A 72,089-nucleotide genomic window follows, 5' to 3' on the forward strand; every position below is an offset into this window, starting at 1 on the left:
GGTCCTCGCGCCCGCTAGCAGAATTACCACCCGTAAGTGTCCCACTGGATCCTGGTTGCTTCGCTAAAAGGTTTCGCAGTTCGTGGCCCGTCGGCTGACTGCTGCTGCGCACTTTTCTTCGGATGTTGTTTAGCGTCTGAGCTCTTGCCCACTCTGCTCCGCTTCTGATCTTGTTCGACCTCATCTTGACATCGATTGCATTTGAGAGCAATGGGCTTCGCCTTCTGCTCGTTTGCCAGGCGTTTGCTATTGTATTCCTCAACAATCGCCTGGTATTACCGAGGCCTTTTTCATCCCGCTCGTCAACAGTACCGGCCTTCTTATTCTTAGCAATCTTGCTGAGAATATGCATGACCTTCTGGTACTGGTCCTTGAACAGTAGACCTCCGCTTCTTAATCAGTTTCCGGCGACCGACGTTCTTGTTGGTTTCCACTTTCCAGGGATCCCGTGACGTTGAGGGTTTCGGGTTAGGAATATTATGTCGGGTACTCGCTACATCCAGTTTGCCGGCAATGGATTGCAGGCTGGAAGCCACTAGTTCGTCTAACGCCTCGAGAGGTCCCTGCGGTTCGTTTCAGCACAGCGGTGCTGCGGCTTGCACCGAGTGTATTGGCCACGCAGCCCTCGGCGTATGCTGTTCTAACCTGGCTTGGGATCCAATTAACACTTTCTCCGGTGCAGGGAGGACGATCTCCGGACTGTTGCTTCGGTCCATCCCCCCATCAGATCTACTTGCCCCTAACAAATAACCAGAAGACAAGTAGACCCTCGTCAGTTGGATGAGCCTACTACCAGCCCGGCCCTATGCACTCTTGGCACGTCCAAAGCCGGTTTCCAGCGGCCACCACGAGGAGGTCGGGTGAGAACTTGCTGAATTATGCAACTTTAACCTGAAACATAATCAGACCAGGCCGTCTCCAAATGCGTACATGTGCATATTCCTACGCATCGGTCAAGCATTCCCTTATCCGCATCTGACAACTCCGCAAAAGTCTGCCTGTCTGTCTGTATGTTGGTCACACGAACTTTCTCGGAGACGGCTATAGCGATTGACATAAAATTTGGTGGAAAGGTGGGAACTGTGAACGCTCACGGATACAGGGAGTTGCATCCTTTTACGGTGAATTTAAGGGGAGGTCCACATGCATATAATAGGGGGGTATACATTTTTTTTCACCAAATATAGTCATGTGGGGTATCAAATTAAAGGTCTCGGCTTGTACTTTCCAAACCCCAACTCTTGCCACGTGACAACGTCACTTAAGGGGGAGTACTGAAGAGGTTGCTGTCAACTTCTCACAACACTTAGTGTCACAGGTTTCGGTGGTTGACCTTTGGTGCTTGCTTTTGTAGAGACACTGTGAACGCGGGTTGAAATTATATATATCTCGTTATTTTTAAGGTATAATACATATTTAATAAAGGAAATAAGCTTCGTAATGTAGAGCGTTTCGTCTTTATTATCCACAACTTTGCCGCAATTTTACAAAATCACCGCTCTCCCCAGACAGTCTTCTCAATCCAATCTAGGTACGAATAGACTCGACTATGGACTTCAGGGAGATTCTGCGTATTACACGGAGCCCCAAACGAAGTGACTCCAATTATGGTCTGCATACAATATATATCCTTATGATAAACCTGCAGCGGACTGCCACTTTCACTCTGGAACAGTTTATGGATATAAATTAATTGAGAATTAATTCAAAAAAAGTTTTTCTTACAATGCATCCACCTTTGGTCATAATTCTTGAACCGTAACAAATTTGCGTTTGATCACGAATACCTTCAGGCATGCGACGATTGATTCGACTACTGTACGTCGAATTGCATTCTTCGTGGCTAAATTTTTCAAGGATTTGCTTCATCAAACGTTGTGGTCCTGGTCTCATTCGATCTGCGAGACCCCACCCCAACAGGATTGCTCTTTTGTCGGGTTCTTCGAAAACTGTTGGTAAGCACGCCGGTCGAATGTCTGGACTAAGTTTCACCTTCTTATCCAGCTTTATTGGGCCGATATCGTTATACACTGAAGGATATTTGTAATCAGGATGAGCAAATAACTTGGATATTCCAAATCTTTCCGCTTTTGCATGTTCTCTTGACGATGTTTCATCTTCATTTTCTGATTCAAGGTCTACTTCACCCAGGAGGACGTATTTTGGTTGACTAGAAACAATGAATGTACAATTTAGAAGTATTGGCAAGGGAGGTCATGTTCGAGGAAACGCTACTTACGACTGTAAAGGACTATGTAAACAGTGAGCTGCAGTCAACACATATTGGTCACTAATCAACGATCCGCTGCACAACCAAGCAATATTGTTATCATCTTCGTACCCAAGCAGGGCCATGTGAGGAAATTCTCGCGGGAAGGCGTGGTCGCCCACTGGTATAAGAAGCACTTTGTCATTGCCACATCCATCTACTTTGATCCTCTCAGTTTGGCTGGTAGTGGACAGTGGTCTGGTGTGATATTCAAAGACAAACTCAGCGTATTCTCTGCATTCTAGACATAGATGTAAAGCAACCCGCTTAAAACTATTTGTTCGTTATATGTTAAAAGGTCGTGCTTACTGCGTTGACTAATAGTAGAGTTTTCGACCTTTCCCGCTGATTCATCTGGACAACAAACCACTTCTTCTTTCCCGTCAAATCCACATCGGACATATTGGTCTTTCTGGCGAATATTCGATATTACGGCGGGACAATCCGTAGCGAGTTTGCAAGTACCAGAGTTAGCGTTGGAGGTTTGACATACCCCCCTTGTGAAGAATCAAGTTAACGTTCAATTGATCTGATCACGGATCCATGTGATGTTAGTGTTCTAAACAGAACCCTGCCAAAGATGTCCAAGAAGGTTGCACTTACCAAGATGTTGTCCTAGGACAGTTCCATAAAACACTAAACTAAACGAAAGGATCAGACAGAAAGCCATAGTTTTACGCTCCTTCTACAAATAATTCTTGAAATAGCACAATCGACTTAGAATAAAACCAAACCAGCTTTGGGGACAGCTTGCTGCTGAGTGCAAATCAATCGCCATTCAAGTGGGTGAGCTGATAGAACCCAATGTCATTATATATAGATTCTGATTTCCCAACATAAGGTCTGCTTAGTCACTTGGAAATTACGACGATAATTAGAGGCGAATGTTTACCAAGCAATGTTGAAGTGAATTCTGGGAAGCTGGGAAGCAGATGAGATAGATGCAACGGCATTCAAATATTCTGGTCGTCTGAACAACAGGTTTTGCTGCAATTTAGAGAACTGGTTATCAGTTGTCAAGATCTTACTGGGATTTCCTGTATTTGTGGTAGTTAAGCTGCAATCTTTTCGTCATATCAAACCCTCTTTCGTATTGGATGCGTCTAAGCAGGAGTAAAAAAATGCTCTAGTATTTTTCCCTAAAAATTTTGTCATCGAACGCATGAAACCATGCATGAAACCCCGGAAAAGCCTGCTGAATCACAGCAATAGTTCAACTACCAAACTCTATCTTCACCTTCACGTGGTGATCGCTGGGAGTCCTTTTTTAATGAAAAACTGCTGATGGAGAGCGATGAAGGCGAATCTCCACGCCTAACAACGGGAAAAATTGTACCAACTGGTGGTCTAAGTAAGGGGTTGGGGAGGGTTGACAACCTTCCACGGAAAACCAACGTCACAAAGCCACGAAAGGAGCCGCAGATTGGATGGATTTTAAAACAACGAAGCCAACAACGAAAACGGAATAACGATTTGCACATTTTTTCATGGAATGTACGCCCCTTGCACAGATCGAATGTTGCTCAGCAGCTAGCCGATACCCTGTCAAAATATAAGGCTGATGTAACAGCCTTAAAAGGGATGCACTGGATAAGGACCGGTTTCCTGAATAAGAAAAACAACACCCTATATTATAGCGGCCTATATTGACTAATCTGGTTTGAGATGATCAGATGACCATCGTGAGTCGCCGAAGACCACCAAGAGGGCAGAGCTATCCCGAAACCTAAAAGAAGTTGGCTAAGTCGACCATGAAGGTCTGCCTGCAAATACTGGAGTTCCATCAAAACTCTCTGTCGACATGTGCTTGGACCCCTCTGTGGTAGCCAGGCCCGGGAATATGGAGGGGTCCGTTGAGCGTTTCGATCTCTCACGTGTGGTTCTCAAAATTCACGTCCCTATACCGATACGTGAGCCCGCAAAGGATCTCGCATGCAATTAAGCAAACAAAGGGGATTCGCGACGCCCAATGAGATAAATCAAAACGCGAGCTAAAATCTGAAAAATAAAAAAAAGGACGACGGCTCGACCGCGCGCATGAAGCCGTAAATCTCCGGTTTCGAGTATCGCAATTGAGGGGGAAGATCCACAATGAATCACAGTCTCGATCCTTGCTTCTTATGCCTCAGATGATTGTTGAGGCGCGGCCTCTGAGGTTTCCACCCTTAAGAGGTTAGATATTGTCTTCTGTTTGTAGTTAAGTCTAAAATTGATAGAGCAGCGCTTTACTCCAAACTACAATTTTATTTTATAGTATATATATATATATATATTTCAGGAGCAACGTAGCCCCTTCATCAGTACAGAGGTACTGAACATTTTTTTTTCATTTGGAGTAACCTACTGGTCTATCAATTTTTCCACCGTTCCTTGATATCTCGGGCCTTTATATTAATGGATGTCCCTACGTTTCTATTTTACGATGGTAAGGAGGAGGAGAGAGGAAAGAAGTCCTCAACTCAAAGGAATCTAGTTAGAATTCATAACTTTGCAGTCTTGCAGATTACTTACTAAGGAAGCTATCACCACACCTGCCAGTTAGTTTTCAAATGTATTACCAAAAATGAGGAGAAAGATGACTTTAAGGTCCGGTACGGCTAACCGGCGGAAATCGTCTGACTTGATGACTGGGTCGGGCTCCTGGTATGGACAGCACGGCATCGAAACCTCTAATCGTGGGACGGTTCGTCGTCTAGCCGCCACGACCACAAGGAGGATTCCTCCGCCTGCTGCAGCTTTTTCGCCACTATCTCTGGCGACCACTTGAGGAGACTCGTATAGGCAGCGGATGAAGTGGACGGAATAACGCCTTACGGAACGGACGGAATAACATCTTACCGTCCCTTGTTGCACCAGAGATTCGTCGAGCATTTCCCGTAATTCACGCACGTGACTGTGCAGTGAGTGGCAGACCAGGTCCGTTTTATAACTCTCAGCGACACAATCCCGGCCATCATTTAGGGAGCATGTTCGACTTGAGGTCTTCGCGGAAACTGGTGACCAAGAGTCGATGGGGGAAGAGGTGGCGGTGTCAACAACACTACGCCGCACTGCAGGCAATAGCTTTAGTACTCGCCGAAGCATTCTTCCCGCTGAGGTTCAGGACGTATTCCAAAGAGGGTGTATAAAATTCTCGCAAATTGATCCTTTGCATAGGTATTCCCAGGCTCTATGAATTTCCAGAAACTCCGAGAATTCCATCTCAAATTCATAATGAGATTGCATCTCGACTGTGTGCTGATATTTCGCTGTTGAAAGGGGGGGGGAAGGGCGTCTGGATCGGATGCAGAACTTCTGGTGGCAGTTCATCAGTATACATGGTCGGTTGGCACACAGCATAAATCAAGTCATTAGTCGGCGGGAGGAATTTCCACCCTTCCTCACTGCGGGAATTACCTACCTTATCCCTAAGAAGGACACGGTACAGGGCCCCGCGGACTCAAGACCGATTACTTGCTTGTCAACACACTACAAATTCATAACGTGGAAGAGTCAATGCGCCCCTCGAGACCAACAACATTCTGTCCGAGGAGTAGAAGGGTTGCCGAGTGGGGTCAACGGGTTGCAAAGAGTAACTCATTATCGACTCGGTAGTTATAGGACAAGTAACTAGAGGCCTGAGAAACCTCCATAGTTGCTAGATCGATTATGTCAAGGCTTTCGACAGCGTCCCGCATACCTGGTTAATCGATATCCTACATATGTATCGCATTGATTCGAAACTAATAACATTTTTGGCGACAGTCATGGAAGGGTGACACATCACCTTATCAGTGCCTTCATCTGAGGCTGCTAACACCTCAGAGCCTACTCAGCATCTTCTAGAGGAATTCGTTGAGTCCCTCTGGCACCGAACTCCTTTTCATGGCTACTGAATGATGCTAGAGGGCATGTTTTTGCCATATTTGACCCATGCGCCATGTGCCAGCGGACACACTTGATACACTCAGATGACATCAAGTCGTATGCTGATACTGACGACCTTCTATGGTGGTTGCGAATAATAGACATGTTCAGCCCTGATATTCGGATGCAGTGCCATCCGCAAAGGTCAACACGAGCCGCATGCCTCTGATGTTCCGCAAGTTTCCATACTTGACTCCCCATTATTCCTAGTTTTTATCAATGATCTCCCCTTTATCCTTCATGTTTGCTGAACGCTGACAACCTTCTCCTGCAGTCCAACACTGCCTGTTGGTCCGTTGGAGCCCTGTCAATGTCTGGCTGAATATCACCAAATGCCATGGGATGTGTTATTCACTTATACCATCCCCTACATCCTTTCCCTACTCTTTTGGCGGATAACCATTTTCAATACTGACCTCCGTTCAAGATCTGGGTGAAATCTTCGATGACAAACTTCGTTTCAGTTCCCACTTCATTGACATCATCAATCAAGCTTCCAAAATGTCTGATTTTTCCCTCTGCTTCTCCTCCGTCTTTACCTCGATTCAGCCCTCCTTAACACTTTCCATTGTCCCAACTCACTTGTCACAAACATTCTTGAATATTGTTGTGTGGTCTGGACCCCTTCTGCAACCTTGATTGCCGCGCTCTTCTAGTTATACAACGAAAATTCACCTGGATTCTCTTTTTCAAAAAGAATCTTCTCCGGGTGAACTATTTGTCACGGCTCCTCACCCTCAATCTCCCTTCCCTGCAGCAACGCTGCATTTTCCCTGATTTGTATACCCTTTCCAAATTCTGTAATTGCCTGATGGACTGTTCTGCCAACTCCTCGCCTTTCGAAGTACACGCAGCGCGGACAGTTTTTAAATATCTTTCGCGGAGCTCGATATGTACTTTCACTCCTCGATCCCGATGCTATGCTACGCTGCTTAGTCTCCTCCTCTTGCTCCAGCAACCTTTGCCAAGTTCTCCACAGGCTTCGTTATAAGTGGCTCTGAAGGTCCGCACCTGGTTTTTGATGGAGCCATTTTCTCAGAAACGGTTGTACCTATCAGCAATGGGGGGATGGGGAGATTGGAACTGTGTACCCCACATATACAGTGATTTACATTGCTCAACGTTGAACTTAAGGAGAGAGGGTCCCTATACATGTAAAAGAGGTTTTCCATTGGATATAGCCGTGCGGGTATCAAATGAAAGACCGTCATTAGCACTTTTCAAAACCGCCTGTTGAACCAACAGCAACAGCTCTACCACGAAACCCTATCTCCACCTCCACGTGGTGACCGCTGGGAGTTCTTTCTTAACGAAAAGCTGCAGACGGAGAAAGATGAATGCGAGTCTACCGAGCCTAAAAACGGGACAAATTGTAGCAACTGCACTTCCTGGTTGGGGGTTGGGTAGGGCTGACAACCCTATTCGGAAAACCGACGTTACGAAGTTACAACAGGAGTCTCCGACTGGACTGATAACATAACGACCAACCTGGTAACAACAACGAAATAACGATTTGCGCATTTTCTCATGGAATGTGCACTCCCTGTACAGATATTGAGCCCCCAAATATAGGCCCAATATAGGCCTATAGGGTTCTGTTTCCTGCAGAAGAGCCGCTACACTATATGTTATAGTGGCCATCCAGTAAACGATGTGCTCGGAGTAGGTTTCTTAGTCAGCCAAAAAATGAAACTTGCTGTTATCGGCTTTGAAAACTACCAACCCTACCCCTCTATAGAGGAGACTGAGTGGGGGTTTTAATAGCCAAGTAGTCAAGGAGTCCGCATTCAGGCGATACGTCGGCTATCATAGCTTACATCAAAATATAAATTATAACGGACTGCGGATTATTCAATTAGCAGTGTCACAGAAAATGGTTGCTGGAAGTACCTGATTTGCGCCGAAAGCGGTCCACAAACAAACGGCCTCTCCCAACGGGATCACTTTCAATCAACTTGAGTACGTGTTGATCGAGCGTCGGTACCTCTCAGCCTTGATGAATGTCAGAACATATAGGGGGGCCAATATAGACTCGGATCACTATCTCGTTGGCATTGTGCTCCGAGCTCGAATAACAACACCACCCAGGATCCCCTCTGACAATTAGGTGAGAGTTAACACTGAAGCCATCCACAACACCTATAAGAGTGAAATGGATGCCGTAATAACCGCAGTCAACAGAGGTCCTGGAGATGAAGCATCAACAAATGATCTTCATAATCACCTGAAGAACGTTATCATAAATACGGCTACAAGCATACTTGTCCCCAGCCACAAAATGAGTCGGAACGTTTAACGATGGTTTAACGATGAATGTAAGCTAGGAACGGAACGGAAAAATGTTGAATACCGAGTAATGTTGCAATCTCAAAGGACGCGGGCACGCGCAGAGACTTATTACGAACTCCGGCGAACGGAGAAGCGACTTGACAGACGGAAAAAGGTAGCCTTGGAGAACCAACAGAATAAAGCCTTACACACCTCGATGCTCATCCTGCCGAGGTCAAGATTTGATTTCGGACAGAATAAGCGGAGCGATGGGTTGAGTACTTTGATGAGCTACTGAACCACCAGAGCATCGGCGAGTTGGAGGTCCCGCCAACTGAAGACTACGGACAAATACTGCCACCACCAAGTACAGGAGAAACAGTGCGTGCAATTCATCGTCTTAAAAATCATAAATCGCCAGGAATCGATGGAATTACAGCCGAATTAGTTGAATATGGAGGCGACCAGTTACATCAAGTGGTTCATCAATTTATGCTCAAGGTATGGGACAGCGAATCAATGCCTGACGATTGGCAACGAGGCATTATCTGTCTCATACATAAAAAGGGAGATATCATACAGTGCAGCAATTATAGAGCTATCACGTTGCTGAATACCATCTATAAGACATTCTCCTCTATCTTGCTAGACCGGATAGCCCAGAACATCATTGGACCTTACCAAAGAGGCTTAACTCCTGGCAAATCAACAACAGATCAGATTTTCTCTGTGCGGCAAGCGATGGAAAAACTGTTGGAATATGGGCAACAGTTGCACCATCTATTCATCGACTTTAAAGCCGCCTATGATAGCATAGTCAGGGTAAAACTGTACACGGCCATGATAGAATTCGGTATCCCGACCAAATTAATAAGACTGACTAGGCTGACCCTGGCTAACGTGCGAGGCCAGATAAAAGCAGGAGGATCACTTTCAAGACCATTCAACATCAACAACGGTTTACGACAAGAGGATGGCCTGTCATGCCTTCTCTTTAACCTGGCCCTGGAGAAAATGATCCGTGATGCAGAGGTAAATGCGAGGGGTACGATCCCTTTTAAGTCCACCCAACTACTGGCCTATGCTGACGATATCGACATCATGGGAAGAACCACCTCAGACGTAAAAACTGCCTTCATCCAGATCGAGCAGGCGGCGATTGGCGCGAGAGAGGCAGGATGAAGCACATGGTGGCAACGTCAGCACCGGAGACGAACCAACCAACAACATCAAACCGTACTGGTCAAACAGGAAGAATAAGGATAGGAGAATACAATTTCGAGACCGTTGACAATTTCTCCTATTTAGGGTCGAAAATCACAACCGATAACAGCTACGACGATGAAATCCGTACGCGGTTGTTGGCAGCCAAAGGAGCGTTTTTCAGCTTAGAAAAACTGTTCCGCTCGAAACGTCTCACCATAGGATCAAAGCTTTTACTGTACAAGACAATGATCTTACCAGTCCTTATGTATTCCTCGGAGACTTGGGATCTTAGCAAGAAAAATTGCGATCGCGTTCGAGAGAAGAATCCTCCGAAGAATTTTTGGCCCCTACATGAGGATGGACGCCTGGATGCCTGGAAAGTTTATAAGGGCAATATCTATGGTTGCACAAGCCTCCTTAAGTTAATTCTAGCAGTAAGTAACAATGTAGGGTATATCATAGAGCATGATCCTACCAATTTTGGTGGAAATCGCACTATTACTAACAAATTTATAATAGGTCAAAGTTGTCGCTTCTTTGCAAAATTCAGGGCTTTGAATGTCAATATCACCTGAGTGTAGATATTTTCATATAATATATGAATATTTTACGTGCTAGGTACTAATGGGGCAAATGCGCACTCAAATGTCTTTATAAAAGAAATACACAAAACCGTTCATACTTGAAGCGTCCAGCTTCCGGTTTTCCGACTTGTTTATTTTTATTTTCAGTTCGATACGTGAACCCAGATGCGTGCAAGCACGCGTCGACTGAGCACTTCCATGGAACTTTAATGTTTGCGGCCAGACCTTCACCGTCAATTTTGCCTTTTTTTTTAGGATTTTTTGGGATAGCTCTCTCCTCATGTTCGCCTCCGGCCGCTTAGGGTGGTCTTTTGACCCCCGCAATGACATATTGTTATTATAACTTTTTTTCCTCTATGGCGCCTGTCACTGTCTGCCTTTTCATCCAGATGACCATTAAGGTCGGCCCAAATGACGATATAGTCATCAGCAGATACGTTACAGATCCTTTCATCAAGGCGTGGTCATCTTTTCCGGCATCAGATCGATCAGTCTCTAATGCGTACGCGGTGAAGAAGTGAATAGTACGACCAGCCAATATAATTATGAGCTTCATCAGCTGATCATCAAATCGTTCGACTTTTTTAATTGCAGCAGGGAAACCCTCTGAGATGGCAATGCCAACACCCTATTGAGTGTGTGGGCTACCAAAATAGAGAAGTTTATAGACATTTTTACCGCGTTCGCGTTCTATATCACAGCTTTTGGCACCAGACCAACGGTTTTCTTGCAGAGCGCAGATATCAACGTGCCATTTGCAAAGGACTTTTGCAAGTTCCTTGGTCTTTTCAGTTAGGGTGCCAAAATTTAGTGCGTAGACACGTAATTTTCTTGTTCGGATTACCTTACTTATGTCCTGATGCCGTCCATGCGTCAAGAACCCTTACCCATTTCTCGACAGGACCGGGGCACGTCTTGCCGCGTCAACTGAGGTGAACGCTCTAGTATTTTGCTGAGGCTTAGGACCTCTAAATACGATAATTTTCTCTTTAAAGACATTGGATGCAGTGTCTTGTTTGGCCTGTCGCAGGACCTGTCACCAAGAGGGATCAGGTAGGATTTAACATAGTGGAATAATTCCAACTATACTTTCTTTGATCTCAGGGTTTTACTTTTGTTTTACTTAAGAAATTACAAAGTACGTTGCCTCAAACCCCCGTCTTTTACCTGAGCTTGGCACCAACATGTTATGTCAATAGCATGGAGCTTCCATGGCTTGATGAACACACCTTTCGGCCAGTCAGTCTTAGGGTGTTTTACGTGATTACCTGTCATGGAGACTTAATCCCACGGTCTTCTTAAGACACGAATTGATTTTGTGACCACAATCAGAGTCCCGCTGAGACAAGGAGCAACGGTACCAGTCTATACCAAGTGCATGGCTTTGCATTCATACCGTTGGGTGCAAGACCTACCTAAATCTCTACCGATCTATGGATATGGCACCCATGTTGAAACGCAACACCACGCCGAGGCTCGAAGGTCTCTGTTCGCTTGAACGTAACCATAACCTCCATGAAACTCCCACTAGGGGGCCAACCGCAAACAACCGAGCTGTACTCACATACAACAGGAATTCTCTCGAAGTATGTGAGTGCAGGGGCTATCCCGGTTCCGATGGTAACAATATATATAACAACAACAAGGCGCTTTCTACTGTGCATAACAATGTAGCCTCAACATCATCTCAGGAGTCTATGCACCAGGCCTCTCATTCTGTATTGAATTCGCCTGCAATGCCCTCCGACATCAGGGTTGCTTCCACTGGCTCTACACCCCTAATCCAGCGGCCTCCATGCGACGAGTTACGGTCCACCGAGCCTCCGATCCTGTCTCGCTCCATCGCGCCTACGAGGGGACAATATCCGCAGCCTCCTCAGCAAGTTTTGAATCGGAACCCAGCTGCGCCACTTTCTGACATCGTTCCAGTCGCCAACGAAGCTCCGCTTCCCGCTACCGCCATATATCCTGGCACTTCAACCATCCATACCAGTGGCCCCAAGTTAAAGGTGGCGTCCCCACCTAAACAGCTCTTCATCTCCAGGCTAGCGTTCACAACGTCTACGGACGATGTTCTGGAGTATATAAGGAGCAAAGTTGGTTTACTTTCTCCTCTGTCCTGCATTAAACTCACAAAAGACGACAACACCGACCGGGTCATTGCATCTTTCAAGGTTACTTACCCACACGAACTTGATGTCCTCGGCAACCCTTCTTTCTGGCCTGAAGGTGTATTCATAAAGCCGTATAAGCGCCCCAATTCGCGAGTAAATTTCAGGGCAACCCGCCTGGATCCATGTTCGCTGTCCGTCTGTTTTATCAGAACGTCAGGGGTTTAAGAACCAAGCTGGGGGCCTTCAATTTATCCGCGCTGGCTCAGCAACACCATGCCATCTGTATCTCCGAAACCTGGCTAGACGATGCCATATTATACTCCGAGCTCCCCGAAGGGGTACTCCACTTTCCGTTGTGACAGGGACCAGGATGCTTCTCGTAAGTACACTGGCGGTGGAGTCCTAATTGCTATAAAAGATTCACTCCCCGCTGAACTCGTCTTCTCCTCCTCTGGCTTTCCTTCTGATTGTGTTGCTCTTCGTGTCTCCCCGCCCAACTTCCTCCCGTTCATTGTTTCTTGTGTTTATGTCCCCTGTGCTAGCCCTTCTCAACTGAACTCCTTACCGTCAGGTTCCCTTCCCTCCCTTTCTTCCTTTGTGGAGATTTCAACCTCTCCATGCTCAACTGGCCTAATCATCCTAGTCTTCCAATTCCTTCCAACAACTTCTCCCATTCTTCCCTCCCTCTTTCTTCCTTTATGTATACTTGCTCTGCCCTGAATTTCAACACCACCAAAAACTCCTTGGGTCGCACTCTCGATCTCTTCCTTTCCAACCTCCCCGAGCGCCACCTCTCTTTATTTCCTGGCACATCCCCATATGTAAAAACCGACAATCACCATCCCGCGGTTGAATTTGAAGCGGAGCTCCCTCGTTCAAAACCCAAAACCAAACGTAAACCCACTAAATTCAACTTCCGCAAAGCCAATTTTGACGGTCTGAACTCAGCTTTAGCGTCTTTCAACTGGGTTCATATATTAAGTAATTCATTGTGTGATCAAGCTCTTAACACCTTCTACAATATCCTCTCTGATCTCCTCTCCTGTTATGTCCCTTCTTTCCCTCCCTGCCTACGTTCTTACCCAACTTGGTTCACAACGGAACTTCATATTAACATTCGCTTGAAACATACACTGAGGAAGAAGTTTCGGGCTTCTAAAAATGACGCCGACCTGGCTCACTTTCAAGCTATACGATCTACTGTGAAGTCAATGGTCAGAAAGGCGCGTAAAAGGTACCTATTGAGCGTCGAAGCCGCCCTTGCCCGCGGTAACTTAAAACCCTTTTGGTCTCACGCTCGCAACTCTCGTAATCCAACTCAATCTGTCCCTTCTTCTATCAGCTTCGCTGACTACAGTACCAACTCCCCACAACAATCCTGCGACCTTCTCTGCACCTACTTCTCTTCAGTGTTTTCTCCCTCGAGCCCTGCACCCTCTACACCTTTCATAACCACAGACTCCTCCGAATCACTAGCCATTCCTCTCCTTCCTTGGTTGAGTTCCTCATTGGTAACCTTGACCCCAATGTCGGACCTGGCCCCGATGGGCTTCCTAATCTCTTCCTCCTTAACTGTAGAAAACACATTTCCCTCCCCCTGTGTATAATCTACAACAAAAGTCTAGACGAATGCCACTTTCCCTGTCTCTGGAAAGAGGCCCTTATCATTCCTATCCTGAAGAGCGGAGACCCTTCCCTTGCTGTGAATTACCGCCCCATTTCCCTTCTCTCCTCTTGCTCCAAAATCCTAGAAAGATACGTCAACGACTGGTTGACCGCGCACTTTGGTCACCTCATTGTCAAAGAGCAGCATGGTTTCGTGAAACATAGATCGACGGCTTTAAATCTTCTGGTCTTTACCAACTTTGTTACTAAACGCTTGAATTCACGACAGGAGGTACATGCTGTTTATGCTGATTTTTCCAAAGCCTTTGACACCGTTGACCATAACATTCTCCTCTCTAAACTTTCTTCGCTAAACTTCCCTCCCTCAGTCATCTCCTGGCTTTCCTCCCATCTCTCATATCGTTCCTGCAAAGTTTCTTTTCATGGTCACTCATCTCGTTCCTTCTCTCCTTCCTCTGGTGTTCCCCAAGGCTCTATACTTGGCCCCCTACTCTTCCTGTTTTTAAGGTTTTGTGTAAACACAAAACCTTATTAAAATCGGTTTACTGTCTGTCTGTCCGTCTGTCTGTCTTTTTTTTTTTTTCCGATGGAAGGTGGAAAGCTTCAAAAGCTACCGCAGGCTCCTGCCACACGGTTATGTGGGACTCTTACCCACTAAAACCACCCCCTTCTCCTTCCACTCTCCCCGCGGGACTCCCATTTGGTATTACGTCGCGGGGCTGGATCAGAATTTATTCTGCGCTCATGTCAACATTCGTGTTCCTCTCGCGTTCATTCTTTCGGATGACTTCCTCCTGTCTAAGCTTCTTTCCGATGGCTGTAATAACTTTTTCAATTTCGGTCCATATCCAGTTGGCTTTCACCATAAGCTCCATGATATTTTCGGGTGTAAAGTGCTCCCCGGTTGTAGCTTCTAATGTAGCGCTTTGGGTTTCGAATCTGGGGCAGTGAAAAAATACGTGTTCTGCGTCCTCTGGAATGTTTGCACACTGTGGGCAATATGGCGAATCATCACGCCCAAATCGATACAGATATGCTCGATAGCCTCCGTGTCCGCTCAAGAATTGAGTTAGGTCGAAACCTACTTCGCCGTGAGGTCGTTCGATCCATTTCCGGATATCCCATATGATTTTATGAGTCCAACGGCCTTTTTCTGACTCGTCCCACTTCTCTTGCCATTCCGCGACAGTTTCACCTCGGGCGAACTGTCGCCGACGGGCAGGAGATTCTCCGGTGAGGTACGTTCGATCGTAAAGTCGTTGTGTTTCTTTCGCCAGAATCTCAATCGGGATCATTCCTGCTATCACGCAAGCTGCTTCATTAGAAATTGTTCTGTAAGCGCAACATGTTCGGAGTACACTTATGCGATACGCAGCTCCAATCTTGCTCGACATAATGTCCATCACGCGATTAAAGACCAAGTGCGTCCTATTAGAGCTGGGTATCTTGAAGTACAAGAAGAACTAAAACAAAGCAGTGAAGGGAAGAAACAGGGAGAAACTGCAGCACTGCAGTCAACGCCTAGAGTCCTGCTTCCATCTAGGGGCAGCCCCTTCACTATTAAGGAAACTCCGGAGCTCCGTAAAAGACCGAGAGAGTCTAATGGGGAACCGGAATCTCCTCGACGTAGCCAAAAACGCAAAATGGAGAAAATGCCTCCACGGCAAATTCGCGAAAGACTACCAGAGCCTACGGCGAAAGACGGTAACTCCAATCAAGGTTCCACTTGGACTAAGGTGGAAAAGAAGAAAAAGCTGCAGAAGAGAAGCAGGCCTGATGCGCTAATAATAACAAAAACAAGTGAGCTTACGTACGCTGATATTCTGCGCAAGGTCAAAACAGACACCTCGTTAATGGAGCTAGGTGAAAGTGTGAACCGCATAAGGCGAACACAGAAGGGCGACCTACTGCTGGAATTCAAACCAGGCGAAAACAAGTCAGAAGACTTGCAGAAAAAAATCGAGTCGTGACTGGGTGAGGCAGCAGAAGCGAAGCTCAGTCAAAATCGTGTAGTTATTGAATGTAAAGACTTGGACGAGATCACAACGAAGGAAGAAATTTGCCAAGCGCTACGATCCCAGTTAGGAATACAGTCGGTCCAGGAGCGAGATATTCTACGGCTGAGGAAGGCATATGGCGGCACACAAACTGCCTCCATAAGCCTAACACTTGAAGCGGCCAAAAGGGCTATCACAGCCAGTAAAGTTCGGATTGGCTGGGTCGTCTGCCGACTACGAGAGCAGATAACTCTAAAAAGATGCTTCAGGTGTTTGGAATTTGGGCACGTGGCGAAGAAATGTACTAGCGTTCACGATAGGTCCGACCTGTGTCGTAAATGCGGAAATAAAAGCCACATTGCAAAAGCCTGCGAAGAAAAACCCAATTGTCTGTTCTGCAGGCAAATAAACGACATTGACAGCTCCCATGTCACAGGCAGCAGCACATGTCCGGTGTATAGGAAGGCGATCAATACTATGCGCAAATGAGGTTCCCACAGCTAAACCTGAACCATTGCCAAGCGGCTCAGGACCTGCTCTCCCAGACGATATTCGAAAACAAAATCGACGTTGCTATTATCTGCGAGCAGTACAAAAACCTAGACAGTGGAGTATGGGTCGCGGATAAGAGCGGAAAGGCAGCGATATGGACATGCGGAAATCGGGCCATAGAAGGAACCACCAAGATCCTCGAGAATGGCTTCACTAGAGCAAAAATAGGCGGAATATCAATTTACAGCTGTTATGCGGCTCCAAGCCTTACGACAGAGGAGTTCCATTCTTTGGTGGAGAGGCTAGCAACAGACGCACAAAACCATGGTCCTAAGATAGTGGCTGGAGATTTCAACGCATGGGCTGACGAATGGGGCAGCCGAGAAACGAACGCAAGAGGACGAATATTACTCGAAGCTCTTTCTCGTCTGAATCTTGTAGTGGCTAACACTGGATGCGTGAACACTTTTCGTAAGAGAGAAATGGGGTCCGTAATAGATGTCACTTTTGTTAGCGATGTTTTAGCTAAGGATCTGCAGTGGTATGTCAGTGACGAATATACACATAGCGACCACCAGGCCATCATTTTTGAAATTAGACATGGAAAACGATTGAAACGGTCTCGGACGAGAGCTGAAAGGTGGGCAGCTAATAGGTTTGACGAGGAGATTTTCGGAGAGGTTCTGCAGCAAAATACAGCGCTTGAAGGAAGCGTAGAAAATAAAGCTCTGCAGATTGGCGAGAAGTTGCGACGAGCATGTGACGCATCCATGCCAAGGTATGTTGTATCACAAAAGCGAGCTCCGAACTTTTGGTGGAATTCTAAAATCGGAGAATGCCGCAAGGCCTGCCTCAAGGCCAGAAGGCGCAGTCAGCGAAATAGAAACCGATCTGGATACGAGCAATTACATGAAGAATATAAAAACGCTCGGAAGAAACTACATGTGGCCATCATGAAAAGTAAATGCGAACACTTTAAGCGACTGTGTAATGAAGCTGATATGAACCCCTGGGGTGGCGCCTATAAAACCGTAATATCGAAAGTTAAAGGCAAACGGTCCCCACCGATCTCTTCCCCTACTCTGCTTGATGAAATAGTGACGGATCTTTTCCCGCAGAATGTGAGTACCGCTGACCTTCCCACTGTCGAGATAGACACCGCCGAAGTTCCAATGGTAAGCGAAAAGGAGGTCCTCGAAGCTGCGGATAAAATTGTTGGAAACAAAGCACCTGGCTTGGATAGCGTCCCCAATAAAGCTCTGAAGGCAGCAGTAAAAATAGCTCCAAATATGTTTGCCGAGGCGTTCACCACATGCCTTAAAGAAGGAGTATTTCCTACACAATGGAAGAAGCAGAAATTAATTCTAGTCCCCAAGCCAAACAAACCTTTGGATGAAGCTTCGTCCTACAGGCCGATATGCCTTCTTAATAATACTGGCAAACTATTCGAACGAGTAATCTGTCTGTCTGTCTGTCTGTCTGTCCGTCACACGCATTTTTCTCGGAGACGGTTGTAGCGATTGACACCAAATTTGGTAGAAAGATGGGAACTGTGAACGCTCACGCATAGAGTGAGTTACATCCTTTTACGTTGAATTTAAGGGGGGGGGTTCCCATACATGCAAAAGAGGGGTGTAAATTTTTTTTCATCAAATATAGTCATGTGGGGTATCAAATGAAAGGTCTCGGTTAGTACTTTCCGAAGCCGGTCTTAGTTTAGACATTTGTTGGAAAGGTGGGGAGTACGGGGGGTTGAAATTGATCATTCCTTTAAGGGGGCCATTCTCAGAAACTACAAAACCGAAAAATCTGAAAAAAATCAAGAGGCTGCCACTATATGGTGCCTGGGCTCCGAAATACCTTCCATAGTGATATCTGTACAAATCAAGTTAATAATAGTATATTACCATAATTTTTAATAATTGACTGCAAAACCCCCCTTAGGTTCATGCTAGCACGACGAAATTTCACAGCAATATAGAGTATAACATAGAGCATAATCGCACCAAGTTTGGTGGAAATCGCACTATTACTAACAAAGTTATAATACGTCAAAGTTGTGGCTTCTTCGTAAATTGAAGACTATGAATGACAATATCATCCGAAAGTGGATATTCTCACATAATATATGGATATATTACGTGCTACATACTAAGAAATACACAAAACCTTTCGTACCTGAAGCGTCCGGTTTCCCGACTTGTTTATCAATGACCTCGCCTCCATCCTCACTTGTCCGTATTTGCTTTACGCAGACGACCTTAAATTGTTTGCCTCTGTTTCGTCTCCATTGGACTGTGCTCTCTTACAATCCAACCTTGATAATTTAGCCCGTTGGTGTTCGGTCAACAAGCTAAGACTGAATGTCAACAAATGCCACTGGATGCGCTATTCCCTGAAACCCTCCCCATCATCCTTTTCCTATTCTCTCAGTGGTCAATCCCTTTCACTACTGACCTCTTTCAAAGACCTGGGTGTAATATTCGACGATAAACTTATTTCAGTTCCCACTTCGTTGACATCATCAATAGAGCTTCCAAAATGTCTGGTTTTATCCTACGTTCCTCGTCCGACTTTACCTCAATCCAACCCTCCTTAACACTCTTCAATTCCCTTGTCAAAAACATCCTTGAATATTGCTGTGTAGTCTGGTCCCCCTACCGCATCCGTGACAGCCGCGCTCTTGAAGCTGTACAACGCAAATTCACCCGGACCCTCTTTTACAAAAAGAACCTTCCACGGGTTGATTATCCGTCACGACTCCGCACCCTCAATCTCCCCTCCCTACAGCAACGCCGTATTTTCCTTGATATGTGTACTCTTTTCAAACTCTGCAATGGTCTGATGGACTGCTCCGCCAACTCGGATATTAGTCTCCGTATCGCCTCGTCTCATGACATACGTAATGCGGACATTTTTGATGTGCCCTTCGCCGAGCTCGAGATTTACTTTCACTCTCCGATCCCGAGGTTTTGCCCGTCTGATCGCCCCGACTAGGCCTTTGGAACATTCGCCTATTGCATCACGGCCGGCAAGCCAATGCGATTCAGCGTCTTCCGGTGCCACCACTATGGAGGTTCGCCTCGGCCACTTGGACACCTTTCGGCCAGAAAGAAAGTTTGGCAATTGAGTCAACTTCGTGCGGATAAGTTACTGTAAACAAAGCTATCACTCGACCGGGGTTGCTTTCTTGGACCCCGTGTAGGATTGTGTTGATCACCGTTTTGTAATATTTCCAATAAAAGTCAATAATTTGTTTTCCTTTAATATCCTAAGATTGCATATACATTGGATCTTACGCTATTCCATGACATTAAAGCTCTGCCCAGATAATGCTTTCAATCCAATCTAAGTACGAATACACTCGAGTGTGGACATCTGGGTGATTCGCCACATTACAACCAATGCCAAACGAAGTCACTCCAATTATGGTCTGCATACAATATAAATCCTTATGATGAATTTGAAGAGGGCTACCACTCTCAGCCTGAAACAATAGACGAATACAGATTAATTGCGAAATGGTTTAGGGAATTTGAAGAATTTTCCTTACAACGCATCCATCCCTGGTCTCAGTCCTTAAACCGAAACATATTTGGGTTTGATCGCGAATACCTTCAGGTAGGCGACGGTTATTTTGGCGATTGTACGTCGTATTGCATTCCTGGTGGGTAAATCTTTCAAGGACTTGTTTCATCAAATATTGTGGTCCTGGTTTGCTTTTCGTCCGATCTACAAGAGCCCACCCAGATACAAGTGCTTTTTTCTCAGGTTCATCGGAAACTGTTGGTAAACATGCTGGTCGAATGTATGGACTAAGTTCCACCTTCTTATCCAGTTTTATCAAGCCGATATCGTCATATACTTTAGGATGCTTGTAATTTGGATGAGGAATTAAACTAGATATTCCAAATCTTTCCGGTTTCGCATCATCATTTTCAGATTCAATATCCAATTCACCAAGCAACACGTACTTTGGATGACTAGAAATTATGAATTCATAGCATTTAAGTATTGGCAAGAGAAGGAACATTCGAGGAAACCCTAGAGGTTCCTGTATACTTACGAGTACTGCGGTGTATTTAAGCAATGGGCTGCAGTCAGCACATATTGATCACTAATCAGCGATCCGCTGCACAACCATAAAATACGACCATTGTTATCATTGTTATCATCTTCGTATCCAAGAAGAGCCGCATGAGGAAACTGTCGAGGGTTAGCGTTAGAGCCGATTGGTATGAGGAGTTCTCTTTGGTTGCCACATCTGTCCACTTTGACCTTCTCAGTTTGGCTACTGAGCACTGGATTGTTGTGATATTCAAAAACGAACTCAGCATATTCCTTGCATTCTACAAGGCAACTAGCTTGAGAGCAGTTTTTAAGAAAATATTGTGAAAAGGGTGCTTACTGCGCTCACTAATCCTAGAGTTGTCACTTTTCTTAGTTGATTCATCTGGGCAACAAACGACTTCATCTTTCCCCTCAAATCCACACCGGACATATTGCTCCTTGTGGAGGATACTCGATGTTACCGCAGGACAGTCCGTGACGAGTTTACAAGTGCCAGAGCTAGAGGGAGAGGGTTCACATAACTCTCCTGGAAGGAATTAACGTTCATTTTTTCTGATCATGCACCAATGTTAACAAGGATGTCAGTAATGACAAAAAAAGACAAATTTTGTTTTTGAGTACCGAATAGTGAGTTTTTTTATTCCTCATATACCCGTATTTCGAGGACCAGTTGTCCTCTTCCTCAGTGAGTTTTTGTCAGCTTATAGTTCAGCTTGTCATTAAATACCGAAATCCAGACCTTAATTGCTAGCAGCCGACTGTTGACGTTTCCTAAATCACCGTCAATTCCTTTCTCCTCCCGTATCTTCTGGGTTTGAGGCAACGTACTCTGTACTATCCTCAGTAAAACAAAAATAAAATGCTGAGATCAGGGAAAGAGATAAATAGAGTATAGTTGGAGTTATTCTACTATGCTAAATCCTACCTGATCTCTCTTGGTGACAGGCCCCGCGACAGGTCGACCAAGAAAATGCATAGAATGTCGTTACAAACATGATGATCGGATTAAGTCACAGGCCTCGGAGAAATGCTAGGGCGTCCACCTCAGTCGACGCGGCAGGACGGGCCCCGGTCCTGTCGAGAAATGGGCAAGGGTTCTTGACGCATGGACGGCGTCAGGACGTAAGCAAGTTAGTCCGCACACAACGAACAAAACAAATACGTGTCTGCACGCTAAATGTTGGTACTCTAACTGGAAAGACCGAGGAACTCGCAAGAGCCCTTCAGAAAAGGTGCGTTGACATCTGCGCTCTGCAAGAAACCCGATGGTCTGGTTCCAAAAGCTGCGACATTGAACGCGAACGCAGTAAAACTGGCTACAAACGTCTCTATTTTGGTAACCCACACACTCAATATGGTTTTGGCATTGCCATCTCAGAGGGTTTCCGTGATGCCATTAAAGAAGTCGAACGATTTGATGATCGGCTGATGAAGCTCACCATTATATCAGCTGATCGCACTATTCACTTCTTCACCGCGTATGCACCACAGGCAGGCCGACCTGATGCCGAGAAAGATGCCTTCTGGCAACTTCTCGATGAAAAGACTTGTCACGTGCCTGCTGACGATTACATAATCATTGCCGGCGACCTTAATGGTCATGTGGGTGAAAAGGCAGACGGTAATAGGTGCCATGGGGGAAAGGGGTTCGGAGCGTGCAATGAAGGTGGCGAACGTATAATCGATTTTGCGGACACCCATAACCTTGTTCTTATGAATACATGGTTCATCAAACGATTGTCTCATCTTCTCACATTTTATAGTGGGAACAATAAAACGCAAATCGACTATATTCTCATAAGACGCCAACATTTTACCACTGTCACTGATTGCAAAGTCGTTCCCTATGAGACCATCGCACCTCAACATCGGCCGTTGATTGCTGTCCTGCGAATTAAGCCACCGATAAAACGGCGTGAGGAACGCACTGGCCCGCCGCGCATTAAATGGTGGCGATTTGGTGAGAAGAACGAAGAAACGGTCTCACTCATACGATTGCCAACCATTACGAATGTGGAAGAATCATGGAACCAAATGAAAGACACGATCCACAAAGCGGCCTCTGCAACCCTCGGGGTCACCAAGCCGGGTAAGCGGTACATCAACCGAGATACTTGGCTTTGGAATGATGATGTTGAAATGAAGGTCCGTGAAAAGAAACGCCTCTACCACAAATTTCTCGACGATAAAACGCCTGCTAATTGGCAAATTTATAAGAATGCCAACCGGGAAGCAAAGAAAGCGGTCGCTGTCACCGGAGCGAACCATTTCCAAAATCTTTACGATAAACTGGACACTCGGGATGGCGAGAGAGATCTGTATCGACTTGCTAAAAGCCGTGATGAACGCACACAGGATATCGAACACTTCTGTTGTGTTACTGACAAGAACGGTACTTTGCTTACCAACCGTCGAGCCGCAACGGATAGATGGCGAGAATACAGATTAGCAGATAGCAGATTTCAACTGAAGAATTTGCTCATCCTCCACTTCCACAATCATTGCCGACATTTGGAGCAGTTCCACCAGTCAGCGCAACTGAAGTCGAGGAGGCAATAAAACAAATGAAATCGGGGAAAGTAACAGGACCTGACGACATCGCGTCTGAGCTCTGGAAAGCGAAGAGCTGGGACCCAACACTGTGGCTCAGTGAATTCTTTAACCGGGTTATTCAGGAAGGAAGAACACCATCTGACTGGCAAGAAAGTACCACTGTCCCAATATGGAAAAAGAAAGGTAGCCCAGCAGAATGTTCAAATTACCGTCCGATCCGGTTACTTTCCCATACCATGAAGATTTTTGAACGAATTCTTGACAACCGTATTCGCGAAATCGTTGAAATAACCGCGAATCAAGCCGGATTTGTCAAGAACTGCGGAACTACTGACGCAATACACGCTGCGCGGTTACTCATGGAGAAACACCGTGAGAAGCATCGCCCTCTTTACATTGCCTTTCTGGATCTAGAGAAAGCGTTTGACCGTGTACCACACGAACTCATCTGGTATGCTTTACGACAACACTTCGTGTCAGAAGAACTCGTGCGCTGGGTTCAATTGCTCCACCACGATCCGAAAAGTAAAGTTCGAAGTATGGCGGGTGTATCAACACCGCTTCGTGTCTCTGTTGGAGTTCATCAAGGAAGTGCCCTCTCACCACTCCTCTTTGTCCTTGTTATGGACACCGTCACACGGGATATCCAACGTCCAGCGCCCTACACACTGCTTTATACAGATGATGTTTTCCTAGCATCTGATAGCAAAAATGATCTCGAGCAACTTGTTCAAAAATGGAATGATCGCCTCATGCAACACGGTCTTAGATTGAATTTAAACAAAACTGAATTTTTGACGACCGATCCCCATGAAACAGGCACAATCACTGTCAGCGGCAGTGATCTGCCCAGAACTGAGCGATTTAAATACCTCGGGTCGACGCTATCAGCCAATGGAGAGCAGCGTTATGAAATTGCTTCACGCATTAACGCAACCTGGATGAAGTGGCGTTCCACAACTGGTGTCCTTTGTGATCGACGTATCAACGAACGTCTCAAATCTAAAATTTACCGCAATGTCGTCCATCCAGTCGCTCTCTATGGTTCGGAGTGTTGACCAACCATAAAAGACAATGAACGGCGTCTTGCGGTAATGGAGACGAAGATGCTACGTTGGACTAGTGGCGTCACACGTTTAGATCACATCCGAAATGAGGATATCCGCGATCGTTATGGGGTTGCACCGATCGTGGAAAAGTTGCGAGAGAGGCGTCTTCGATGGTATGGTCACGCAATTCGTGCAAACGAGAATTCACTTGCAAAGATTGGTCTGAACATCGAAGTCGATGGTAAACGACCAAAAGGCAGACCTAAGCAACGGTGGCTTGATACGCTGGATGGGGATTTGAAAGCCTCGAGATTGCACCCAGATCAGGCAGTCGATAGAGCCAAATGGCGAAACCGATCACGACGAGCCGACCCCGCTTGTGAACGGGACAAAGGCTGAAGAAAAAGAAGAAGATCTTCTGGATGATGAAACTTTCTAATGCGTCAAATTTGCGGAAGTGATTGACCTCCTTAATTACCCTTAGGTTATCCTCTGTTATTGTATGTTTCTCCTCGATTATGCGTCTGGCTACCAATGACTTCGTTGAACCTCGTTGTAATTAATCTTCCAGTTTGCCCTATATATGATTTTTCACAATCGGTGCAGGTTATCTGATTTCTCGCTACATTCCTTGGGGTCCTTGATGCTTCATAACCGCACACACAACCGAAGACTGACAATTTAGCTCACGTCGGAATTGACTCATCTGCGAAAATTCAAAAGAGCGATAACCAACACCAGCGAGGATACTCATTTTTTAAAATTTTGCTTTAAATACTGCGTTACTTCAAAATGCCGTCAAACCAAAGTAAATCCGCAACTACCGGGATCTAATCATCATCATCATTAACAACCGGTATCCGGTCTAGGCCTGCCTTAATAAGGAACTGCAGATACCCTGGTTCTGCGCTGAGGTCCACCAATTCGATATCCCTAAAAGCTGCCTAGCGTTCTGGCCTACGCCATCGTTCCATCTCAGGAAAGGACTCCGTCGTCTTTTTTTTCTACCATAGATGTTGCCCTTGTAGACTTTCCGGGCTGGATCATCCTCATCCATACGGTTTAAGCCCACCGCAACCTCTTGAGCCGGATTTTATCCACAACCTGACGGTCATGATATCACTCATAAATATCGCCGTTGTCTAGGCTACGGAGTCGTTCATCCTCATGTAGGGGGCCAAAAATTCTTCGAAGGATTCTTCTCTCAAACGCGGCCAAGAGGTCGTAATTTTTCTTGCTAAGGGCCCAAGTCTCCAAGGAATACATTAGGACTGACAAGATCATTGTCTACTTTCATTAATGGGCAGCCCAAGATCTCGCGTCGCATGCTGGATCAGGATGAAGGTAGTCTGCACATCTCGGGTCGTTCTTCCTATAATGTCAACATCGTCAGGATAGGCCAGTAGTTGGGTGGACTTGAAGAGAATGGTGTCTCTCACATTTACGTCTGCATCGCGGATCACTTTCTCAAGGGCCATGTTAAAGATGACGCATGATAGGGTATCCGGTTCTCTTAGGCCGTTGTTGATGTTGAATGGTCTGGAGAGTGATCGTGCTGCTTTCATTTGGCCTCGCACATTGGTCAGGGTCAGGCTAGTCAGTCTTATCAATTTGGTTGGGATATCGAATTCTCTCATGGCCGTATACACTGTTATCCTATGGCTATGCTGTCATACGTGGCTTTAAAGTCGATGAAAAGATAGTGCAACTGATGTCCATATTCCAACAGTTTCTCCATTGCTTGCCGCACAGTGAAAATCTGATCTATTGAAGATTTGCCTGGAGTGAACCCTCTGTGGTATGGGCCAATGATGTTCTGGGTGTATGGGGGCTATCAGACCTAGCAAGGTAGCGGAGAATATCTAATAAATGATACCCAGCAACGTGATACCTCTATAATTGCTGCACTGCGTGATGTTCCCCTTTTCATTTATGGGACAGATAATGCCTCTTTGCCAGTCATCAGGCATTAATTCGCTGTTCCGATTCCTGGCGGTGGATTGCACGGACTGTTTCTTCTATGCTTGTTGGTGGCAGCATGTGTCCGTCGTCTTCAGTTGGCGGGACCTCCAAATCGCCGATATTTTGGTTTTTGAGCAGTTCATCAAAATACTCAACCCATCGCTCCAATATGCCCATTCTGTCGGAAATCATCCTCCCCCACTTTCCCTCTTTGTCTCGGCAGGATGAGCATCGAGTTTTATAAGACTTCATCCAGCGGACTTGCTGGTAAAAGTGCTACGCCTGGTGCGGTTGCTCCCTGTACTTTTCGAGTTCATAGACCTGTTGGTACCCGTAGGCTTCCTTCTTGTGTGCTTGCTTCTCAGCTTGACGGAGTTCTTGGTAGGTCTCTGTGTGTGCCCGCGTTCTTTGAGAATGCAGCATTACTCGGCATGCAATATTCTTCCGTTCTGTTGCTAGCTTACATTTATCGTCAAACCAGCTTTTCCGACTCTTTTTGCACCTGGGGCCAAGTATGTTTGTGGCCGTATTTACGATAACGTTCTTCAGGTGATTGTGAAGATCATTTGTTGATGCTTCATCTCCAGGATATGTGTTGACTGAATACGGGCTCCGTCCCTACATGGTTGTTAAAATCCCCAAGTATGATTCTGATATCAGATTTTGGACAGGCTTCGAGGGTTCGTTCTACTGCCTCGTAGAAGGTATCCTTCTCCGACTCTGCAGTCTCCTCTGTAGGAGCGTGCACGTTAATGAGGCTTATATTTCTAAATTTGCCTCGCAAACGCAGAGTGCATAGCCGTTCGCCTATGTTTTCAAAGCCGATAACAGCAGGTTTCATTTTTTGGCTGATTAAGAAACCTACTCCGAGCACATGGTTTACTGGATGGCCGCTATAATATATGGTGTTGCGACTCTTCTCCAGGAAAACGGTCCCTGTCCAAGACATCTCCTGTAACGCTGTTACATCAGCGCTATATTGGGACAGGGTGTCGGCAAGCTACTTGGCAGGTCCATCTCTGTACAGGGAGCGCACGTTCCATGAGAAAATGCGGAAATCCTTATTCTGTTTTCGTTGCCGGGTTCGTCGCTGTAAAGGCCATCCTGTCCGAGGCTCCTGTTGTGGCTTCGTAACGTTGGTTTCCCGTCTAGGGTTTTCAGCCCTACCCAGGCCTCATCCTGGAGGACCAGTTGGTACAATTTGTCGCTTTTTTAGGCGCGGGAGACTCGCCTTCATCCTTCTCTGTCTGCGGCTTTTCGTTAAGAAAGAACTCCCAGCGGTCACCACGTAGAGGTGGAGATAGGGTTTGGTAGTAGAGCTGTTGGTGTTGGTTCAGCAGGCGTTTCCCAGGTTATATCTTCTATCATGGGTACCAATCCACGTTTTGCCTTGGGACCTATACTATCCTTTGACCACTAACAACATCAACCTGCTAAAAGCGTGTAGTATTCACCTCCTACTATTTAAAGCATCTTATGGACGGCAAGGAATTATAGAGGACACTATCGAGAAAGGCCAGTGGGCCTTCGAATGTGAAAAGCGAAGAAAATGATCGATCCTGATGAAAAAATTGAAGGTAGATACAAGATACAAAAAGCCATCAGAAATCAAGGCCAGGGAAGAAAGCACCCCGAATCTTGCCGTCAACAAATCCTGAGAGACATATTTAGAAGCACAACTACAGCTCCTTAATAGTGGATTCAGCTATGCGATCCGTAAGAATAAAACCCAAAGGGAAGAAATCATCACCGACATTGAAGCTACCATAAAAGACGAAAAGGAAGAGGAAGAGATACGAAAACTAATAGCGAGGATAATAGAGAAAGCACTAGAAAAGAAGGGAAGGAGTATGGAAGAAAGAATCTTGAGGAATTGAAGAGAAAACCTGTTTGTTACCTCCAAGCCGATAGAGGAAACAAAATAGTGCAAAAATATTAGGCGAAGGTGGCTTTATGGGCAGAGGCAAATCGTCAGACGCTGCTTCACCTCTGCCATAGGAGCAGTGTGACCGAAGTGGCTTGCAGATGTTAAGTGCTCCTTTATTTAATTAACATCTGCGAGCTAGTTGCTCCCAGAGCAGAGGTGAGGTTGCGTCTGATGATTTGCCTCTGCCCTGGTAAGAAACTGTAATGGTGTCTTCGTCTAATATTTTTTAAAGTTTGGGCGCTAAGCTCTAAACGAGGAGTCCGTGGACCAAAACAAAAGGAGTAAGTTGCTCCCCATTTGGTCTGGTCTGGCATTAAGTGGATGCAGACTTAGGACCCCGCAATCCTCAAAAAAAAAATAGTGATTATGAACAGAATTGATTACGACAAAGTGGTCATGGAAAAACTGGAAAACGGAAACTTCCACGAATTAAGAACAAACCCACTACCGGACTCCATAAAACGAATTGAAAATACGCTAACAGAATAGAGAACCCAACAGCGCTCAGGACAAGAAATCCGTCTCTCCCTCGGATCAGATGTCTACCAGAGATACACAAATCAGGTGAAGAGATGCGTGAAATCATAGTGGCGACAAATTCTCCAGCACAGAAGATAGCACGATGACTATTGCACAGATTCAACGAACGAGGGGTATCAACGGGAAAATGAACTGTAAGGTACAGGGAAGAACTCATTGAAAAACTTTGTAACACGGAAACAATTTCGGATGAGGACGGCATGATTTCATTTGACTTTAAAGCCCTCTTCCCTTTTATACCAGGAAAGGGAGCACTGGTATACTTAGAGGAAAAACTAATTAATATCGAGGAATTATCGTGGCTAACCACGCCTTCTTCAGAGAAATGTTGAAACAATGAGAAACGCCACATCATTGGAACTGCAGAAAAGAGCGGGTTCAACAGGAAAACCAGAGAAGGAATAATCAGTAAACCAATCTCGAAACCGAAAGCTGGACGCCTCAGGTATGACAGGTTTTGTATATGTCTTTTCTAAAGACATTTGTATGGGCATATGTCCCATCCCCCCCCGCCCATTTCGTGGTGCTAGTATGAACTTAAAGGGGGCGTTTCGTAGGCAATTACTAAAAATTATAGTAATATACTATTATTGACTTTATTTAAACAGATATCGGTGTGGAGGGTACTACTTTTTACTTAGCCTAGGCAACATATAGTGACAGCCTCTAGATTTTTTTTCAGATTTTTCGCTTGGGTAGTTTCTGAGAATGGATCCGTTAAAGAAATGATCATTTTCGACTCCCCACACTCCCCAAGTTCCCAACAAATGCAAAACCTGAGATGGATTCCGAAAGTGCTCATCGAGACCTTTCATTTGATACCCCACATGACTGTATTTGGTGAAAAAAAAAAATGTCACCCCCCGTTTGCATGCATGGGGCATGTAAGGCATAACATCGAAGGGCTAATTGCTAGAATGCTACTAAATGTAAGTGGCCCAAGGCTGAACCATGGACTTCTTATTTCGAGGATGGTCAGTTCGAACCTATTGCTTGCGTGATAGCAGGAGAGATCTCGATTGAGACAATGAATTTCGAGCGTTTCTCACCGGAGAATCTCCTCTCCTCCTGAAAATATCGCGGAATGGCAGGATAAGTTGGACTAATGAGGAAAAAGGCCGCCGAACTCACAGAATTATACGGGATATCCGGAAATGGATCGAGTGACCCCACGACGAGGTTGGTTTCTTGAGCGGCCACGGAGGTCATCGAGCGTACTTGTATCGATTTGAGCATGATGATTCGCTATATTGCCCAAAGTGCATTGCAAAGGACGCAAAACACTTTTTATTTCATTGCTCGAGTTTCGCAACTCAGAGGGCTGCATTAGAGGCTACAACCGGGGAGCATTTTACACCCGAAAATATAATGGAGCATATAGTGAAATCAAAGAGGATATGGACCGAAGTCGAAAAGGTGATCGCAGCCATCGATAAGAAGCTTAGGCAGGAAAACGTCAGCCGGATGAATGGGCGCGAGAAAAACACGATCCAACCTCGCGACGTAAGACCATATGGGACTCACACGGGGAGTGCGGAAGGAGAAGGAGGTGGTTATAGTGGGTAAGAGTTCCACATAACCGTATGGCAAAAGGCAATGGTAGTTTTTGAAGCTTTCCACCTTCCATTGGCAAAAAAAGACAGACGGACAGACAGAATAGACAACAAATTGATTTTAACAAGGTTTTGTATTACAGGCATGGGGGTAGCCAACCCTTAGCCGCATTCGAGAAAAGAGCCCTCCGAAGAAGCAGCCTTAAAGCCTATGGGAGGGTGAACAACGAAATTTATGAACAACAAAGATGGGCGGGCCCCTTTTGTAATTCGTCTGGGTAATGATGCAAAGGTGGAAAGTCAAAAGAGGGTTGGCATCGGTCTTAAAACGGATCATCAAGTGATAGTCCCCTATTTCCGTAAACGTTGCTAGCTCCCAGGGGAACAGAGCTTCGTTACCCAACATTTAGTGTTGGCTGTCTCCGCGGTCTGGCTGTCATCCAGAAGTGAGAAAACTTTCTTGCTGCGCAAGCGACAAACGTCCCAAGAGAAGGGCCTGGGTGACTGCGGACGCGTAGAAATGAATCGATGAACGTAAAAAACTGAAAGTTTGGTTGTTCGCTACGAGCGGGATTGATCGCTGGAGCTGTGCTAACTTGGAAAAGTACGAGAAGTCTAGCGTTGTGTGCACCGTGACAAAAGCATTTCCATTATTGCCACTGGTAAGGCAAGTAGAAACTGCCACAAATAGCAATCATTTTGCCATGGTATGCTGCATCACGGAAAAGCTTGTTTAGTCACAGTCCTTTTGAAGGTCCTGTGAGGGACGTTAACTATAGGCTTCTCGTCCACGATGATGAGCAGGTGAGGAGAAGGAAGGAGCAATTCCCCACGATTCTGAGCGGTAAAATATCCGGTAAAGATCAACCTCTTATGAATGATATTCCTGGCAAACAGGAACAAAGTTATTACTGTCATCAACGCACTAAATGAAGTAAATCCGCCGATCTTGTCAGTCTCTATGCGGTAGTCTTCCGTGCAGCTCATAGGGTGTCTGCAGAGATGTTATTCCCACTGAAATCTTTCCCAGTGGGTGGAAGAAAGGAACTATCGTTTAAATTCCTAAGAAGGGCAACCGTCTTGACTGGGGGAATTATTTGCATTATTTGCAACAAATATCAAAACTAAGACCGGCTTCGGAAAGTACTAATCGGGACCTTTCATTTGATAACCCGCATGACTATATTTGGTGTGAAATAAAAATGTAAACCCCCCTCGTTGCATGTCTGGCGACCCCCCCCCCCCCCCCCCCCCCCAATTTGACATAAAGGATGTAACTCACTGTATGCGTGAGCGTTCACGGTTCCCACTTTTCCATCAAAATTGGCGTCAATCGCTGCAACAGTCTCCGAAAAAAATGCGTGTGACGGACAAATAGACAGACGAGACAATTATATCGCAAGTAAAAGGCAAACGCTTCCGACCAATTTTTTGGCCTAGTCTGTTTAATGGAATAGCAATGGATCTTTTCCCATATGATGTGAGTATAGCTAACCTTCCCACTGTTGAGATAGATACCGCCGAAGTACCCATGGTAAGTGAAAAGGAGGTCCTCGAAAAATAGCTGGAAATAAAGCACCTGGCTTGGATAGCATCCTCTATAAAGCTCTCAAGGCACCAGTGGAAATAGCTCCAAATATGTTTGCCGAGGCGTTCCCCAAATGCCTTAAAGGAGGACCATTTTCTACAAAATGGAAGAAGCAGAAATCAATACTAGTCCCCAACCCAAACAAACTTTTAGGGGAAGCTTCGTTCTACAGGCTGACATGCCTTCCAAATAATACTGGTAAATTTTTCGAACGAGTAATCTATAACGGACTACTTCCAATTGCCGAAAAGGATGGCGGTCTCTCGGAGAATCAGTTCAGTTTTCGAAAAGGGAGGTCTACAACGGATGCAGTGGTTTTAGTAGCTAATACAGCTAAGACCGCATTTGACAAGGATAAATGTGCAGTAATCACAACCGATGTAAAGAGCGCCTTCAATTCCACTAGATGGAGGAAGATACGTGAGTCCCTAATCAACTGAAGCGTGCCGAAGTACTTGGTGTGTATCGTTGGTGACTTCCTAATCGTTAGGCTTCTGTGCTGCGAATCAGATGAAGGAATAAAATTATACCAAATGATATGCGGTGTTCACCAAGGGTCCGTCCTAGGGCTACTCTTGTGGAATATCAAGGCATATAATTTCGGAGCCGTGGTTGCGATAATGCTACCAAATGAAGGTGGCCGAAGGGCGAGCCGTCGACTCCTTATTTCGAAGGTGGTCAGTTCGATCCCACTGTATGCAGCCCCAGTGTAGTGATATCATTCATCATTCATTTAATTCAGTAGTAATACGAAACCTTACCCGACCTCACACAAATAACTTACCCGACCTCACACAAATATTCAAGTTACATAAACAATAACAATCAGTCATTAACTGACCTATATTTCCTCATAAGTCACTAGAGTTCACTTTGTATCTACCGCCAAGAAATAAGATCCACTTGAGTCACAACATACCATGCATACATGACCCATATATTATACATAGCTACATGATTATGCATAAGAAATGCATACAGTCATATGACCAGCACGACCCGTATGTTTATAGATTGGTAATTTGAAAGAAAGAGAAAGTTATGACGTCACGATCATATATTGTTATGTACAGACCCAATTGGTCAAGAAATTTGCAAGTAAGTAATTAAAGGAATTTGATTGGTTAGTGCATAGAAAATAAGGAATTAACATATGTTAGAATGTAAGTAAGAATCATATAAAAAGAACTAGAGCCCCGAGGCTCGACACACTTGGTTATTTGCTTTTCATAAGGATAGTTAATTGCTATACAGCGATATCTTTCCTGAGCAATTCCAGTGTCATTTAGACCAACGGCAGACTGCTGCTGATTGTAGCTTTCGCAGATTGTTGCGGAGATAGGAAATCAAAAGAAGGTTTTTATTTTTAATAAAGTTATAATTCATGATAACTTATATAGCTCTTCTTATTTTAACTATCTGAATAATTTCACGATGTCGACTTCTCATCTCTACATGGCGATCCTGCTTCCCTACATGGCGATCCTGCCTATTATGGACCAAAAAGAAGTTAGTAATTCCACGTCATGGACGACACCATCAACATACTGATCGAAGACGACTTTCAAAAAGAAGTCGACCGTATATTTAATCGGATAATCAAGATAGCAGAGGAATACAAGCCAGAAAGCATCAAACAGCAAGGGACAGCACCACCACCATATGTAGCAACCCCGAAGGATGAACTAAAACATATAGGACCGAAGAAACTAACAATTCCGGAACTAAAGGCGCGAACTGAAGCGAAGAAGGAAGCAGAGGAGCGACATCGACAAAAATTTAAGAAGACAAGAGGAGGTAAACGGCAAAAATTAAGAAAGGAAAAAGCAGAGTACTACAGACTAGCAACTATCGCAACGGGGAGCCAGAAGAACGAATTTATAAAGAAAGCTAAGGAGATAGCAGAATAACTACGACTACTTAAGCAGAACGTTAAACATGGGCAATTGCAGCTCGACAACCAACAACAGCCTCGTGACTGAATATCGTCAGGCAATCACGACATCAGGATGTTTCGTCATCATAATTTTTTTCATATATTTGTATAATAGGTATCATTCGAATTACGTTAGGAAGGTAGTTAATAGAAACAATGTATAACCATAGAGCAATTTTTTTTTATAAGTAACGTTCTATACAACATATTATTCACAAAAATAATTTTTCATGGGCGATTTAGAGACTCTAAAAAGATTATTGAGTAACTTACAAAGAGATATAGCAAACGCAAAAAAAAAGTGCGGGTAGAGGTTACAAACGTGACACTATCCTTTCAAAATTGCAAAACTTAGAACAGATAAAGGCTCAAGCCTCGAGCATAATCCAGAACACTGCTGATAGTAAAACCTTGAGCTTATCGACATCTTTTAAACAAGCATACAATACCTTTAAAGAACTTCTTGAAATACAATTAATAGAATCAAATATGAGTGACTTCGATATTACAACCGCTGTCAAAGTAATACCAACTTTCGATGGTAAATACAAAGATCTCCATACGTTCACAAAATTAATAGAATTTTTAAACGAGACATTAAACGAACCAGGAAAAAAACAATTATTAGATTTTGTCATAAATGTCAAGTTAACAGACACAGCTCGCTTAGCTGTAGGTACTAATGTACCCACTAATATGGCAAGCTTTGTAAAATTGTTAAAACAAAAATTTGTAAGCTCGAACACAATCCAGAGCATCCAAACAACACTGAATTCAGTATCCCAGAACAAATCTTCAGTGACTAATTATCGGGACAAAATACTACACCTTACAAGTGAGTTGAGTCACCTACAAGTTGCCGAATTGGGTGAAACGGTGACAGAGGCAGAAAAGAATTTGATTACAAAACTAAATGGGCGACAAGCTCTTACAACTTTCCTTACCGGATTAAACCCTGAGATAAGAGATACCGTTTTCTCTTCAAGACCGAAAGACATGACTGAAGCCGCAAATTACGCATTAGAGTTAGAGAAACGAGATTCAGGAAATCGGGCTAGCGTTTTTCAAGTGAATAGTTCAGGTAGAAATTTTCAAAACAGAAATACAAACCGCGGAAATTTCCATTCTTCAAATAACGCATTTAACAATAGAATAGACTATCGACCCAACAATAACTACAGATCTAATAACTATAATCAACAACCGTGGCGGAATCGTGACCAAAATTTCAGCGCTAGAAATAACAGCAATACCCAAAGTAGACCCAATAATCGTGGTAGGAATAGAGGTAATTTCAACCAGAATCGCAATAACCCCAGAAACAATAGGAACAACTACAGAGTAAATATAATTCAGAACCAGGGAAACGGGACACCCTCCGGCGAGGAACAAGATTAGAAAATAAAGATAGAATCCTTACCGGAAACCATGTATACAACTTATCGAACAATAATTCAATTTCGAGTTATATAAAACTTTATTGCAAGGATTTGGGCCAAGATTTAACTTTTTTAATAGATACAGGGGCAGATATTTCGCTATGCAAAAAACTAACAATTAATTCAGACAGAATAGATGATAAAGAAAAATGCAAGTTAAATGGCATCACTAAAGAGTCAGTAGAATCTTCGGGCACCACAGAACTTACTTTACGTATAGGTGAAAAATTTGATAGAAATAGATTTCATATAGTAGGAGATAACTTTCCAATACAAACAGATGGAATAATAGGGCGTGATATTTTAGAGAAATACATATGTCGGATAGATTTCGAAACTTATACCATAACCTTCAGTACGAAATATGACGAGGTAACAATTCCTATGAACACAAAACCATTAACAAGTTCTTACGTTAACATAGCAGCTAGAGCTGAGGTAATAATACCAATAGATCTGGTAAGAGAGGAAGACAGTTTGATTCTAAGTAAGGAAATTCAGAGAGGAGTTTTTGTAGGCAACACCATAATTCCAGCTAAAGGTGTTTGTCACGTAAAAATACTAAATACAAATGATAGACCGGTAAAACTCAAACATTTCGATGCTGAGATAAAACCACTAAAGGACTATCGAATATTAGAAGCAACATCACAAGGTCCAGACCGTTTACAGAGACTTTTAGATGGGATAAAAACAGACGTGAAAGATAAGAAAGCGAGGGATAGTCTTATGAAGGTCATAGCAGAATATCAGGATGTTTTTCACCTTGAAGGAGAAAAACTTACCGTAAATAACTTTTATAAACAAAAAATTGCAACTACGGATGATGTGCCAGTATACACAAAAAACTATAAATTACCACACGCACAGCTTAATGAGATTGAAGAACAGGTCAAGCAATTATCCGATAGTAACATTATCGAACCTTCGGTAAGCCCATACAACTCTCCATTATTAATTGTACCAAAAAAGGGCACTGATGACAAAAAACACTGGAGACTAGCAGTAGATTATCGCAGATTGAACAACAAAATCGTAAGCGATAAATTTCCGTTAACAAGGCTAGAGGATGTATTAGACAAGATAGGTAGGGCCAAATACTTTTCAACTTTGGATATGACGAGTTCATTCCACCAAATAGAATTGGAAAAAAGTTCTAGACCACTCACCGCATTTTCAACAGGTACAGGTCATTTTCAATTTAAACGTCTACCTTTCGGCCTCAAAATTTCATCAAATAGCTTTCAACGAATGTTAACGATAGCACTAACTGGGTTAGGATCAGAAGCTTTTCTTTATGTTGACGACATTATAGTTTTCGGATGTAGTATCAATCATCATAATGAAAATCTAATAAAAGTTCTACAGAGGTTACGCAAATACAACCTGAAGCTGAACGCCAGCAAATGCCAGTTTTTAAAATCAGAAGTCGTATACTTAGGGCACCTTATCACGGACAAAGGGATACGAACCGATCCTACAAAACACGAAACCATTCAAAATTATCCCATACCCAAGAACGCAGATGAAGTGCGTAGATTTGTTGCATTCTGCAATTACTACAGACGCTTCATCCCGGACTTCGCGGGAATAGCGAAAGAACTAAATGCTCTTTTAAAAAAGAATGCTACTTTTACCTGGACAGGGGCATGCCAGACTGCTTTCAATACATTGAAACAGAAGCTTATCCAACCACCGATACTGCAATACCGAGATTTCGACAGACCCTTTATATTAACTACAGATGCATCAAATTATGCATTGGGCGCTGTACTTTCGCAGGGCGAAATAGGCAATGACTTACCAATTTCTTATGCCAGTAAGTCTTTGGGAAAACATGACTTAAACAAACCTGTTATCGAGAAAGAGTTACTTGCCATACATTGGGGTATCAACTTTTTCCGACCATACCTGTACGGTAGGAAATTTATTGTAGTAACTGACCACAGACCGTTAGTATCACTCTTTTCACATAAAAATCCATCTTCCAAACTGACGAGAATCAGATTAGACCTTGCCGATTACGACTTTGACATTGTTTTTAAGCAGGGGAAAATGAACACAAATGCAGACGCACTCTCAAGAATTGAATTAAACTCAGACATATTGAAGAAGATGACTCCAGTAGAGAATGACACTACTATAAAGAAAACTTTGGCGATTACAAGGGGTATGTCAGCTAAGAGAAAGCTTGACAATATTGTAAAAAACGTGCACGAGGACGCAAAAGCAGATCATCCTAAGAAGCCTGATCAACTTCATATTTGGGATTGTTCTTCGATATCAGACGTCAGAGATATATTAAAATTGAAATTCATCTTGAATGAATCAAGTAAGAATAAAATTATGCGCACCACAGAGGGAATAAGTGTATATTGTAGCAATAAAACTAATAAGAAATCCGTTTCAATTAGTGACAAACTACATTCAACAACACTTTCCACAGATACCAAATCGGTTAATAATAGCGATAATTCTGATATGATGTACGCATCTATCATGAAGAAGTTATTGATAACAGCGGTTAAATGGAAAATTCACAAGCTAGCACTTTCGAACACAGATGATATTTTCCAGGTACTAGGTAAAAATGAATTAAAAAGTATAATTAATACGTTGCAACAAGAAAAGAACTTCGAAGTAAATATAATGATATATGAACCCCCTAAAAGAATTGAGGATATCGCGATACAGAAAAATTTGATAAAAGAGTACCATGACACGCCACATGGAGGACATTTAGGAGTCAGGAAGACAATTTTGAAATTAAAACAACGTTATTGCTGGAAGAATATGAGTAAAATGGTAAAAGATTATATATCTAACTGCAAATCTTGCAGAATAAATAAACAAACCCGTCATACAAAGGAAAGAATGGTAAAAACAGACACTCCATCGACGAGCTTTGAAACTATTTCGATAGATACAGTAGGCCCTTTACGCATATCAAACGGTTATAGATATGTTTTGACAATGCAGTGTGAATTAACAAAATTTGTAGTAGCAGCCCCTATACAATTTAAAGATGCTAAAACGGTAGCAGAAACACTAGTAAAAGAATTTATACTAAAATATGGAATATTTAAAATTTTGAAATCAGATCAGGGAACTGAATTCACTAACAAACTAATGAAAGAAATTTGCAAACTTCTGAAAATAAACCAAAAATTTTCTACGCCTTACCACCACGAAACTTTAGGCACTAACGAACGAAACCATCGCGTACTTAACGAGTACATATTAGCATTCGCTGAAGATATGGCATGGGATATATGGATTCCATATTACACATTTGCATATAACACCACACCTCACGTGGATAACAACTACACTCCATACGAACTAGTTTTCGGCAAATTACCCTATTTACCAGATGACATATTACACATAAATAGCAAGGTATATAACATAGACGATTACGCGAAAGAGCTCAAGATTAGACTACAGTATTCTTTAGATAAAGCTCGAAAAATCATAGAAATGACAAAAATTAAAAGAATAAATGACAATAACAAAACAAGCCCAATAAATGTGAATATAGGAGACTTAGTCTTATTAAGAAATGAAGAAAGAAAAAAGAACCAATCACCTTATTTAGGACCATATAAAGTAAAAAGTGTAGATAATGTAAACTTGAATATAGAAATTAACGGAGTAGAAAAAACCGTACATAAGAATAGAGTAAAGAAATTTTAAAATAGAACATAAATTAAACACAAAAAAAAAAAAAAAAAAAACATTTATTTGTTAATTTCAACCAAATTATAATTTCACTCTTTTTTTTCAAAACATATCGAGATCTCACATTTCACTACGAGAAATGTTCAATCTCCCAAACCCCCGTGGTGTAGTGATATCATTCATCATTCATTTAATTCAGTAGTAATACGAAACCTTACCCGACCTCACACAAATAACTTACCCGACCTCACACAAATATTCAAGTTACATAAACAATAACAATCAGTCATTAACTGACCTATATTTCCTCATAAGTCACTAGAGTTCACTTTGTATCTACCGCCAAGAAATAAGATCCACTTGAGTCACAACATACCATGCATACATGACCCATATATTATACATAGCTACATGACTATGCATAAGAAATGCATACAGTCATATGACCAGCACGACCCGTATGTTTATAGATTGGTAATTTGAAAGAAAGAGAAAGTTATGACGTCACGATCATATATTGTTATGTACAGACCCAATTGGTCAAGAAATTTGCAAGTAAGTAATTAAAGGAATTTGATTGGTTAGTGCATAGAAAATAAGGAATTAACATATGTTAGAATGTAAGTAAGAATCATATAAAAAGAACTAGAGCCCCGAGGCTCGACACACTTGGTTATTTGCTTTTCATAAGGATAGTTAATTGCTATACAGCGATATCTTTCCTGAGCAATTCCAGTGTCATTTAGACCAACGGCAGACTGCTGCTGATTGTAGCTTTCGCAGATTGTTGCGGAGATAGGAAATCAAAAGAAGGTTTTTATTTTTAATAAAGTTATAATTCATGATAACTTATATAGCTCTTCTTATTTTAACTATCTGAATAATTTCACGATGTCGACTTCTCATCTCTACATGGCGATCCTGCTTCCCTACACCAGTATGGGCAGATGAACTAAAAAATACAGCAAATAAGAGAAAGATTGGAGTTTCGTATTGCATAAGTGTACTCCGAGCATGTTGCGCTTACGAAACAGTATCCAATGAAGCAGCTTGCCGGACAGTAGTCCTGATTGAGATTCTGGCAAAAGACTTTACGATCGAGCGTATCTCACCGGAGAACCTTCTGCCAGTCGGCGGTAATACGCATAAAATGAAACTGTCGCGGAATAACAGAAGAAGTGGGAAGAGTCAGAAAAAGGCCGGTGGACTCACAGAATCATATGGAATATCGGGGAATGGATCAAGCGACCCCACGACGAGGTGGATTTGGACAAAACTCAATTCTTGAGCGGACACAGAGGCTATCGAATATATATGTATCGATTTGGGCGTGATGTTTCGCCACATTACCCAAAGTGCCCAAATATTGCAAAACACGTTATTTCCCATTGCCCGAGGGGCTGCATTGGAAGCTACAACCGGGGAGCACTTTATACCAAAAAATATAATGAAAGCAAAGGTGGTATGGATCAAAGTCGAAAAGGAGATTACAGCCATCGGTAAGAAGCTTAGGCAGGAAGAAGTTAGCCGGAAGAATGAACGCGAGAGAAACACGAATGTTAACACGAGCGCAGAATAAATTCTGATCCAGCTCCCCGACGTAATACCAAATGGGAGTCTCGCGGGGAAAGTAGAAGGAGAAGGCGGTGGTTTTAGTGGGTAAGTGTCACACATAACCGCGTGGCAGGAGCTTTTGAAGCTTTCCACCTTCCATCGGCAAAAAAAAAACACAGACAGACGGACAGACAGACAAACAGTAAACCGACTTTAATAAGACTTTGTTTTACATAAAACCTTAAAAAATGACGAAAATGGAAAGGAAAAGGGAAGGAAATAACCTGACGATATTTTTTACACACGCGGGACCATCTAAAAACGTTGAGTTGCTATCATCCATTCCCAAATTAGCTACCAGGTGAAAAATATCCTAAGGAAACCTGACATAGAAGTGATACCTACCAGCAGACCACATCAGCTGAAGACACGATTAGGAAGCGTCAAGGTCCCTAAAGAAGATAGAGAGAGAAGAGGAGTCTACAGATAACCTGCACAGATTGTGAAAAATCATGTATAGGGCAAACTAAGAGATTATTAACAACGAGATTGGGGTCAAGCAGTGCATTGCAGGATAGACCGACGAGGAGCATAGCTCCCTGAGGTCAACTTATCTCTCTCTGAAGATGAGCTGCTTCTTCTCTGGGGCGGTGCCTGGCTTTTCAGGAGCCAAGTCTCTCGTCTACCAAGACCGTCAGTGAGTGGTGATAGCCACACCCTGTACAAGATGATCTTACTATTAACAAAACGCTACGGATCTAGACTGGGGAGTCGAAAAACTCTTCCCCAATCCAGGGTGTTATGCGAATCGTGCCTATTGGATAGTTTGCAGTCGGGGGTAACTGACTGTATTCGAACGGAGCCTCACTGATACCTGGTCGTCTCAGTGAGTAAATTAGACCTTACCGTGCTACGGGTAGCTATGGCAAGGCGCACCTCCTAACCCCCATACTCGTGGGAATCAAATGAATACAAAAAAAGAACAGAAAACGAAAACCAACAAAGTGGGGCCCCATACCGCACAAAAACTGGTTAATCAGGCGGAGGCATATCTCCGAATTACTGAGAGCCAGGTGATTACACCCAGGAGGGGAGAAGTTGGAATGTTGAGCAGTGGATCCAAGGTTAACATTGGTATACTGCGTGGACAACAGCCAACGAACACCACTGCTCAAAGAGCAGGGACTAGCAAAAGCACGTCTGAGATAAATATAACAGATGTCAGGAAGGAGACAGGTCTCAGTGCCGCCAGTGCTAAATGGTACCTCCGCTATCTGAAGGGAGGGTTGAAACTAGAAGAGGCCCTTAAGAAGGTTAAGGACAGATCTAAGCCATCTCTACCGGAGCCGAGAAAGCGGGAAGCAGCAGAGATCAGCCCGGATGAAGGGAATGCTCCCAAAAAATTCAAACCTGAACCCAAGGGGGGAGAAAACCCGGGCAGGTCAGGAGTGAAAGCAGGACCCAGGAAGTCCGCCATTAGCTATGCTAGTGCGGTCAAGGGCATTCGACTGGCCATACTGCCAAAACGGTTTCCCGAGCAAATACTCTCTCGTGAGGAGCCGGAAATCATTGAAGACCTTGTCGTCAAGCAGATGATCAAGGGTTGGACTTCGAAACTGGTGCTCGCCGGGATACGCTTTCGACCAGGCCTTATACTGGTGGATTGCGGATGAGGTGGATGAGGACCACAGTTCCTAGATTGCCTGGCTGAGAAGGGGTGAAATTGTCAACATGTGCTGGGGATGATATACCAGGAGCCCACATGGTGACAGTTTTTCTGCCAAAAGCCGCGACAATAGAAACGGAAGACCTTATGAGTCTCCTAATCGCTCAGAATGAAGATCTCCATACACGACTATGGAGAGTTTTCAGAAGCAAGGTGGAGGGCGAGGGTAAACTTCTCACGATCGGGGTAGATGACCGATCATCATTGGAAGCCGGGAGGAGCACTCAAGAGATGAAATCCGGGCTCCACCGGAACGAAGTATTGCGAGACGAGGGCGTTTCCACTTTTTCTCGGCGATGCCAACGCTCACCACGAAGTCTGGGGAAGCAGCGACACCAATCGTAGAGGTGAGTACCTTCTTGAATTTATTCTTAGCAATAAGTTAGAAATATATAACTTAGGGAACAAAAACTCTAATATTTGTGACAAGCACCAGATAGAAGGTACTAGATATAACTCTAGGAAATACTCTAATGAATGGAATAGTCAGGAATTGGAGGATGTCGGATGAACCCTCTATGTCTGATCACAGGATAATCAGATTCGACATTGACGGTAACAACATTGTCCACCTTCAAGGGGGCGGTGACATTAGGAGCGAACTGGAACTAGAAACAGAGGAGAGGAGTAGATGGTAAAAGTGGTCTTTATTCCGAAAGCGGGTAAAAAGTATCCTTTTGACCCTAAATCTTTCAGACCAATTTACCTAACATCGTTCGTACTCAAAACGGTGGAGAAGGTCATAGACAACTATATTAGAACTAACGTTCTAAAGCGTAATCTCCTACATCACTGTCAACACGCTTACCGGGCAGGGCGGTCAACTGAAATTACTCTGTATCAGCTGACAGAGGTACTACGGGATGCCATAGAAGCAAAACAGATTGCACTATGCGCGCTTTTGGATATCGAAGGAGCATTCAACAACACATCGCACACAGAAATACAAGATGCCCTGAGCCACAAAGAGTGGGAAACACCCTGGATGAGAAAAATGCTAGAAAGCAGGCAAATAAAAGTTCTGGCAAATAGAAATTCTATTGTCATAAATACACGAGGTTGTCCAAAGGGCGGGGTACTTTCGCCGCCTATGTGGAGTATGGTACTGGACGAACTCCTGGACGTGCTAATAAATTCTGGAATACCGGTCCAGAGTTACGCGGGCGACATTGTTTTAAACTGTATTGGCAAATACGAAGATACCCTATGTGATAGAATCCAAACTGGACTAGAGATTACTAGTGCCTGGTGCAGGAAGGTGGGACTGCAGATCAATCCAGCCAAAACCACCATAGTACCATTTACTTGGAGACGTAAGTTTAATCATCCAAGAGCCATAAGGTTACCTGACATGGAGGTGAAACGAGAAACAGAGATCAAATAGTTGGGAATCACGCTAGACTAAAAATTACTCTGGAAGACGCATGTCAGAAACACTTGTCGGAATGCCACAAGGGCTCTGATCACTTGTAGGTCCATTGCAGGAAAAAAAGGGGTTGCATGCCGAAGATATTACTATGGATATATACTGCAATAGTAAGGCCAATGATTACCTATGGAGCGGTAATCTGGGCATAAAAAACCGAACTCAGCTCACAAGCCATTAGGAAGCGTGAAGGACCTTAAGGGAGATAGGGAAAAAAGCGGAATCTATCAGATAACCTGCACCGATTATGAAAAATCATATAGGAAGATTAATAACAACGAGGTTCAACGAACATATCAGGGAAGCAAATCTGGCGAAAGCAAACCAGTATATGCAGTATATGCCCTCAATGGCCAGAGACATCATCGAGGAGAAACATACAATAACAGCGGATAACCTAAGGGTAACTAAGCAGGTTAATGACTTCCGCAAGTTGGCCACATTAGAGCATCTTTCACAAGATATGGGAGGAAAAAGGAATTAACGGTGATTTAGGAAACGTCAACAGTTGTCTTTTTGGATTAATTAAGTAATAAAGTTAACTAGCAATTAAGGTCTGAATTTAGGTACTTATGGGCAAGCTGGACCATAAGCAGTTCAGACAAAAACTCACTGAGGAAGAGGAGAACTGGTCCTCGAAATACTGGTATTTGAGGAATAAAAAACTCACTATTTGGTATTAAAAAATAAAATTTGTCCTTTTTTTTATTATAAACTAAGCCGAAAAAAACGAAACACACAACCGAAGAAATAAGGATGTCAATGTTTTAGACAGAACCTTGTCAATGACTACAAGCAAACTATATACTTACCACGATGTTGTCCCAAAACTGTTCCAGGAAACAATAAACTGAACGCAAGGATTACGTAGGAAGTCATAGTCATTTTCACCCTTCCCCCGAATAATTCTTCAAATAACAAATCCGATTTAGAATAAACAAACAAATTAGATTACGCGCGACTGCTATGCTAACTTCTGAGCGTAAACACGTCGAGATTCAACTGAATAAATTGATAGAACTCAATATCACTTTTATAGCTTTTTATTTCCCCACTTAAGGTCGACTTAGTCATTTGGAAATTACGATGATAATCAGAGACGAACGCTGCACCAAGTGTTTTTGAAGTTGCTTCCAATAAGGTGAATTCTGGGAAGTTGGAAATCAGATGGGATAGAGGTAACTGCGTTTACACACATGGGATTCTCGCCCACCCTCCGACAGGTTTTTTAAATGGATGAAACTAGCATCAACTTGCTTAGTGATTCCAGTTTCTGCCATAAATAACACTGTGAACGTATATATGTACACATTGAAGTGGTTATCAGCTCTACATATTTTCCTGGGATTAACAAGGCTTAAAGATTATGCTAAGCGTGTTGTAGCAGTTAAAATGTGGTGCATCTTCTTGTGCTCTAAAATTCTATTTCTTATCAAACACTTTCACATATTCACATTTTTTCCCCAAACATTTTACATTTTCTTCAATAATATTAACGGTCAAAACCTAGTATAGGCCCCAGGCAGAACGTGAATTAATACTCAAGGTGAAGCGTACAATGTGGAAACTTCTGCTGGACCAACACTTGCTCTACTACCGCTTTTGCTTCCTTCTTTCGTTGCGGGTCCTTCAATTCCTTGATACTCTTCCATTTCTTGGAAACCAAGGTGATTCAAGGTGATTTCCGCTACAGTACGCTGTCGGACTACCAACTAAACACCTCCCTGTCATCAGAGAGCTAGCCCGGAACCATTTGACACATTTCATCGAGCACCAGCTCCTGAGACGCCGTCGACTAGCGGTCGACTAATTGTCTGCCTCTATCTGCCACACATTGTCCCACTGCGTCTGTAAAAGATTGTATCAGCCCGACGACGTCCGGTAACCAACTGAAAAATGGTCCTCCATCCGAGGGCATGTTCCCTACTCAGCATCGGCTGCGCTGTTTACTTCTGGTGATTGTCCTACTGCCCTGGATTAGCACCACCATATGCTTCCTTCTCTCCATCATCGATGTCCGCCATAGCTGAACCGCAGGGCCTTCCGACCTCATTCCACCCGAGTGGGCCCCAATCGAGCGTCGCCTTGTCTCCGAAACAGCTGTTCGTGTCAAGGCTAGCATAGTCCACCACATCCGACGAAATTCCGGCCTATATCAGAAGCAAAGCCAATTCAACTTTGTCGCCTCTCTCAGGCGTGAAGCTGACGAAGAATGGCTCTCCTGACCATGTGATAGTTTCCTTCAAAGTGACATATCCCCACAACTTCGATGCTATCGTCCAATCTTCCTTTGGCTACAGGTTGTCTTCGTCAAGCCTTGTCAGACTACAAAGCTTCGTGAAAATTTCCGGCCCGCCCTCCTGCCTCGCTGAACTTAAATGATTCCGACAACTTTACACTCCCTTATCAAAATGTAACGGGCCCTCAAACTGTCTGCCTTAGCATTCCAACATCACGTCATATGCATTTCTGAAACCTGGCTGGATGACAAGATTTAAGATTCCGAGCTCCTCGAAGTTTACTCTGTCTTTCCTTGTGACAGAGACTGCGCTGCGCTTGGCAAGGCAACGGACGAAGGTGCTCTAACAGCTGTTAAGTCCCCTCTCCATGCTGAAATCATCTTTTCCTCCTTCTCCTCCACTTACGATTCTGTCACCATACGACTCATTCCACCAAACGTATGCTCCTTTATCATATCCTGTGTATAGTTTCCCTGCCTCAGCCCGCCCTCTCTGTACGAGGATTTCGTCGACAGATTATCAGAGGTCCTAATCGTTTTGTTACCCTTACCTCATCCTCTGTGACGTTAATCTTCCTATGATCTCCTGGCCTTCCCCCTTCCTCCTAATAACTTTCCCCTTGCCTTCCTCTATACACTTTAATAAACACCTATGCCGCCCTCCAGTTTGACCTTTCTAGAAATCACTTAGACCGCACTATTGACCTTGTCCTCTCTAGCCTTCCTGTGCGTTGCCTTCCCCAATCCCTTAATGCCCTGTCTTACATTGCCCCTGACCCCCATCATCCTGCTCTCGAGTTCAATGCTCAGATATCCCGACTCCCCTCTCCTGTTGCTCACAAGCCTCCCAAGTTCGATTTTCGTAAGGCAAACTTCGAAGGTCTGAACTCTGCCCTGGCGGCAATCAACTGGTTTCCATTTTTCTCTCTATTTACGTGAGACTAAGTACTCAACTTCTTCTATACCATTTTATCTGATCATCATCCTTGTTACTTCCCCTCCTCTCCCAAGTGCTTACGCTATTACCCTGCCTGGTTCACCATTGGAGTCCACAAAAAACTACGTTAAAAACACACTACGAGGAAGAAGTTCCCTTTTTCTAGAATCTGACTAAGTTTTTTTTTCAAATCTCTACGTTCCTCGCTCAAATCCTTGATACGTAAGTCCAGAAATAAATATACTCGTATGACCAGTGTTGAAGACTCAATAAAGCGCGGAAACCTCAAACCTTTCTGGTCCCACGTTCCCAACTCCCGCTGTCCTGGCCAGCTATTCCCTCTGCCCATCTCTTCAGCTGACTCCCGTTTCTTCAGCTGACTCCCGGCAATTAGCTTGCGATTTACTGTCTCGCTACTTTTCCTCAGTCCTCTCTCCTTCTTCCGAATTCTACCCGATAGTGGATGTGCCCTGCTCCGCATCGCCTACCATTCCCCTTTTTACCTCTCTTCTTGTCGAGTTCCTCATTGACAAACTTGATGCCAATGTCGGACCTGACTACGATGGTCTTCCAAACCCCTTTTTGCTCAAAACTGCTAACTCCATCTCCCTTCCCCTATCTTTCATTTTTAACAAAAGCTTCGAATTGAACCATTTTCCCGGCTTGTGGAAAGAGGCTCTCATCATCCCCACACACAAAAGTGGCGATTGTATGCTTGCCGAGAATTACCGACCCATTACCCTCCTCTCCTCCTGTTCCAAAATTTTGGAAAGATATGTCAACGACTGGTTGTCCACTCACTTTGGCCACAACGTAGTGAAAGAGCAACATGGCTTTGTTAAGCGTAATTCCACTGCCTCCAGTCTGCTCGACTTTACCAACTTGGCCGCCAAATGTCTAAATTCACTGCAAGAAGTACATACCATTTACACTGATTTCGCTAAAGCCTTCGATACTGTAGATCACAAGATACTTCTATCCAAACTCTCGTCACTAAGTGTTCCCATACCACTTGTTTCATGGGTTGCCCTTTACGTTTCCAACCGACACTGCCGCATCTCTTTTGATGGCTGCACTCCCCCTCCTTCTTCCCTTTCTCTGGTGTCACACAGGGGTCTATTCTGGGCGTTTTGCTATTTTTATTTTTTTTTATCAATTATCGAACTGGGGAAAAAACCCGAAAAAGGACGATATGCCTGAAGGAGTTTCCAGGGCCTAAAAAAAGGAGGCGAAGAAGGAGGAAGAAGGGAAACAGAGACCCGTCTGTCCAAAGGTAAGGAGGCTGCAAACCAAAAGCCAAAAGACGAAGAACCGAAGAAGGACTTGACCGTCGGTTCTCCTCATTTACCCGACGGAAGGCAAAACATTTGCGGAAGTTCTCAGTGAAATTCGCTACACCATGAAACCTGAAGACAACGAAACACAGGTGTCTTCCATACGGAAAACGAGGGGTGGCGGAGTCGTCGTCGAACTAGCAGGAGTACGTTCTGTCAAGCGATTAAGTGGTTATTGGGAGAGAAGCTTCTTATTTTGAGCCTAGAGCTCATGTGCTCTCTAGAAATCTGGGATCTTGACTGCCTCACAGAAAAGGTCAAAGTGGAGGAGGCGCTAAAACATTAATGTCCAAAGGTAACCAATGCCCGGGTAAATGCTCGATGCCAAAAATTCGTCGAACTGGGACTTCCCGAGCAATATATAAGGAAACCCCTCAGCAGCGGGAAAATCAAAATTGGATGGGTAGTATGCAGGGTACGAACGCGGATAGTCCCCACCAATTACTACCAGGTGTCTCGACTATGGACACACGTCAGCAACTTGCAAGGGACCGGATAGAAGGACAGCATGCCAGAGATGGGGCCAAGTGGGTCTTCAAGCGAAGACCCCAAGGCCGAGAAAACGGGTTTGTCTGTCTGGATCCGGTGTTTAGGGATAACATTTTTTAGCATTTACCTGACGCGAATGAGACGATCCCGGACTTTCGTCGCCGGCTTAATGCTCTAGAGGACGCCTTTTCGAGCACGGAGGGATAAATCCTTGTAGGTGGTGATTTTAATGTTAGGGCCCTTGAATTTCGCGTGCTTTAGTCAGACGTCAGAGGGAAACGGATTCTGGAAATGACGGCGAGAACCAGGCTTTAAACATAGGATCCACGCCAACCTTTCGGCGCCCATGCTGTGAAAGAGGCATTCCTGATATCACTTTTGCGTCGGAATCTCTGTCATCATTCCGCCACTGATTTTTTCGTGGTGAATCTGGTAACATTCAGAAAGTTCACCGTCATTACCGATGCTCTGCTCCGGTTTTTCCTCTGGGTCCAATTCCTTCAACAGAAAAGATTGCAATTTCTCCCCTTTGGAGGTGTAGGTAAAATAATTAACCTACACTTGATCCAGGACTCCTTATGCCCGATGATGATTATCGGTATTCTCGCACTTAATTTGGGTCTTCTCCGCTTTAATCCTCCTGCGAATGCCGGGATTTTTGGCTAGTAAGGTAGCTAAATCGCGACCACCAATGCCATGTGCCATGTGCATTCATAGGAGTTTTTCTTCTCTGGTGGTGGCCAGTGGTAGGTCAATGGGAGATTCCGAGAACTCCCCGCAATATCGAGCATGTATGCAGAATGGTGTACTTCTGCATGATTTAAACCAGACTGTGTTAGAGTCGCAGGACATCAATGGAAGCCGTGAGGGATTTAGGTACAATACCTGTAGCTGACAATATTATGGGAACCACAACCACCCGCCCGAGTAGTCAAATTTCTTTGATTTCTCGAGCCAGTTACTAAATGTTGCTATTATGGGGAATAGGAACATCAATAATATATGTGGAGCGGCCCGTTTGGTCCAATAATAGCACGTCAGGCTTGTTATGTGGAATAAGACGATCAGTTAGCGGCTCATATCGGTAAACCGGAAATGTTCCCGGGATCAGCCCATGCTTTTATGCAAGGTTTTGATGAATCACAGACAGCATTGTGCATTGGTGTCATAACAGTACAACCAGAAATGAGAACCACACATCATACACTGGTCGTTCTCCAACCATTCTTTCAAGATGAGCTTTTCATAAGCTCTAGTGGCGACCACGTCTGAATGACAAACATGAATTTTCCGTCTTAGCAAAGAGCTCCACAGCACACAGCCATCTATTCCACAAATAGTTGCCAAAGACAATTCGCATGTTTACCGCCCATTGGCTTCGACTTCCATTTAACGATCTGCTCTTAGTCCGACTTCACCCCACTCAAAGGATTGAAATATCGATCCTTCAAGTTAGGTGGAGTCAGCACACGGTCTGCCTTACAGACAGCCTCATGCAAGGGACTCACCTGCTCTTTGCTGTAAAAATAAGCGCGTAGCGAGTTGACTTGGCGATGATGTTGTGCCCCACATCAACCACGCCCCTACCTCAGATGTCACGAGGCAGGTTGATCCGGTCCACGGCAGACTTTGTATTCGGAATTTGGACATAGTTGTCCGTATCCGCCGCTGGACGTTTTCCAGATCGGCTTTCGTCCACGGCAATATTCCGAATGCATAAGCCAATGAAGGGATAGCGAATAGATTCAACGCGCTTATTTTATTCTTCCTCGAGAGATGCAATTTCAGCACCAGCTTACACGTCCCAGGAATTCGGACAGCAGAGCCTCCTTCAGATCACTAATTCGAGCATGTGTTCTTTGCAGAATTCCTATTCCTTGGGATACCACCCAAATCTGGGGTCTTGTTCTCACCAATCCTACCACATATTTGCCGCAGCTCCTCGACAGTTACTGATGGTATTATGCCCTCATTTAACTGGATAACCATTTGCGGTAACAATATGGTAACAATCTGTTTCAGGAAGCGCGGACAAGTCACGTGGGGTGATCTCCGTAGCCTTTCCATTACCGCTCCGTAGGCCACGCCACAAGAGTTTATGTCGGCATGGTTACCCAGCTGTTTGAAGCAGTTCTTTTGCTGAATGGCTTCTTTTAGGCGGCAGCTCCCTGTGTGCTTCCTCTCGATCGTCGCCACCGAGCTTTCCCCTGAGCCTCTGGCAAAACCTCGTTGCCCGGAAACTTGCGTTTTGGAGTAGTAGGGTTGCCTACTGGCGAGCAATCAGTTTTTGGGCATAGTAGCATCGCATGCTTCCGTCACCGAACGGGTGATTTGGGTGGTTTTTTCTCTAGCGGAACCATTCAGGGATATGTAGCGCTGGGTGGAGCATAGCAACTGTAGATGTGGACGCCTTTCACCTTTGCTCTGATGATTGGATGAATTCGATATGGTTTACTTATTATGGCCGCATCGATGTTTTTTTTGCAGATGGTTATCGAGAGTAGATCCTGCGATTTGTGTTAAGGGCTCTTCGGTATTCCGGATACCCGTTGCTGCCTGCAATGTGCCGATGATCCACACCCTCCTTCCCCTTGCAGAGTAGGCAATTTGTGTCCTCTCCTTAGTCCTTACTGATCTGGCTTTCCACTTCGCATCTCCTGCATTGTCTCTACCGGTTATTTGGACTAGTGCATGCTTTCGCAAAGTGACCGAAGCCAAGGCATCTAAAGCACCGCTTCAACGACTTCCCGATTTGACTCAAGAATTTATCCGCGGTTACATCCTTGGATTTCTTAAACTCCATGATAAGGTCTCTCTTCTGGGACCGTCTAAGGCGACTCGCATTGTCTCCCAAGTTGGTAAGTTCGGGTTTTGCCTTCGCTCTCCTCAGACCTTCATCTCGTTTAGAAATGATAATCATCTTTGGTCTTATCTTCCTCCGATCGTTCCTTCTCTGTAGTTCTACTTTCCTCCAGGCTTCTGTATCCGCCTTCGAAGGTCTGGTCTCTTTTCTCGAGGTCTCCGCTGCAACAGTTTCATTGGCAGCTTCAGTTGTCGTTCTCATGTGTTTGGGAGTGGTCCAGCTTTTCGCGCAGCTTCTTTCCCGGTTTCTCCCCTTTTGCATTTTGAACAGGCGTTACTTGAGTCGCCTGGTTCACTTTTTCAATCGACGTTTCACCCCTTGTTTGTCCTGGGCCTTGCCGGACGGAAAACGGATGCCTCTTATCATGTCCTTTATATTCTGGTGTATGTTCCCGCGCTCTTTTATGAATTCACACATAAATCGTTTTTGTGTGTGTTATTAAGGAGCCGGCGACTAGATTTTGTCCCTTTAATATTTAGCATTATCCTTGCTAGAAAGGTAGGGCGATATGAAGAAGGTGCGCCTGGTGGTTTTTGGGGCTGCGATAGCAGAACCAACCTTTTCCTCTTCCACTGAGCGGGAAACATTCCTACCACCATGGGTGATTTAAATGTACTTATGAACCATGCGGTCCTGATTTCAGCAGCCAATTTCGGAATCCCGTCCAATCCTGGAGCCTTCTTGTCTCCAATTCGTCCACAAATCTTCCATAGTTCTTCCTCGGTCACCCCGGGGATTGAGAAGACTTCCTGTTGGACTATTGGGTCAGGTACGTTTTCTTCTTGTTGTGGGAAAAAATTGCAATTATTTTTAACAAGCGTCGTGGGCACATCACTTGGGGTCATTTTTGTCCACGAATCTTGTTCATTACAATCTTGTAAGCAGCGCCTCATGAGTTTGTATTTGGCTCAAGACACAACTGCTTTTAGCAATTCCTCTTAGTTTCCCGTATACCCTTCTTAGGGTTACTTCGTAGATCACGGTATTCTTTCTCCGACTGCTGATGTTCTGGCTCCCATCTGGTCCTTTGGCAAAGCCTCCTCGCTCGTAGACAAGGTGCTCTCATCAGCGAGATTTCTTGGTTTCACCAGTAGTTTGGTTTCCTACTGTCATGGAGCTTGCGTCGCGGCATTTTAGAGTCGCCTCAGTTATCCGTAGGCTCACTTTTTTCAGCGCCGTCCCTTTGGCGCGTAACCTTCTAAAGCCGCCAGGAATGTCTCTTCCTCGAAAGTTCTAGTGGACCATCCAGCTATCCTGGTTTTTCCGCTTTTGATGCTCACTCGACAGTCGCCTCCCCAGTTCCTGATGTTGAGAAAGATGGCCTTATGGTCACTGTGGGTATAGAACTCACTCACCCAACTTACCCACCTCTCGCCAACGAGCTATGGAGGTACGTTATCATAGATCGGCGATTGAGCCTAGTCCTCTGTCACGGAAGGTGGACACGCATCCAACGTTGGCGAGTACGATGTTCAACTCTGCGAAGGTTTCAAGCAAGATTTGGGCCCTGGTGTTCGTCACTCGGCTTCTCCAGTCTAAAGCTCACGCGTTGAAATCACCGGCAATGCTTTGATTACGCTAATGTTGCACTAGTAGGAGCATAGCAGCTGCAGATATCGACGCCGTTGACTTTCGCCCGTGTAAAGCCGGCTCCTGGCAATGCTATTGCTTCTTGAATGTATTGCCGCCCACATGCCCATATCGCCGCGTTTCCCGATGAGTCTTTCACACACATAGCACTAACGTAATTTCGGTACGGTAGACATATTACAGCCCGCCAAAGGGAGCTTTGTACAACATGCATCTCTCTTCGTGTACCTTCTCGATCTATCGTACTCACTAGTACATCCTGCATCTCTTCAGAGAAATTTGCTCCCTAAGTCGACACACGACCCAACCTATTTTTACCTTGCCTGCGGTTATCAGTTTAATCCCTGATTCCACCGGCAAGCTAATAATAGCGGTCTGTGTACCTCCATATGCCTTCTTTATCCTTTGGGTGGCACTGTCTTCTAGGTCGCTAAAGTTAAATTGTTCCCTTAGCGCAGCCACTGGTGATATGACCTCGTCTAGGTCTTTGCACTCGATCACAATTTGTTGCTTCCGAGCTTTTACATCAGCTCGCTCACCTAGTACCTTCTCCATCTGGCCGCGAAAACTATCCACTATTTCCCTACTAGATTTGTTTACTTCCAGCAACAGATCCCCCTTTTACGTACGCCTGATACGGCTCACAGTGCCACCCAGGTCTGTTAGTTCTGGATCGGCTTTGGCTTTCCGAAGGATGTCGGTGTAGGACATATCTCCTTTCTTGGAAATAATAATTACTCCCGGAAGAATCTTCTTCTTCTCGAGCCGGGAGCTCGCTTGGCCACCCTTAAAAAATGCCGGTACTGGGTTTCCGAAGCCCTGCACCGTGAAGAAACTACCCTTCACGTCCTCCATAATTGGTTTGATTTCTGGGTGTCTTTCCCATAGCTAACTTTTATCCACGGGTGGGCGTTTACTTCCCACCTACCCGGCCTGCGGATAGGCATGTCCATGCACGTATCAGGGACTGTTCGGACTATAGCACAGGTTGCAAGGACAATCGCCTTTTGCATGTCCATGTGTAGTCCAACCCTAAGATCAAGCATTTTCAGCGCTTTATGTAAATTTGTTGGGACTAATCCCGTCGCCGAAATCACGACTGGGACTACTTCGATCTTTTATAGTGTCCAAGCCTGCTTCATATCGTCCGCCAAAGGGCCGTAGTCCCGCAATTTTTCGTGCTGTTTTTCAACAGTGTTCTGATCCAACGGTACGGCTACATCGATTATGAAGCACGCTCGTTCTTCCTTCCCTGATCGGTCGCGAGCTATGTAAGCCGAGGAAATATACACGTTCTCTGCCCCCGCCTGCTCCAGTTTGACCACAACTAGGTCGTTGCAACTCAGGTCCGGACACAGAAAAGCGTGCAGACTCTTCCTCGCGAGAATACATGCTCTAGGTTTATTCTGATCAGCGTCTCCTGTGTTTGATGGTTCGGTCGGCTCCGACCCAGGGCTCCTGTATTTGAGCGATGTCGATGTCTTCATGTAAGAGGAAGACAAGCAGATTGGCTGAGGCGCACTTCGAGTGCTGCAGATTTATCTGCGTTACCCTCAGCATGATCTGTTTGCGTGGGGGATTCGTCAGTCCCCGTCGGACCGTCGATCGTCATCTCCTCCAACAGCTCGTTGGCGGCGTCGATTGGAACTAGGTCGTCGTCCGGTTTTGGAGAGCGGAACACTTTTACCTTTGCATTCCTGACTCCGAACCATACTCTATAGTCGGCCTTTTTCAGTGCCTCTAGGCACTCCTCGTTTATACGAATTAGTAAAGGCTGGCTGTTTGTCTGAGGTTCCTCCTCTTTGATAACAACTCAGTCGTTCATGGGAATCCTGGGGTTGTGAAGGCGCAGGAATTGGACGAGCTTGCGAGCGACCGATCTCCTGGGAATTAGGTTGGAAGGGATGACCTTGAGCTTTACACCCTCCCAGGCGTCGCTGATCTTAGCGACACACGAACCGAGAAAGTCCTTAAAGAACTGGTCCATGCAAGCTATTACGTGGAACCCACGGACCACCCGAGAGGTATCAAATTGGTGAATGAGTCCCGCGTGTTTGCCTTCGGTGTCCAGGAGATATTTATAGACCATGCCCTTCTATCTTACTCGACCACGTCTTGAGATCGAATTGCGTTTCAGAGTGGTGGGCCTCATCTTCTGCTCGCCAGCCAGTCGTTTGCTATTGTATTTGTCAACAATCGTCTGGTATTTAGCGAGATCTTGTTCATCCTGCTCGGTAACAGTACCGGCCATGGATATTCATTGGAATCTTCCTGAGAATATGCATGGCCTTCTGCTACTGGCTCTTGAGCAAGACACCAGTGAACCTTCGCTTCTTAGCCATTTTCTGGCGACCGTCATTCAGCTTTCACTTTCGAGGGATCCTCCGACGCTGAGAGTTTCGGGTTAGAAGTACTATGTCTGGTACTCGCTAGCTGACGACAGTGGATGCCAGGCTGGAAGCCACTAGTTCGTCTGCCGCCGTGCTCCGGGAGGTCCTTGCGGTTGGTTTCAGCACAGCGGTGCTGCGGCTGGCACCGAGTGTGCTGCTCTTGACGGCAGGTCTCCTGGCTGGAGGCCAGCAGCTCGTCCTCCCTTATTGCGCCTGGCATCATCCCATCTTCTTCTATCGTCGTTTTTTGCTTTTGTTTTTTGAGAATTGAGTCCATGTCTTGGTCTCACGAGTAGTCCGGGAAGAATGCCCATCTTGACTGGTCGGCCATCAAGGCAAGGATCTTATTTGAAACTGAAGGTGCCCAAGGTATTCGCATACTAAAGACCAAGCTCTGCATTGGCCACGCAGCCCTCGGCGTATGCTGTTCCACCTTGGCTTGGGGCCTTATTAGCACCTTCTCCGGTGCAGGGAGGACGATCCCCGGGCTGTTGCTTCGGTTCACCCCCCGGCTGATCTACTTGCCCCTAGTACATGACCAGCAGACCAGCAGGTCCTCGTCAGTTGGATGGGCCTACTCCTAGCCCGGCCTTACATACTCTTGGCCCGCCCGAAGACGGCCACCACGAGGAGGTCGTATGAGGACTTGCCGAATTATGCAACTTTAACCTGAAGGTTAATCAGACCAGGCCGGCTATCTACCTACCTACTCATTGGCTAGAGTCCTATCTAAAATGCAAAAGACAAAATATACTTTCCCACGATTGTCAGTTGGAACTTTTGCAGAAATTCGACCCGACCCGCTACCAAAGCTTTTCATGCATGCCGGATTTTTTAGGCGTGGATCTCATCTTTCATTATACTAATTTACTGGCTTCGATGGCATGTTACTAAGCAGATTGTAGAGAAAAGGAGGTACCGGAATGCCGGGACTGCAGAGATTTCTTAAAATGACAGCATATTAGGAAATATGATATTTCTACGCCTGTTTGCGAGGAATAACCACATTACAAACTCAATAAACTTAATATCTTTTTTATATGTCAAAAGTTAATTACCGGAAAAAGTGAAATTTCATACTTGCACTGAGCCTCACTAATATCATATTGCTTGAGACGATCGGCGTCCTACATTTATATTCAGTTTAGTGTGGTCGAAAATTCAGATTAGTTGATATCTCCAGACATTCAGGAGGTATCAGTATCATTTTCGACGGTAAAAATCTTAGAAATAATTACACGAATGTTATGCGATATCAGAGCACAAGGACACGGATTTTTCAGTTATTTTAGATATAGAAAGTAGCTAAGTGCTTTCACGTTTTAATTGTATGCAGAGGTTTAGCCGGCCAATTATCAAGAATTTTCGGATTGGCATTTTGGAAAGCTGTTGAGGTAGTCTACCCATGAAAGGTTACGTATCTTTAAAAATATAAGTGGAAGCAGCAAAAATTTTGTTCAAGTGAGATTAAACATCTATCCAACGTCCTTTTACAGACAAATGATATATGTTTGCCATTCTTTCGTGAGGCGTAATGTGTCAACAAGACCGACTCGCTTTACACGGTCACGTGAAATGCACTTCAACTTCGTTAGGGCTTCCCGAGAACCCTACACTCCCCCTGCTCTGTACTGCACGACGTGCAGCAATGCAATTGTCGCAATCGCTCAATGAGGGTCCTATCCACCGCCAGTTTTGGTATCGCAAAAACTTATCTATGCTGGAACTAGGCTGTCTGTTGACTATTTTCTTCATTTGAAATAGTATCAGGCCTGCGCACGCACCCTGATCACAAGACCCAGACAAGAGTTCACGAAGACTTGATATGGTTGCCCCTAACTGCTGGGCGGGGTATAGCGCGTCAACCAAACCTACGCCCATTATGCGCAGTTACCTGAACTGCGCTTCAGCTCAACTTCTTAAGATGCTCTCCTCGTCCTCTACTGTTCTGCGCCAAGTGTCCTTGGGGCGCGCCAATCGTCAGAGATCTTGCGACAACGTATTTCACTGCATGGCATAGCCCGCAATGCAATTGTCGCCCCTCCCTAATGTGTGACCTAACCACTGCCACTTCTGTCTACCGATCTCGTCTACACGGGCGGTTACACGGACTTTTATCGCGAATATTCTGCAGTTTCCTCTTACCTTGTTCTTTGAGCCTTTCCCTGAGTAACCTAGTGCTGTGCGTTCTGTCAATACCTCGCGCAAGTGAAACGGCTAATTCTCGCGCTTCTTGTGTGCTTTCTCAGACTTAAAATTTTGCTCCGGCAGCAATATTTTGTATCCAATTTTGCAATTACTGTTCCCCGCTCAATTACCTTTAATTGTTTCAAGTGCAACAATTGTAAATAAATCTGACTTTTTTTGCATATCTTCAAGCGAAGTTCGTTACTAATTCCTGCTTCCCTCTTGTCGAGGAGACAGGAAGTGTTACGTGGTACTGTAAAAACGCGCTTGCTTATTGTGCGCTAGATACAGAGTTCGATCCTCCAACTCGGCGCTTTCCACTTTTTTTCCGCTAATAAATTAGTGTGGTATAGTGGAAATCTTCAAAAGACACTGGTCTGGACACACCAGCGGGTGGGATTTTTACCCACTTAAACCACCCCCGACTCCCTCTCTACCCCGCGGAACCACCACAAGGTATTACGTCACAGGGCGGAGTAAGCGCACTTTAGCTTAATCCTATTTCTTCTATACGCGGCATCCGTGACCGCGCTTTTTTCCTCTCCTCTGCCTTTCGCAATCTATTTTGGATAGATGCGATCATGCAGTTGGCCGCATCCCAATTCTCTTGTTTTGCTAGAATTTTCGTTACCAGATTTTCTGGTACCAGCACCTCTCCTGGAGTCCCCTCTAGAGTCCTCCTTTCTTCCACAAATCTCGGACAGTGGAAGAATACATGCTCTGGGTCCTCTGGGACTCCATCGTAATTTCGACAATCGGGTGAGGTTTCAAATTTAAACCTGTCCAGGTATTGGCGATATCCTCCATGCCCCGTGATAAACTGGGGTGTGATTAGAATTAATCTCACCGTGTCGTCTCTTCAATCACTCCTTGATGGCAGGAATGAGCCTGTTAGTCCACCGACTCTTTCCCGAGCGTTCCCCCCGCTCTTGCCATCAGCGTTCCTCGTCTGCAATAAAGGAGAAATTGACTTCGCATTAAATATGTTCGCCATCTCATCTGCCAAGATGTCAATCGGCATCATTCTAGAGATGACAAATGCTGCATTATCTGAGATAGTCCTGAAGGCAGAGCAGTCGTCCTGTAGACTGCATTCAGTTTGCTATTGTTAACTGACATCCGCAACGCCTCCTTCCAAAGTGCGATCCATAGAGCATGATTGAGGCCACCACCCTAGCTATGAGCAACCTAGAGGTATGATGTGACCCTCACCCCCACGTTCGCCATCATCCTTGCCAGGGCCATATTAGCGGTGGATAATTGATCGCAAACATAGTGTACGTGTTGCTTATAGCTGAGCTTCCTGTCTATCACCACCCCCAAGTGTTTGATGGTCGGCTTGGAAGTGATGATATGATTCCCGATTCTAATACAGGCGTAATTTTTCTTCCGGCGCTTCGTGATGAGGACAGCTTCTGTTTTTCCTCCGCAAGCGTCAGACCAAAGCTCTCTAACCAGCATTTGACAGCACTGATTGCCTCGCTTGAGTATAACTCAACATCTTCACCAGCGCTATATCGTCAGCGAAACCCACCACTGTGGCTTCCTCCGGAAGGGAAGATTAAGTACATCGTTCTACATGATGTTCTACAGTAGTGGGCCCAATACGGAGCCCTGCGGAACTCCCGCAAGAAACAACGTACTCCTGGGGTCCGTCATCGGTGGCACACCAGAGCCTCCTTTCAGTCAAGTAACTATCCACGATAGCAGCGAGACAGGCGGGAATACCAACCTTCGCTAGGGATTTGCGTATTAGGTTCCAATTGGCCGAATTGAATGCATTTTTCACAGGGTTACTACCAAGCAATATTTTCTGGTGCTACCCATTCCGTGAATTGGATCTTCGGCCAAGCCAGTAACCTACTTGATGGCATCAATGGTTGATCCGACTTTACGGAACAAATCCTGCCGACCTAAAAGGTCACCTTGGCTCTCAACATCCGTGAGTAATCTATTATATTATAGATTACCCGCTCTAACATTTTCCCCACAGTGTCCAAAAGACATATGGGTCTGTATGAGGGTGGTTCACCAGGAGGTTTCCCGGTTTAGGCAGAAGTAGCAACTTCTGCCACTTCCTTGCGGTTGGAAATATCCCCTCGGACATGGACGTTTCAAACAATTCAGGGAACGTGTCCGGTTTGGATTTTATGGCAAGCTGAAGAGCCTTATTCGGTACTCCATCCAGTCTCCAGTCTCTGTTGACTGGTGGAATTGCCGTCAAATTCAGAGGTGATTGGAATGTGACGGTGCCCTCCTCTTGCTGAGCGAATAACCCCTGGATGATGTTCAGCAAGATAATAGGACACGTGATCTGCGGAGGTGAACGCCCTCTGAATCGTCCCATCACGATTCTGTAAGCGGGTTTACGTCCACTTTGAACAGAGCTCTTTCAAACATTTCATCTAGCTTGCAAATCAGCCTGAAATCTTTTTCGGTTTCGGGCATGATAGCTCTTTGTCCTGAGGCTCGACACATGTCTCAAAGAAGTTTTTTTGGTGATCGCTGTGGGTGTAGCGTTCGCTGACGCACCAGGACATACCACGCGCCAGTGAAGGGCTGACGAAGGTCAGGTCTACAACCGAGCCTCACCCACTTTTCTGGAAGGTGTTTACAGCACCTTCGTTAGTCAAAACCATGTCCATCTGCGCGAAGGCTTCTATTAAACTGCGCCCCCTAGCATTTGATTCTCTGCAACCCCACTCTAGGACCCAAGCATTGAAATCACCAGCAATCACCTTTGGATTTCGTCCCCTTGCACGGAGAACAAGATTATCGAGCATTTGCCCGAATTCAGACAGTGTGAAATTTGGTGGGGCGTACCAGCTGTATACATACGAGTATATACCACTTATTTTAGCCCACACAAAGCCACTGCCTGACGTGCAGTACATTGTATGGCCTGTCGACCACAAGCCCATATCGCCGCTCCACCAGTCGAATCTGTGACCCATACGCCACCGTGACGGTTTCTGTACGGCTCACTTATGATGGCGATTTCCATCTGAGATTCGAACGTGGTCTGCTCAAGTAAATCCTGAGCGACCCTGCAACGATTGAAGTTTATTTGAATAAACCTCATTTTTTTATTGCAGTGAGCGCCTTCCTAAATTCCGGACATTTGCCACTTCCGGTAATATGCCTGTTATTTGGTCCCTTTTTCACCTCGCACAATAGGCATTTGGGGTCCCTATTGCGCTGCCTGCCAATATGGCCCTTCTCCCCACAACCTTCTGCATCGATCGGATCGAGCAATGCTGTTGGTGCATACCTTGGCGAAGTGGCCAAACATGAGGCATTTAAAGCACCTCTTTATGGACGTCTGTTCTCTCAAACGGCAGACAACCCATCCAATTCGAATTTTTCCGGCCGCCAACAACTTCTGCGCTGTCTCCGCTGGTACTCGTATTGTGGCCGTTTGAGTACCGCCATAGGCTTTTCGTAAACTCACAACAGACTCCTCGGCAAGTTCTTCCAAATTGAATTGCTCCTTCAGAGCAGTACAAATTTCTGTTTTCGATGTTATTTCATCGAGATCCTTACATTGTATGTAGATCTCATGTTTTTGGGCACGCACTGTGGCATTCTCCCCAAGTGAGTCCTTCACCCGAGTGCCTTGCCCACGCTGGATCTTTTCAGCTCGAATATGAATTCCCCTTTCTGGTTTCCTCGGATTCGATTCACATTTCCGCTCAGATCTTTTAGGTCGGGATCCGCTTTGACCTTTCTGAGTATCTCCGCATAGGACAGATTGCCCTTACTGGAGATAACAATCGCATCTGGACGGGTTCGCACTTTTGCTTTTCCTTTCGCGCTTTTGCTCGTAACCTTAGTCCATCCATCGTTTCCGTTCATCTTGGGCTTGGCAACGCTGGTCGACTTTTCTACATTCGCTGTACGCTTTCCTCCTTCAGAGCTATTAGTGCTGGTTTTCAGAGTTTCCTGTCCGCCTTTTTTTCTCTTAGGGGCCTGCTGATTATTTAAAGGATCCCCCTCTTTTTCCCGTACTCGTTTATTTCGCCGTGTTTCGATGGTAGTACGGTTAGGTGTCACTTGGGTCGCTTGTGACACTGTTGGTGCAGCGGGTTTCGGCGTCTCCTTAGTACTCTTTTCCTCCATCTGCGATCTATTATAGAGGACTCTAATAGCCCTGACCATATTCTTTATGGCGTGGTGCACGTTGTTCTTGAACTCGGACAGCCCAACTATTTTTGCCCCAAGCTGGATAAAGGGTAATTTCTCCGGATCGGGACTCCGCTCCCTATAAGCCCCGACAGGGTTACACCTTTTCACTTTTGGCAGTTATTGATCTTGCCTGCACTTTATCCTTCATCGTCTTTAGCATTGGTGGAGATCTCAAAGTTGATGAGCTTCTTTTGAATGGATCCTTTTCTTGTTCCTGGAGCACCTGGGTGGGTGTTGTCACAGTTTTTGTCGTCCAACGATCCGTCTTCAGTTCATCCTTGGTTGTTGCTACTGTTATTCTCGGTAAGGTCGTACTTCACTTGAACACTTCCTTCTCCAGATCCAAATCACTTGTAACATTATATGCCAAGGTGGCCAAGTTGGCCACCACCGAGGCACTACGGTCGAGGGATATCGACGACCGGGAGCCCGCTTGTTCACTCCCAAAAGTCGCCGGTACTGGGGTTCCGAGCCTCTGCACCGTAAGTTCACTCCTTCTCTCGTGTTCCATGGTGGTTTTATGTTCTGGGTATCCTTCCTATCGCCATTTTGGTCCACGCACCAGATATGAGCAAACACTAGCCCATGCACAGTCAGAAAAGAAAAGTGCATGAACGCATATTTACACATCAATAGGTATGCTCCTATCCGCCACCTGGAGTCGCACCTGATTGGAGATCTGGCCCCTCCTCACAGGCCTCCTTAATGATGTCTGCCTGCTCCTCTATTAGCGTCTCGGCCATGATTAGTTTTATCCTGGAATATTTTCCTTCTTAGACAATTCTGGGACTTAGAATGGTCTGCTTTTGCGAGGGGACTAGGAAAGTGAGAGACTTAGGTACATGAGGAACTTGAAAAGGAGAGTTGATTTTCAAGGTTCTCTACGGACCTAATGCCTGCGATTATTCGCCAGTGGAGATTTGATGGACCTTATGTCCGGGGGATAGTTTGAAAGTAAACGTACGACCCAACACTGGGCTGCTTATTGCTTCCACCTCAAATCCTGTCGTCCTCGTTTGCAAGGAACAAGACAAGATCTGCAGTTAAAAACCGTACGCATCTTGGAAATGGACACACATTGCATTTTGAAGAGCACTACGGTTTTTCTGCGAGTAACTACCACCGTCTTCAACAACGTTGAGGTTCGGTACGCCTACTCCAAGTAGGTCATACAACGACTTGACACAGTAAATACGACAGTTGTGTACGTTCTATTAAAGACAACTCTCGAACGAGACGATAACTTAATAATTCGTCAAGCGAGACCTGTTTTGGATGACCAGAAATTATGAATGCATTACATATAGGTATTGGGAAGAAAGGTGTTTCCTGTATACTTACAAGGTCGACTCTGTATTTAAGCAATGGGCTGTAAATAGGTCGAGATTCAACTGAATTAATTGATAGCACTCAGTATGAGTTTTATAGCTCTTTACTTCTCCAATTAAGTTCAACTTAGTCAGTAGGAAATGACTATGGTAATCAGAGGCGAACGCTGCACTAAATGTTTTTGAGCCCTTCTAAAAAGGCGAAGCAGCATAAACGCCGGGGTGGTGGACCACCATTGAGGTAATACTTCGCGGGGTAATTTTTGTTTTTTTTTTATGGAGTAGGGTAGGTGAATGCGTTTACGCCAAGATTGTTGGACTCCAGCAAAAGCACGCTGGCGGACTACCAACTAAACACCCCCCTGTCATCAGAGAACTAGCCTGGAATCGTTTGACACATTACTTCGGGCTAGCCCTCCCGCTCTTCCGGCTTTGGGAGCCTTCAAATCAGGGAATTCCTTTCACCAAGGGGGGGGGGGCGAGGGGAGGAAGGGAGTTGTTGTTAGTTCAGGGAACCTCTTACCGTCCGATCCCTCCGCCGGGCGACTTCAATCTTCTTCGTAATAAGAAAAGCCCGAACATAGTGCGCAACACGATTCTAGCTGCAAACGCTCTTCTCTAACATTTTTCTCGGGAGAGCTCCCCTGTGTCTGCATAAAGCTGTTGGTGGAGGCCGTCCCACCTCTCGCCAGAGAAAAAGGTGTGTATAGCGTCGTCCGCCACTCCATTGCAGAACACACAATCAGGAGATCGCGCCTTCCCAATCCTGTGCAGGTAAGATTGAAAACCTCCATGCCCACTTAGAAGTTGGGTAAGGAAGTAATCAATCTCACCGTGCGTTCGGTTCAGCCACGGATCTAAATTGTCGACAGTTGCCACTCGATAAGGGCGCGTTGACGTTCTTCACGGGCTACCACCTCTCTTAAGCTTTCGCCCTCAAGGCGGTAGATAGCTTTGCCCTCCTTGGAAAGGACCACCACCACCATCACAGCCGGTTCGGAGACGGTGCGATAAGCAGACGCCACTCGCAATGCTTCCCGCCTCTGCACTTGAGCGAGGTCGAGAAGAACCGATTGCGTTGCTCTCATGAGGAGACGTCTCACTCAACTCGACGATCGATATGGGACGCAAGGTCGGGATTCTCGTTCTGATCAGGATGACTACTTCGGTTTTTTCCAGCGCAAGGTTGAAACCGTGAGCAGTCATCCATCTGATTACCCGTCGCATCAATATGCCAAGTTTGCTTTGCGTCTGTTCAACAGTGCGTCCGGCAACAAGTGCCGCAACGTCGTCTGCATAACCGACCAGGCGCGACTCTTCGGGCGTATCGAGTCTCAGCAGACTATCGTAGAAAGCGTTCCAGAGGTCCGGCCCTAAGATGGATCCCTGTGCTACTCCCGACATGATTTCCATCCTCCTCTGCTCCTCTAGTGTCTCATAGAGCGGTCTTTCAGATAATCCCTCAATATCCGCAAGAGATAGCACATGAAATGAGTTCTCTAGTGTGCCTAGCATATCTGTCCACCTTTCGGAATTGAAGGCATTTCTGACATCAAGCGTTATGAGGAGCACTATCCGTCGAGATCGGCGGCTGTGTGCCCCGCCTCTATTAAACGCATCTACGACCTCCATAACAGCATCCACTGTAGATTTCTCTGTTCTAAACCCAAACTGCCTTGTGGATAAGTCCCCGGCAGCACGAATCGCTTCAGCGAGTCTACCCCTGATGAGCTTCTCGAGCACTTTTCCGGCCGTGTCAAGCATACACAGCGGTCGGTATGCAGATGGGAGCTCCGGATCTCCTTTACCCTTACTGATCAACGCGAGTCTGTCCACTTTCCAGCGACAAGGAACAATGCCCTCCTTCAAGCACGCGTTGAACACTTCAAGCAGCAATTCTGGCCGTTGGCGGAATACCAGTTTGTAAACTTCCGCCGGGATACCATCAGGACTTGACGACTTCCTGTTTTTCATAGCGAGAACCGCTTCTTCGAGCTCTCTCATTGTGAAAAGGGGGCGATCCACGACGCTTTCCGCGCTATTTACATCAACCGGTACAGAGTGTCTGGGGAACAATGCCCGCACAATGCGGTCCATCTGGTCGGTGCTTAGTATGCAGGGCTTCCACAAAGCCCCGATTTTCCGAGTGACAAGCTTATAGCCAAGTCCCCACGGGTCCTGATTCCCCTCGTTAACAAGGTTCTGCCAGACGTGAGCTTTGCTTTTATTTATAGCGCTGCGGAGTCTCCTTTTTGCTGATCTATATTGCGCCTTTATGGCACATGCCTCCTCGTTGGCGTGCAAACGTTGTGCCAAACGGTGGAGCTTATGACACTCCTTCCCTATGACAATTTCTGCCGTCCACCAGTACATAGAAGGCTTGTCGCGCCTGGGGCCTCTCCGGGACATGGAAAGCTCACACGCCGTCGTTATCAGGTTCATCACTGAATTTACGACGGTGTCAGTTGCGACACTACCACCCCCCGGAGTGCCCCCAAGCGGCCATACGCCCGATAAGTCGAGATGCCATGAGGACGGGTCCTTGTTTCGGTATTACTCGCAAATCAGTACTAGATCAGCATTTACTTCCGCAGCGAACTGTGCTAGCAACTGGTGAGCGGTTGCACTCCCGTGCATATTAATTTGCATTCCGCCCTGAAGATCGGACACTGTCCCGAGCCCGCAGTGTGTGCGACGCTTTCACCAGACGCACCACGATCCCTGCAGAGAACTCTCGCTTTCCTTGCAAGTCTTCGCTTGATGACCCACTTGGTCGCATCTCCGGCATGCTGTCCTTCTGTCCGGACCCTTGCAAGCTGTTGATGTGTGTCCATAGTCCAGACACCTGGACTTGGTGGGGACTATCCGCATTCGCACCCTGCATACTACCCGTCCGATTTTGATTCTCCCGCTGCTAAGGAGTTTCCTCGCATATTGCTCGGGGACTTCCACCACGGCGAGCTTTTGGCCTCGAACATTTACAGAGCTAATACCTACCCGGCCATTGGTTACCTCTGGACATTCACTCTTTCTACTTCGACCTTTTCTGTGAGGCAGTCAAGATCCCGTATTTCTAAAGAGCACATGGGTAGGCTTCTCCCCCAATAGTCCCTTGACCGCTTCGCAGGACGTGCTCTTGTTGCTCGTCTTTGGGGCCAGTTCGACGAGAACTCCACCACTCCTCGTTTTCCGTATTGAAGACACCTCAGCTCCGTTCTCTTCGGGTTTCATCCTGTAGTGGATTTCACTAAGGACTTCCGCGAATGTTTTGCCTTCCGTCGGCTTAATGAGCAGAGCCGACGGTCTAGTCCGTCTTCGCTTCGTCGTTTTTTTTTTCGCCCCTGGCTTTTGGTTGGCAGCCTCCTTGTTCTTGGAGAGACATGTCTCTGGCGACGGAGTCCGTTGTTTCTTTTTCTTCTTTTTCGCCTTCTTTTTTTGGGCCCTGGAGACTACTTCGATAAAATCTCCTTCAGGCAGATCGTCCTCTTTCCGCTTTTTCCCCAGTTCACTTTGTAGAGGGCTATCTGCGGTCCGTTTGACGCAAGCAGCATTCTCAGCGGGGAGTGCGACTGTTTCTGCTCTACAATCGTGTTTCGCTTCAGTTCCATCAGCCCGTTTTTGACGCCTTTGCTGACGTTCCTCTGAAGGAACGTTGCCGACTGCATACGTTTCACTACTGCTGCGCACTTTCTGATGAGCCTTTCCTCTTCGGCTCTAGCGAGGACGGTCGACTGCATTTCCACTCGATTTGTGTTCGAATCCATCTGCTCAGGACTAGCGATTCTGACTGAGCTTACTTCCAGAACAGGGGCACTGCAAGGTATTGGAGTTGCCATCTCCGCACGGTCAGTCGCGCCACTTGATGAGGCTTCCTCTTTATTTGGGCGTCCCGGTATCACATCGGGTATGTCAGCTCTTGTTGCCTTTTTCGCTGATCGCTGCGGTGAACGATACATTTTTGTGCTCCGCCCAAACGCACTCAGCTCTTTCTCCTTGTCTGTTGTTTCGTCGATTTTTTTTATAAGTTTCTGAATGTTCTCCATGAAAAAGTAACCAGCGCATCGTGTGCAAGGGAGCGGGCCGCAATAGTCAGGATCGGGTATACCCTCGGGGACACAGCCCCTATCCCAGTTTCCTGAGGCCTGACCTACGTTTAGCTGATCTCGGAATTCACGGACGGATCAGCGCTCGCTCGGGGCAACGCAGTCTACTAACATCGGTTCAATGCACACTTGCCGCCCAGGGTCCCAAAGGGGCTGGCTCCTGATACACGTCGCAACTACCACCTTGGCAGAGCTACGCTGACATCACCTCGTCGACGCCGAGAGAGAGTTGTCGTCGGCTCTGGAGACTCACAGTGTGTCCCGACGTGTAGCGGTCATTCACGGTTCGCTCTTCACCGAGAAACTTTCTGGAGGCTACTACCTAGGACGCAGGTATGCTGCCAGCTAGGGGCAGAACTACTTACTCGGGAGCCTCGGATACATCACACCCTGTATCGTAAGCGACCCGTTAAAAGTCGCTAACGACCCCTGAGGGAGGTTAGCCCTTAGGCACTCGTCCTTTTCCAACTTGCCGCTTTGGTCCATCTTTGCTCCTTCAGCAACTTCTAAAGCATTTATATGATTGCAGAGCAAGCCGTAAGCTAGTTCTCCTCGGACCTAAGCATCTCCGCAACTAAGTTCTCCGGGCTCACGCTCCTGCCTAGCACCTCGTTTAAGCTCCTCCTCTGCATTGCAAATCTTGGGCAGTGAAACATCACAAGCTCTGGATCCTCTGTTATCCACCGTATCCAGGACAATTCGAAAAATCATCCAATCATCATTCAAAGCGGTGCCAATACTGCCTGTAGCAACCACCGTGTCCGGTGAGGAACTGGGTAATGTGGTAGTGGGCTCCCCATATTTCCACTCAAGCCACACCCTAATGTTGAGAATCAGCCTGTGCATCCACCGACCCATCGTAGACGCGTCCTATCTGCGTTGCCATAGATTATGCGACTCTGATCCTGCCGCATTTCTACGCTCTGTGTGCAACTCCATATGTCTTGGTACAGGACACTCATTTCTTTAGCCAGAATGTCGACAGTGATCATGGCTGCCACCAGCAATACTGCTTCATCTGATGTGGTTCTAACAGCACTGCAAACCTTCACTGCCATCAGTCGGTTAACCGAGTTCACCTGCTTCCGTCTCTGAGAGTTTGTAAGCACCTTTGCCCACACAGGTGACGAGTGAAGCAGGATGGAGCCCGCCACTTCGGCTAGCACCAACCTGCGACAGTGTTTCGGCCCGCGGGTATTCTGCAACATTTTTGCAAGTGCCGTGGTGGCACTGGCTGCCTTTTGGCATGCATATTCCAGGTGTTCCCTAAAGCTCAATTTAGTGTCAGTTATTACCCCCAGGTATTTGATAGCCGGCTTTGACACTACCGTATATCTGCCGACCTCCAATTTCGCGGTGTTATTTTTCCTGCGGTTGGTTATTAAGACCGCTTCCTTTTTCGCGTCCGCCAGGTCAGCCCGGCCCTTTCTAACCAGGACTTTACCGCTATCACTGTTTCCATTGGGTAGACCTCCACATCTTCTGGGTATTTCGCTGTTGCACCAACAGCTAGGTCATCAGCAAAGCCGACAATCATAGTCCCCTCTGGGGTGGAAAGAGCAAGTACCTCATCATACATGATATCCCACAACAGGGTACCAACCACCGATCCCTGTGGTATCCCGGTTGTGAAAATGTACTTTTTGGCGGCCTCATCCGTCCCGTACCAAAGAGTTCTCTCTGAGAGGTAGTTTTCCACCAAATTCGTTAAATATCCGGGGACATCTAAGTCAGTCAATACCACTTTAATTCTGTTCCAGTTGTTCGAGTTGAATGCGTTTTTGACATCCAGCGCCAACATGGCACAGAACCGCCAGAAATCCTTGCACCTTTCGTCAGGTTTACCACCATGTTAATTCTGTACCCCGTAGAGTAGGCGCGTCGGAAACCAAATTGGCGTTCTGACAAACCATTGCTGGCTTCGAAGATGGGCAGGATTCTGATGTAGAAGACTCTCTTCATCATCTTCCCTGTTGTATCCAACAGGTAGATGGACTATACAACGCTGGGTTTCGAGGTGGCTTGCCAGGAAGTAACACCAACTTTTGCTTTTTCCACTGGGCAGGGAATATTCCTTCTTTTAGGCACGCTTCGAAGGTGTTGGCGAAAAGGTCGGGCCTAGTCTCCACTGCCAGTTGAGTTGAGTTGAGGATACCATCCAAACCTGGGGCCTTGTTGCCGCCGAACCTACCACATATTTCCCGCAGCTCCTCGACAGTTACTATAGGTATTATGCCCTTATTTACATGAATACCATTTGCCTTCCCCTATTTTCATGTTGAGGGAACAGAATGGTAACAATTTGTTTCAGGACGCGCGGACAGGTCACCTGGCGCGATTTCCGTACCCTTTCCATTACCACTCTGTAGGCCTGGCTTCAAGAGTTTATGTCAGCATAGTCACACAGCTGTTTGAAGCAGTTCTCTTTGCTCCTCCGAATAGATCCTTTCGGGTGGATAAGCAATTGCCTGTGTATCTCCTCTCGACCGTCGCCACCGAACTTTCCTCTGAGCCTCTGGAAAAGCTTCCTTGCCCGGAAATATGCGGCTTGCAGTAGCTGGGTTGTCTACTGAAAAGCAATCGCCTTCTGGGCATAGTAGCATCGCATGCTTCCGTCACCTATCGGGTGATTTGGATGGCTTTTTCTCTAGCCATACCATTCAGGGATATGTCGAGTTTGAGCGCCGCGGAAAACATGTCCCCCTCAAAAATTTTGGCTACAAGTAATCCGCGACTATACTTTGGGCCTCCAATGTTGGGCATCATTCGTTCTAATGGTACGATCGAATTTGCCGCTTTCTTGCAGGCATAGTCCAGGTGTCCATTGAAATTGATTTTAGCGTCAATCATCACCCCCAGGTATTTGATAACCGGTTTCGAAGTGATGATGTCAACAGCATTTATTAGACGACATCGCATCTCGAGTTAGCTTCAAAACAACGTCTACGGCGTCGATAGTTGAGTGAGCTTGTCGAAATCCAAATTGTCGTTCCGATGGTCCATGCTTATTTTCAATGATAGGGAGCAATCTATTGCAGATGGCCCTTTCAAGCATCTTTCCTACCGTGTCGATGAGACAAATCTGACAGGTGCTTATGCGGCTCTCGGGAGCAAAACTAGTTTTTACCTTCTCCACCGGTCGGCGAAACCTCCTTCTATCATGCATGTTTCAAATATGCTGATAAACCAGTCGGGTGTGGCCTTAATAGCGAGTTTAAGAGCGCTATTGGGAACAGCGTCCAGACCGGGTGCTTTGTTATCATCATTTCTCCGGCAAATTTGCGGAAGTTCCTCCTCAGTTACCGCAGGTACGATGTAGATGTCCAACGTTTACTTGTGTTGTTTGCACTCCCTTTTACCCAGGGGGAAGAGCGCCACCACCAAATCGAGTAGAAGATGCGGGCTGGTCAGTTGTGAGGTTCGCCCACTCACCTTGTACGCTGTTCCCCAGGGGCTTTGGTCTGCCTCTGCGCAAAGTTCCTTGATGCATTCTCGCTTGCTGCTGGTTTACATATACTTGCCGTTTCTCGTCGAAGTCCGGTCTTCCTCTAGATTGTTGGGACACCCTTCTAGCTCGAGAACATGCATCCCGTAACTCCGTGATCCCTTCATTACACCAATAGTTTTTGCGTTTTTTTGTGACGACCGGCCGCATGCTCACACTATGGATCTCCTCATCTGCTCTACCGTTTCTGTTGTTGTGTCACTGGGATTGTGGCCTCCGAACAGCATCTTTATGAATGCATCCTATTCAAACTTTTTCATGAGCCCTGACTTCCAGCTTCGCGGGAACGCCCATCGCCGCATGGCCCATATTCGATCTAGAGGAAAATTCTAGTCTAGGTCCGCGAAAGCCTCGAACAGGATACGGCCCCTGAGGTTTGTAGTGCGATTACCGTAATCCACCGCCCACGAGTTGAAATCACCAGCTATGATCTTGGGGTTTCGACTTCTTGCATCCGAGACTAGCATACCTAGCATTCTGCAATCGTTGCGCTTGGTGGAGCATAGCAACTGTATATGTAGATGCCAGCTATTTTTGCCCTGATGAATCCAACTTCTGGAAATTCCATCACTTCTTCAATGGTTTGATTTCTACACGCCCAGTTACATCTGCAGTCCAGGCACCGCTCTTATTATTGCGATAAAGCTCGCTGATTATTGCGGCCCCGATTCCCTTCTCATAGATGGTCTGCGAGAGAAAGTCTTGCACTGCCTCGCAGTGGTTGAGGTTGAGGTTGAGGAGGATTTATATCAACCTCACTTCTTTACTGCATTCAGGAGGAAACCAGGGACTGTTTGGATCTTTAGGAGAATAGCTGCTATTTGACTTCACTCTTACAGTTCACTCTTAAATTCGAACACTCTCCGCCAAGTCAGCCGTATTAACCTTAAAATCCTTCACACCCTTGAGTTGACACATGTAGCAACGGCAGCCTTGCTCACGATCTCTAGGTAAACCAACCTGTACAGGTTTAACTTTAATATTAATTTCTTTGTAAACCACACTTTTAGGTACACCGGAACATAGACTGGGTTTTTACAATCAATACTCGATATATTTAATCATTAGACTTTATTAAATAATTTGTGTGACTTTATTAAATAATTTGTGTGACTGTATGCTCGTTAGAGGCAGAAGAGAGTCTCGCTTCATGTGTTTCTTTTCTGCCCCTAACTCATGGCACACTTTTCTCGCCGGTCCTCCACTCCCGTGGCGAGCTCCACAAAGTGGATAGATCCGCGCCATCTATTCGTTCGCATTCGCAACATTCGAAATAAATTTCGAATGCTGCGAATCCTGCCGCGCCACATCACTCCGCCCCCAGATGAAACCTAGGGGTTTCGGCGACTGATCCCGGAACTTCGTTCGCCGTCAATCCACAAAACGGACACGACGCTGCTTCGGGGCGGACACGGGTTTCAGCCTGGACAGAGAGACCGCCTTCCTGCGTCCACCGATCTCGAGCTGGAAGA

General features: G+C 45.5%; 2 protein-coding genes across 2 annotated transcripts; both read right to left on the reverse strand.

Annotated features, from left to right (window-relative positions):
- Window positions 1-1,440: 1,440 nt before the first annotated feature.
- On the reverse strand, window positions 1,441-3,040 carry LOC119659690 (serine protease snake-like). The gene is made up of 5 exons (XM_038067943.1): window positions 2,873-3,040; window positions 2,579-2,767; window positions 2,240-2,510; window positions 1,726-2,170; window positions 1,441-1,666 (listed from the first exon to the last, which is right to left on the reverse strand). Exons 1-5 carry the CDS (start codon window positions 2,937-2,939, stop codon window positions 1,493-1,495), a joined length of 1,146 nt encoding a protein of 381 aa, XP_037923871.1. The 5' UTR covers window positions 2,940-3,040; the 3' UTR covers window positions 1,441-1,492.
- Window positions 3,041-19,710: 16,670 nt separating this feature from the next.
- Window positions 19,711-44,486, reverse strand: LOC119659951 (venom protease-like). Its single transcript, XM_038068300.1, has 5 exons — window positions 44,280-44,486; window positions 20,871-21,059; window positions 20,529-20,811; window positions 20,016-20,445; window positions 19,711-19,949 (listed from the first exon to the last, which is right to left on the reverse strand). Exons 1-5 carry the CDS (start codon window positions 44,350-44,352, stop codon window positions 19,776-19,778), a joined length of 1,149 nt encoding a protein of 382 aa, XP_037924228.1. The 5' UTR covers window positions 44,353-44,486; the 3' UTR covers window positions 19,711-19,775.
- Window positions 44,487-72,089: the final 27,603 nt, after the last annotated feature.

Source organism: Hermetia illucens, chromosome 6 (genome assembly GCF_905115235.1).
Source record: "Hermetia illucens chromosome 6, iHerIll2.2.curated.20191125, whole genome shotgun sequence".
NCBI lineage: Eukaryota > Metazoa > Arthropoda > Insecta > Diptera > Stratiomyidae > Hermetia > Hermetia illucens.

Bases quoted from the DNA above. Each gene is read 5' to 3' on its own strand.
- LOC119659690 (XM_038067943.1), bottom strand. From the start codon at position 2,939: ATGGCTTTCTGTCTGATCCTTTCGTTTAGTTTAGTGTTTTATGGAACT. The intron at 2,768-2,872 runs GTAAGTGCAACC...GATTCTTCACAA, and splicing joins TGTCCTAGGACAACATCTTG to GGGGGGTATGTCAAACCTCC. The intron at 2,171-2,239 runs GTAAGTAGCGTT...CATTGTTTCTAG, and splicing joins TTACATAGTCCTTTACAGTC to TCAACCAAAATACGTCCTCC.
- LOC119659951 (XM_038068300.1), bottom strand. From the start codon at position 44,352: ATGACTATGACTTCCTACGTAATCCTTGCGTTCAGTTTATTGTTTCCT. The intron at 20,812-20,870 runs GTAAGCACCCTT...GTTGCCTTGTAG, and splicing joins CTCTAGGATTAGTGAGCGCA to AATGCAAGGAATATGCTGAG. The intron at 19,950-20,015 runs GTAAGGAAAATT...CTATTGTTTCAG, and splicing joins AGACCAGGGATGGATGCGTT to GCTGAGAGTGGTAGCCCTCT.